At 42.7% G+C, this 72,089-nt stretch overlaps 1 protein-coding gene across 1 annotated transcript; it reads left to right on the top strand.

The window, feature by feature from the left end:
• The first annotated feature begins 46,339 nt into the window (after positions 1 to 46,339).
• LOC143930052 (pulmonary surfactant-associated protein D-like) lies at positions 46,340 to 63,874 on the top strand. Its single transcript, XM_077453950.1, has 5 exons — positions 46,340 to 46,553; positions 47,698 to 47,918; positions 51,718 to 51,834; positions 60,722 to 60,805; positions 63,403 to 63,874. The coding sequence occupies exons 2-5, from the start codon at positions 47,714 to 47,716 to the stop codon at positions 63,786 to 63,788; spliced, it is 792 nt and encodes a 263-aa protein (XP_077310076.1). The 5' UTR covers positions 46,340 to 46,553; positions 47,698 to 47,713; the 3' UTR covers positions 63,789 to 63,874.
• Positions 63,875 to 72,089: the final 8,215 nt, after the last annotated feature.

The raw sequence follows: 72,089 nt of genomic DNA, 5'->3' as shown, positions 1-72,089 counted from the left end.
GATCCATGCTCTTTCGGTTTCTACAGATGAGACATGCGGCTCGGGCTCAGTTTAATGCACTTATGGCCATAATCAAGAGCTCTGATCCCCGTAAATTAACCTCGTCCTTCTACGACATGCTTACTACCCCAGTTTCCACCAAATTGGCATGCAAACTCAAACCTCGTTGGGAAAGGGTGATAGGCCCTCTGGAGGATGTGGAATGGGAGGAGTCTTTGGAATCCTGTAAGGCTGTCTCACCCAAACTTACTGACAGACTGTCTCAAATTTATATTATCCACCAGGCATATCTCACCCCCCTGCGGGTTGCCAGATATAGAATCTCTCAATCTACCCTCTGTCAGATGTGTGGGAAGGAGGTGGGTACATTCTTTCATATAATATGGTCGTGTCCTAAAATACAAGGCCTCTGGGCGCAAGTTGTCACCTTTCTACATGATCACATGGGCTCTCCGGTCACATTGGACCCAAAACAATGCTTACTTGGGGTGCTTCCAGATACCACAGACAAATACACAAAGACATTCCTGCATGAGACATTGTTCTCAGTGCGGAAAGTTATTGCCCGAAATTGGATGCGTCCCATACCCCTTGGGCTGGTGGAGTGGAAGGTGGAGGTCAATAATTTACCATATAAAAAGGTTATGTATATTAACAGAGAATGCCCGACCAAGTATGACAAAATATGGGATCGTTGGTTACGAGCCCCCGACACCTGCATGTAAGGAACCTTGACTCTATGTTACCAGATGAGTAGTTTGCCCCTCACTGGGAGTATAGCCAGAGGTCAGGAAGACCCATATGGCTGGCACCAGTTATCACCCTATGCCTACTCTTGTCCTCTTTTACATACGCTGTTACTCGAGACTCTGGTTTTGAAATTTCTGTACTTTACTCACTGTACACCCTTCTGATATCAGGGACACGTAGGATATATGTAATAATATGTATACACTTCTTGCCTGGTTTTTATTATATATAATATATATGTATATATGTATATATGTATATATGTGTGTGTGTGTGTGTGTGTGTGTGTGTGTGTGTGTGTGTGTGTGTATATAAAGTTAGAATAAGGAGGGGGAGGGGGAGGGGGTGGAAGAAGTAAGGGGATAAAAAAGAAAAAATTATTATAACATAAATATAAAGACATTTGAGAGATGTACTTATAAGCTGTTGTACCTTACCTCGCAATTGTACTCTTGGTGCCTGTCAATTTTTGTTTGTTATACCTCAATAAAAACTTTTGTTTAAAAAAAGAAGTTTAGGACATTGTTGTCTAGATGTCTTTGAAACTAGAATGAATTGCAAACTTGATTTAGTGGAATATAAGGAGAGGACACTCAGCAGCTGTTTACACATCTGGACTCAGGAGCACTAATGTGGGACACCAGAGCACATTTTTTTTAGGGTAACCCACACAGGTGCTTCAGTGGACACTTGAGGTGTCCATCTGTGAAACTTGGCCAAAAAAGGTACCGTATATACTCGAGTATAGGCCGACCCGAATATAAGCCGAGGCCCCCAATTTACCCCCAAAAAAACTGGCAAACTTATTGACTCGTGTATAAGCCGAGGGTGAGACATGCCTGTCCATCCCTGTGTGTGTGTCCGTCCATCCCTGTGTGTCCGTCCATCCCTGTGTGTCCGTCCATCCCTGTGTGTCCGTCCATCCATCCCTGTGTGTGTGTGTGTCCATCCATCCATCCATCCCTGTGTGTGTGTGTCTCCATCCATCCATCCATCCATCCCTGTGTGTGTGTGTCTCCATCCATCCATCCATCCATCCATCCCTGTGTGTGTGTGTCTCCATCCATCCATCCATCCATCCCTGTGTGTGTGTGTGTCTCCATCCATCCATCCATCCGTGTGTGTGTGTCTCCATCCGTGTGTGTGTGTGTGTGTGTGTGTGTGTGTGTGTGTGTGTGTGTGTGTGTGTGTGTGTGTGTGTCCAGCCTACCTGTGTCCCGAGCCTTTGTCCCGAGCCTCCGTCCCGTGTCGTGCCTTGCCTTCGTCCCGTCCCGTCCCGTCCCGTTCCGTGCCGTGCCTTGCCTTGCCTCCGTCCCGTGCCCTCTTCGTCGGCGGCCATTGTAAAATTCAAAAGCCGCGCCTCCTCCTTCGCCTGTGATAGGCGGAACACTGAATTTCCCAGCAGCCTGTGTTCCGCCTATCACGGACGTCGTATCATCCTCGTCCGTAGTACGAGGATGAGCGGATGCCCGTGATAGGCGGAACACAGGCTGCTGGGAAATTCAGTGTTCCGCCTATCACAGGCGAAGGCGGAGCCGGAGGCGCGGCTTTTGAATCAGAATGGCCGCTGTCTGTCTGCTCGACACGCTGATCGAGCGGGCAGACAGCGATGACTCGAGTATAAGCCGAGGGGGGCACTTTCAGCCTCAAAAAAGAGGCTGAAAATCTCGGCTTATACTCGAGTATATACGGTAACTATTCCAGCTTGGTTAAAGGGAATTAAATCATGTCAACTTGGATCTCTGCCCAAACAGACAATTTTACACCACTTCCAAGCAATGTTTCATATTCCTATTTCTGGACTCAAATATCTGTGTGGTAAGTATACCTTTTGTTTCATTCTCATAGGGGAGAAAAGACTCGGAGGACACCACTCAGTGGACACCAGGGACCCCACACATTGTCAACAAGATTGGCAAATCAGCCCAAGCCCCCTCGAGGATCTTGAGGAAGGAGAGGTGGAGGGAGTGGGCGAGATGGGCGCCCCAACAGGTGAGTATCTGACACCCCAGCTTAAGGTAATCTATGTATGCCTGCATATTTAAATACATGTTTTTTAACCAATTTTTTTTCCATACATTTGTTTTATTCAATATGAAAAAGGAGAACAGATAAGACATTACAATTAGTATATGAAGTCACATTACTAACTTGAGTGAAATGTACAGTAATCAGATACAACATATGAGAACAAGCTAAGATGAATAGACCAGGAACAAAACCTGAGATTTAAGACATAGCGTTAGTAGGTGGAGGGTCTCTTTTTCATTTTAACGTCTCTCTCCCTCCCCCCTGGGGACCCTGGTATCCTGGTGTGGCGTAATTCTTAACAGGAGAAAGGAGATATAAGAAGAAGAAAAGTGGGGGGTGTGGTGGCTCAGGTCGAAGGTCAAGCGTTCTACCAGGACAGAAAGGGGAGAATATGGGGGAAAGAAAGAGAGAGGCAGTAGGTGGGGGAGTGGGGGTGAGGGGGGCACAGGATTTAAGCCTAAATAAGTGAGGGGGAAGAAGGGAAGGGCACGGCGAGGGGAGGGGGCATGGGGTGGAAAGGAGTGTTTGTCGGTCAACCTCGCATTCAACCGTCCCCCAATTCCCCTCGTCCCCTATAATCCAGTAGAGACCAAAGCAGTTTTTTGCATGTCAGCCCTATGGGGCGTACTGACGATAACGGTTGGTGACTGTAAAGTGGGTCCAACATGCCCAAGTAAAAGCGAATTTATGCATTCTTACTTGAAAGATATGTATCAATCCTTCCATATCTTTTATTTTTGAGATTCTCGCCAGCCATTCCCTGATTGTTGGAGCATTCTTGGATCACCAGTGTCTAGGTATGCAGAGTCTAGCTGCATTTACCATATGCATGACTAACGACGTTTTGTGGGTGCAACCCCTTCCTCGTATCTCTAGTAGAAAAGGGTTGCACCCCAAAAACCCATCCATTCATCCTCCATGATGGGAGATAGCACATGTTGACATTACCCATTTGGACTCCCAAGTTGTGTGCATCTTAAAAATTTGGCTTTTACAGGGGTGACATCACCCCATCTGATGAAGGCAATATCAAGACATTTTTGACACTATAATGTCTGATATTGCCTTCAGTTTTTATACATTGAACTTTGTAAGTTCCAGAGTTGTATATGTTATGTTTTAAAATATGCCTGTTTGTAAAAAAATAAAATATTGATAAAAAAAAAAAATCTTTTAACATTTTCTAAACGCACATGTGAATGTGCACACAGTAACATTTTTGACAAACAGCAATTCGTGGCTTCTTCTTTTAATGCTCAATACCAGTTTTGTAAGTAATTTTGTGTTTACAATGACAACGGGGCTTATTTACTAAAGGAAAATCTACTTGGCACTACAAGTGCACTAGGAGAGCCTAGGAGACAGCCAAAAAGAAAAGCAAGCAATAAAGAAATTTCTAGATTTTAAATGATCTGTTTTTTTTTTTAACATAAAGTTTATTTACTTTTAAACAACAAACAAAACATACAATAATTGTAATGTATTTAGACAGATGGTATATATGGATATGTCATACATTATGTAAACAATTACTTTTGGTAACAGTGAACTTTAACAGGCTCTTATCTGCTGAGAGTAATAAGCGTTGAGTTGAGCCTACATGAAACATAGGAATTAGATATTGTCTGGCATTGCAATGGCCCTCCTACTTGTAAAATAATTAACATATTTCTCCCGAACTTCACGGGGGCCAAACCAGTACGGCCAGTATCCAGGCCCACCAGGTAATTGTCTGTAATAAGTCCAACCTCAGGCCCACCTAAGGCTAAATAATTTTGGAATTTTTTTTTGTAAAAAATTGTGCAGTATGCAGCAGCATAGGATGATATGGTTGATTTTGTAGTCCGCCATATGGATTGCTGTCGGAAACAGGCAGAACCGGCTGGCCATTATCCAGAAAGTATTCTCAATGATTTTTCTCGCTCTGGCCAGCCGGTAGTTAAAAAAAACTCCTCTCCAGGGTGAGGGTCCTTTGGGGGAATGGCCTCATCAGGTGCTCACCCAGACCGAAGGCTTCATCTGCAATAAAGACGAAGGGGAGTCCTTCCACGTTATCCGCATCAGGTGGCAATGCCAGGTCACCAGTCTGGAGAGTGCTGGTAAAACTCCATGTCGGCAAAGACTCCTCCATCCAACATCCAGCCATTCTTCTCCACGTCAAGGTAGAGGAACTCCTAGTGTGCCGACACCACCACCATTAACTCTACTCTATTAAACCCCTTATAGTTATAATAGTAAGACCCCAAATGGGGTTGTGGCACAATATGGACATGTTTCCCATCTATAGCCCCTCCACAGTTGGGAAAGTCCCAACGGTCAGAAAAATGGGAGGCCACAGTCTGCCATTCCTGTGGCGTTGAAGGAAACTGTGGAGTCAAACAAGAAAAAAAATATAAGTACTTTTGCACAGACCATTGCAAGCAGATTACACAAAAAACATTGTTGCACAACATCAGTATAACATTTATTTTAATGAGTATTTAAAGTATATAAAATATAAGGCCCACTTATCAGATTCCTCACCCCCTCTGATGGCCTAGAGATAAAATTATATGGGGGGGGGGGGTTTGAGGTGACTTTGGAAGCCCAAAAAAAAGCTTCCAGCACTCTGCCTGAATGTAAGGACACACATAACATTTGTACACATTTTAGGGGGTGGGGGAGAGTTAGAAATGAATTTAAGGACACACATAACATTTGGACACATTTTAGGGGCTGTTTCGGGGAAAGCAGTACAATGGAGCTGACAATATACATTGTTAAGGGACTAGGCTATAGGTGTATATGGGCCCAGGATAGCATGCTGGGGAGGTTAGTGAAGGCAAATATGCATGTAGGCCAAAAAAGGAGCATTAAAAGCTTCCAGCATGCATGAGGATAAAGGGGGCATTCACAGCATATTCCAATCATGGTAATTAGAGAATGATGAAATAAATACAATACACTGCCAAACATTAAATACATATAATGTGATGTTAAAGGAGAAAACTTAATATAGTCCTTCTGCAGGACCTGAATGATGGCAGAACAGGCCTCTGGAATACTGATCCCCAGAGCCTGGGGGGAGATGCCTGTTGAGAACTTGAGGTCCTGCAGGCTTCTCCCAGCCACCAAATACCGCAAGGTAGTAACTAGCCTCTGCTCCGGAGTGATAGCTTGCCTCATGCAGGTATCCTGCCTGCTGATATAAGGGGTCAGCAAACCCAACAGACGGTGAAAAACGGGGTCCGTCATCCTGAGATAATTCCTGAAATCATCAGGATTATTCTCCTGGCTCTCACGAAGCAAAGGCATGTGTGGGAATTGGTCACACTGGAGTAACCAATTCTTGGTCCATGAACTCCTCCTCGCCCTGTTCATGGACTGGGCTTGGGTCAAAGTATGAACCCCAACACCAAGCCCCCACACAGCACGAACTCTACAAGGGGTACATACCTGCACCATGGTCGGCTGGTCAGAACCAACTTAACAGAATGCACTGAAGAACAGCAAGGCCTGTGAAGAGCAAGCTGAAAATCAGCAACGAGTGGACCAGAACACACTGAAATACAGATACGAACTGACCGCACGCACTGAAAACCAGATACAAACCCACAAGCACAAACTGAAGAGCAGTAAAATGATCTGAAAAAGCTGGAGTCTGAAAAGCGCAAATTGTCTCTTACCAAACTTCTACTAACACGAGATAAACTACGAGATTAGCAGAAGGAGCCCAAAGGGTGGCACAGTGGATCTTGAACTTCCTTTTTCTAGTCCCGTTGTACGCGCTGTACGTCACTGCGTTCTTGACGATCGGACTTTGGTGTGATTGTGTGTTCGCACGACAGTTTCAGCTGAACTCTGTCAGGAAAACCTTAAGAGTTTATTCCGATGGGAAAACCGGTCGTGTATGCGCCACATAAGGGTTAAGTGATCATGCATGTTAAACAGGCATGTTTAAAACTATAATAACATACACAACTCAGGAACTTACAAAGTTCAACTTTGAAAAAGTGAAGGCAATATCAGACATTAGTATGTCCAAACTGTGTTGATGTTGCCTTCATCAGATGAGGTGATCTCACCCCTGTAAAAGCCAAATTTTGAAGATGCACACAAATTAGAAGTCAAAATGTGGATTTCCCTCCTGATCCCATGCCTAATGTTAACATGTGCTAGCTCCCATCATGGGGGATCAATGGATGTGTTTCGGGGGTGCAACCCCTTTCTCTCACCTACTTGAGTTGCGAGGAAGGGGTTGCACTCACAAAACACGTACATTGATATCCCGTGATGGCAGATAGCACATGTTGACACACTGGGGGTTATTTACTAAAGGAAAATCCACTTTGCACTGCAAGTGCACTTGGAAGTAAAGTCTCTGTAGATCCGAGGGGGACATGTAAGGAAAATAAAAAAAACAGCATTTTAGCTTGCTCATGATTGGATGATAAAATCAGCAGAGCTTCTACTCATTTCAGATCTACCCCATGCAGTGCAAAGTGGATTTGCCTTTCATAAATAACACCCACTGTGTGCATCTTCAAAACTTGGCTTTCAAATTACTTTAAATTTTGATTTAAAAGAACAAATTTCACAACAAAACGGTACAATGTTTGTGTGTTTTAGATTCTGCCTAAAACATGAATGATGTTCTTCATTTTTTGTTGAACATCATTGATGTTTTCCTTTTATCTTTTCTAAATCAGGATTGCACACAATGATCTCCCGGACGAGGACGTGTGCACTTGCACTGGTGAAATTAGTTTTTTCTTCCACAACATCCACATCACCTAAAATAAAAAAACACACCATGTATTATAACTATGCATGCATACATCTATTTGCTGAAGCTGTGGTCTCAGACACTCACCTGTTGTGGTCACTATTTTGCCCACTTCATGTACCACAGAATCCACATCTTCAGGTTGTGGTGTGGGGATTTCCCCTGGTTTAGAAGGTGTGGTGTTCTTGGTATCCTCTGATGTCCCGAGTCTTTTCTTCCCTATGTGAATAAAAAATAAAGTATACTTAGCAAACAGATATTTGATGCAAGAAATAGGAATATGAAACATTGCTTGGAAGTGTCGTACAATTGTCTGTTTTGACAGAGTTCCAAGCCGAAGACATGATTTTTTTTTCCGTTTCTTAAAGCTGGAATACTTTTCACACATGGAGACACCCCTAGTATCCACTGGAGCACCTGGATGGGACACTCAAAAAAGGGTGTTCTGGTTTCCCACACTAGTGCTCCTGCGTCCAGATATGTAAACAGCTGCTGAGTGTCCTCTCCTTACACTGAATCAAGTTTGCATTTCATTCTAGTTACAAACCCATCTAGACAGCAATGTAATAAACTTATTTTAATACAAATAGGCCTGAACAAATGTAGGTAACCTGCATCTGTCAAAAACATCATATTAGTGGGCAAACAAACAATGTTTACTATGAACGATTACTGTCCCCACAAACCGGAAACTTGCCATTTTAAACTGTACAACAGTAAACAAAAGCACATGGAGCAGCATGCAAGTAATGATAAAATAGGATCACATGACAAAATACTTACTTTTTTGCAGCACTCTCTTGATCCTTCTGTACTGATCCTGCTCCCTCAATTTGAGGTCTGACCATCGTTTCCACAGTTGCTCCTTGGATCATCGTACCCCCAAAATCTTCTGCAGACTTTTCACAACTTTATTCATGATTTTGGCCTTTCTCACATTTGGGTTGCTGTACGGTCCATATTTCCCATTATAGTCGGCCCTCTTCAAGATGCCCACCATCTCCACATTCTGAACAAAGGACATATTTGACGCCTTAAATCTCCTCCTGGATCGGGACGTTTCTGGCTCTGGGTTTTCCCTCATCGTTGCTGATCTCCTCTGCATGCACCTGCTCTGTCTCCGCCATGTGCTCTCCCACTGCGCAAAAGAGATGGGGTGGGAAATATACTAGAAAGAAGGTCAGGGGCAGAGTTTCACGCATGCACAGTGTATATAAAGCATAACACGTACACGTACGCGTGCATCGTACGTACGATCTGTGAGCTGAGGACGGAGTAGCTTAAGCGCCGATCGTGCAAACGAAGGTACCATTTTAACTTGGGGCATCAGTGGCCTATACTGCTTATAGATTGAGGCCTATATTGGAACAAGATTCGGAGAGTTTATCCTGACATTAGGGTTTGTCTTGTGTTGTGTCTTGCAGAGAATATGGATACATTTAATGATCATGACTTCCTCCCCAAATTTATTGATAAATACAGGGAGCTGTCTGTGGCAAGTGAAACACCCATTTTATAATAACTAAAGAGGAAGGCAGTGCTTGATCAACTGTTGGAATTGGTGAAGCCAGTGATCCCCACGGCAAACATCAACTATTTGAAAAGAAAATTGGTGTCCTGAGGAGCACATATAATAGGGAGCGCAAGAAGGTCCAGGATTCCATGAGATCAGGAGCAGCAGCAGATGACGTTTATGTCCCCAGCCTGTGGTACTATAACAGTTTTTGTCAGACCAGACTGAAATCAGGCCATCACTCTCAACCCTTCCTTCCACTATTCCTTCCACACTTCCTTCCACCTCAGATGAGGCTTCCGACATACAACCTGGGCCTTCCACCTAGGAAGATGTGGAGGAGCCCAGCTTGAGCCAGGTATAGCATTGTTCAACATATTTCTTGACCAAAAATGAATGATGTTGACTAGATGTTATTATTGATCTCTAATTTCAGATTTAACAAAGTGGTTTACATATTAATAGACAAAGATGATTGGGACAAGAATGAAAAATGCTGGGGTCAGAGGGATAGTCTTTTCTATTTGTTAACATACAATTTGCAACAGTCATGAGCTCTAACTTGAGTATGATTGATCACCAAAAACCTAAACCTATATCCCATTTTCATACACAGGAACATCTCAGCCAGGGGGTGGCAGGGGAAAGTGTCAGCCAGGAGGTGGCAGTGGAAAGTGGCAGCCAGGAGGTGAACGTGCCCAGTAGCCTAACCAAAACGCAGGTTCCTCCCCTCCACCTTTTAAAAAAAAAAGGCCCAGGAAGGGGAGGAACGCGGAGGAGTCAGTGCTTGGTTTGATTCAGCAGGCTACTGCGGTCCCCACAAACACCCCTAACGTCCAGGAGGCCTTTGCATGTGTGACGGCCAGTAAGATGCAGGAAATGGAGGTGGGCCAATGCATCATCAGTGAGGAGCTCATATTATAGGTCCTAAATAAGGGGGTGAGGGGCAAACTCACCAAGAAAAGTCATGTATGTGAGTTGGATCATACTCCTCCTCCACCTCCTGATACAACTCCAACACCACAGCCACAGCCTGGAAGGAAGCATGCAAGGAAGTCTTGAGAGTGATGGCCTGGGTTTGGTGTGGTCTGGCAAAAGACGCAGACTGTTGTAAGACCACTGCCTGGGGACATATATGTCATCTGCTGCTGCTCCCGATCTCTCAGAGTCCTGGACCATATTGTGCTCCCTATTAAATGGACTCCTCAGGTTACCAATTTGGCCTGTCAAATAATTGATGTCTGCCCTGGGGTACGAAGGCTTCACCAATTTCAAGTTTATCCAGCATTACCTTCCCCTTTATTTTGTTATGACCCCTAATAAATTACTTTTTAGTTAAAAAAAGGACAGTTTGTTTGTGAGTAGGCAGGTACATTTCAAAAATACAATGTCAAAAAGGGGGGACACGAACACCAACCAACCTCTTTGAGGTTAAAAAATACAAGATAATAATGGTGTTGTGGCAACTTGACACACAAAATGACAAAAAATATTATGGATATCACTAGCAAAAAAATAAAAAAAATAAGGAGATCTTGATAAAAAAAAACATTATTCTGAAAAAGATTATTCAAGTGACAAGAAATAATAAAGAAATCAGTTTGGCTGTGTGCATATCAGCAGCAAAACAACTTCATTATTCTAACATTATAAAGAAGCAGAGAATGCGCTGCATTGAAATATTTCAAAATGTACAGCATGACGAATGTGCTATCTCCATTACGAATGCTAGTTTTACCAGACTGAGCGCTTCCATCTTGTAATTGACTCTGAGCATGCTTGGAATTTTGTGCCTCAGACTTGTGTACACATGCTCGGAATTTCCGACACCAACCTTGTGGGTCAGAACATTTGAGAACCTGCTCTCAAACAGTGGTTGTCAGAAATCTGTCCGATGGAACATACACACAGTCGGAATTTCCGACAACACGCTCACATCAAACATTTGCTGTCGGAAAATTTGATCGTGTGTACAGCCCATTAAAGTACTGTGGCTGATATTGCTGACCTCTCTTTTAAGAGTCATTGCTTCCTGACCATTATATTGATGCCTTAGATTATTTTCCAAATCTCTGGCTCAGAACAAATATAAAAATATGGAATCCTGACACTTTTCTGATAGCATGCTTGTTCCATGCTTGTTTGTAGGAACATATGCCTCAAATGTCTGAAAAAGCCATTGGCTTCATGGACACATTGGCTAACATGGAGGGGAGTTTCCAGGCAGAAAAAAATAGAGCTCAAGAGAGCTCAAAAGCCTGTAGGTGCAATTTATTTGAGCTCCTTTTGAGATGCAGTGTGTGTAATGATGTGTATGCTTTATGTTATAATTAAAGTTAAATTGTTATGCCTAGTTCCTTATGCATGTTAGGAAACAGTTCACAGTTTTGGTCATGTGATCTGGTGGCGGGGAGCTGTGGAGAGTTCTGTAAGATGAATGCTGCTGAATAAACACCAGTCTCCCTGTTCAAGCTCATGCTGTCTGCCTATTCTTGGTGTTAAATCATCAGATGGTACCAGAAGTTGGGTCAGAAGAGTCATGGCAGCAAACAGCAACACAAAGAATATTCCATCCTTGGATTTGGAGTCAGGAAATATCTGAAAACTGGCCACAATGGAGGGAGCTGATAGAGCTTGTGTTTGCAGGACCAGATGCAGACAAATGGTCTGATCAGCAGAAAGCAGCTCACTTTCTGATATGTGTGGGACAAAAAGGACGTGATGTGTGCCGAGCCTGGCAAGCAAGTGGGGAGATCACTGCAGAGGACAAAAAGAAAACAGAGGTACTGTTTGCAAAGTTTGATGCATACTGCAACACAAGGAGAAACTCCACAGTGCAAAGGAAACTGTTTTATGAGAGGGACCAGTGTGGAGGTGAGTCTGTGGATGAATGGGTAACACAGCTATGCTTGCTTGCCAAAGATTGTGCTTTCTATGATACTGGAGATATTATAAAAGACAGCATTCTGATGGGCAGTACGTTTAAGGTTAAAGTTCAAAGGTTTAAAGTTCAGGAAAACCTGCTGCAGGAAGAAGACTTAAATCTTGAGAAAGCCATAGGATTGCTAGCGCATGTGAAATGTCAAGAAAGGATATGCAGGTACTAGAAGGAACACAGCTCTGGATTAATGCTATAGAAAATCACAGCAGCAGATATGGGCAAGAAAGAGCACACAAAGGAATAAAGAACACCTATGACACTGGGACGAGTAACACACAAGCAGCGTGTGGATATTGTGGAAACATGCACCATAAAAATAGTGTCTGTCCAGCAAGGGGGCAGATATGCAATACATGCAAAAAAAGAGGACATTTTGCCAGGGTTTTTATACTGTCTTCAAAAACCGAAGGGTCAAAAACACGTTCTATACACGCCATAGAGGACAATGATGACAATGCAGGGTTAGACTGCACCCCGATATATCTTGCAGCAGTCCAAAAAACACATCAGTCTGCAGATGAAGAAACTGTAACATTACAGATAGGGGCTAACAAAACTCCAAACACAGTCAAAATAGATACAGGAGCACAAGTAAATTGTGTGCCAAGCCACATATACCTGGAACACCTCAGTAATGAATCCCCCTTAGAGACTCAGGACCTACCGAAACGAATGGGATATGGTGGTGAAAAGCTGAAAGTAATGGGTCGCTGTCATGCAAAATGTTCATACAAGGGATCTGAAAAGGTTTTACAATTTTTTGTGATAGAAACACAAGCCCCAGCCATGCTAGGTCTCAAAACAAGTAAAGAGATTGGATTTGTGAAGATCATAATGACTGTGGATGGTGGGCACAGAGGTCTGACAGAGGCTGACAACAAACGTGAGTACTGTGTACAATTCAAGGGCCTGGGGTGCCTCCCAGGTGTAAGCCGCATGTGTATAAAAGAGGGTGCACAGCCTGTCATTCACGCTCCAAGGAGAATACCTTTAACTCTTCTGGATAAAATTAGATAAGAACTCACTAGGATGGAGAAGCTGGGAGTAGTAAAAAAGGTCCCAGAACCATTAGAATGGGTCAGTTCTATGGTTATGGTGGAGAAGAAGATCACAGGTGCAATTCGTATATGCATTGACCCACGATTTGAATAAAGTCATAATGAGAGAACCCTACAAACTCCCCACCATAGAGGATATAGCACACAAGCTAGTAGGAGTAACAGTATTTAGTGTACTAGATGTCTATACGGGTTACTGTCAATTGCGTCTTGATGAAGCCAGCAGTTACTTGACCACTTTTAACTCCCCTTTGGGTCTATGGCGCTTTACAAGGGTACCTTTCGGCATAGCATCTGCACAGGAAATATTTCAAAAGAAATCGCATGAATTGATCGCTGGTCTACAGGGTGTTGATGTAATAGTTGATTATTTGCTGGTCTATGGAAAGGATCAAATGGAACATGACAAAAACCTTACTGCTTTGCTCAATAGGTGTCGTGAGAAGAATCTTACACTCAATCCAAACAAAATGCAAATTGGGGTAGAAGAAGTTACATATTTTGGACACCTACTAACCAAAGAGGGCTTGAAGGCTGATCCAAAGAAGATTACAGCAGATTTTTTATTTTTTTTCCATAAAGAATTTCTTTTATTCACAGCAGTTCTTAACATGAAGGCCCCAACCTCCAGAAAGGAGCTGTAGACATCACTAGGTATTTTCAACTATCTATCCAAATTCTCTCAGGGCCTTGCTCAACAGATAGCACCACTACGTACACTACAGAAGGATGCTGTTGGGTGTTGGGATGCAAACATGGAAAAGACTTTTGACAAAGTGAAAAAACGTATCACTAAACATCCAGGGCCAATACTGAAATATTTTGACGTAAACTGTGACACTGTACTTCAAGTGGATGCATCCCAGTTTGGGTTAGGTGCTGTACTTACTCAAAAAGGACATCCTGTGGCATATGCTTCACGAGCACTGACCACAACGCAAGTCAATTATGCCCAAATTGAGAAAGAGATGCTGGCTATTATGAATGGATGTGAGACATTTCACCAGTGCATATATGGTCGCCCAGTAGTTGTGGAAACAGACCACAAGCCATTGGAGTACATCCTACAGAAATCACTAGCTTCTACACCTCCACGTCTGCAGCGGATGGTTATGAAATTACAGCAATGTGATCTCACAGTAAAGTATAAGCCTGGAAAGGAAATTCCAATGGCAGATACCGAGGATGTTTCTAGAAGGACATGAAGCAGGGGATGAACCTGAGTTGGAAGAACAGGTACAGACAGTACTAGCGAACATTCCAATATCCGATGTACGGCTGGAGTAGATAAGACAAGACACCAAACAGGATAAAGTCCTATAAAAACTAACTCATGTCATGTGTAATGGCTGCCCAGAAAAACGAAAGAAGCTGTGTCCTGAACTACAGGGATTCTGGCCTATGAAAGATGAGCTATACATTCATTCGGATAACATATTTATGGGTGACCGTATTCTCATTCCTAAGTCACAGCAGGCAGAAGTACTGAAACAAACCCACCAGGAGCATTTGGGCATCACTCTGTGTAAGCGCAGAGCGCAGGAGTTGGTCTACTGGCCTAATTTGGACTTTGATATTGAGACACTTGTGAAGAAGTGTGAAACCTGCCAGACATTTCAAAAACACAATGCAAAGGAACCTCTTACACCATGGAATGCACCTTCACAGGCATGGCAGAGACTGGCTACTAGACATGTGCAGAGTAAAATATTTCGTTTCGGAATTTCGTTTTCGTCTGAAAACGTAATTTATTTAGTTACTCCCGAAATTCGTTTTTATATATTTTGATTTTCGTTCAAAAATTGCATTCGTCCGAAAATCCACATGAATTACGGTCAAATCTGTCTTTGAAGGCTTATGGTGTCTGTCGAATGTATAAAGAAGATTCAACGGAGCTAGTATATAGCATACTTCGTGTGAACTTTAGAACCCCTGTTAAAGTCTATGGGACTCCAACGTTCAAAATCTAAAGTGCTAATTTTAAAGACTAATTTGCAAGTTACTGTCCTAAAAAGTGTTTGGGGACCCGGGTCCTGCCCCAGGGGACATGTATTAATGCAAAAAAAAGTTTTAAAAACGGCCGTTTTTTCAGGAGCAGTGATTTTAATAATGATTAAAGTGAAACAATAAAAGTGTAATATTCCTTTAAATTGCGTAGCTGGGGGGTATCTATAGTATGCCTGTGAAGGGGTGCATGTTTCTGGTGCTTAGAACTGTCCCTGCACAAAGTGTCATTTATGCAGGAAAAAAAGTCCTTTAAAATCACTCGCAGCTATTATGAATTGTCGGCTCCGTAATACAGAGAACACTCATTGAAAGTCATTGATAAAAAAATAAAAAAATAAATAAGATAAAAAAGCGTGGGGGTCCCCCAAATTCAATTACCAGGCCCTTCAGGTCTGGTATGGATATTAAGGGGAACCCTGCCTCAAATTTAAGAAAAAATTTGACGTGGGGTTCCCCCTAAATATCCATAACCAGACCCTTCAGGTCTGGTATGGATATTAAGGGGAACCCCGTGTCAAATTTAAAAAAAAATTGACGTGGGGTCCCCCTAAAAATCCATACCAGACCCTTTATCCGAGCATGCAACCTGGCAGGCCGCAGGAAAAGAGGGGGGGACAAGAGAGCGGCCCCCCTCCCTCCTGAACCGTACCAGGCCACATACCCTCAACATTGGGAGGATGCTTTGGGGGTCTGTGGCCTGACGTTTCTTATATACGGAGGGCGGGGCCACCCATCATCTGACCCCGCCCCCTCTGACGGAAGGGGAAACCCGGGGTTCCCTGTGATGTATGGGTGACCCCGCACCCCTCTGATGTAACGGAAACCTGCCTGTGTTACATCAGAGGGGTGCGGGGTCACCCATACGTCACAGGGAACCCCGGGTTTCCCCTTGCGTCAGAGGGGGGCGGGGTCAGGTGACGGGTGGCCCCGCCCTCCGTATATAAGAAACGTCAGGCCGCCGCAATCCCTGCAGTGTCTCCTCCATGGAGACAGAAGAAGGATGGATTCGCTGCGCTGGATGAGATGAGCCATCGCTGGAGAGATGACCGTCTGTCGCTGGATAGCAAGAGTGGATTACCGCCGCTGGAATCTTTTTTTTATTTTTAATAAAGGAATTTTTCAAAAGTGTGTTTGTCTTATTTAACTATTTTTTACACTTTCTTTGTGAAATGGTAGGGGTACTTTTGTACCCCCTTACCATTTCAAACAGGGGGGGGGCGGGATCTGGGGGTCCCCTTGTTAAAGGGGGCTTCCAGATTCTGATAAGCCCCCTGCCCGCAGACCTCCACAACCACCGGCCACGGTTGTGGGGATGAGGCCCTTGTCCTCATCAACATGGGGACAAGGTGCTTTGAGGGGTCACAGACCTCCAAAGCATCCTCCCAATGTTGAGGGCATGTGGCCTGGTACGGTTCAGGAGGGAGGGGGGCGCTCTCTCGCCCCCCCCTTTTTTCCTGCGGCCTGCCAGGTTGCGTGCTCAGATAAAAGGTCTGGTATGGATTTTTAGGGGGACCCCACGTCAATTTTTTTTTTAATTTGACGCGGGGTTCCCCTTATTATCCATACCAGACCTGAAGGGTCTGGTTATGGATATTTAGGGGGAACCCCACGTCAATTTTTTTCTTAAATTTGAGGCAGGGTTCCCCTTAATATCCATACCAGACCTGAAGGGCCTGGTAATTGAATTTGGGGGACCCCCACGATTTTTTTATTTATTTATTTTTTTATCAATGACTTTCAATGAGTGTTCTCTGTATTACGGGAGCCGACAATTCATAATAGCTGCGAGTGATTTTAAAAGACTTTTTTTCCTGCATAAATGACACTTTGTACAGGGACAGTTCTAAGCACCAGAAACATGCGCCCCTTCACAGGCATACTATAGACACCCCCCCCCCCCCCTACGAAATTTAAAGGAATATTACACTTTTATTGTTTCACTTTAATCATTATTAAAATCACTGCTCCCGAAAAAACGGACGTTTTTAAAACTTTTTTTTGCATTGATACATGTCCCCTGGGGCAGGACCCGGGTCCCCAAACATTTTTTAGGGCAGTAACTTGCAGAATCTTTTCTCTCTGCCAAATCTTTTTTCTCTGTCGAATATTTTCTCTATATAATCTTGGACTAATAGAGGTAAGGTTAGGCACATTCGACCACAGGTTCTATAGACAGATTGTTATTGTCAGAGTCATGTCGAATCTCCTATTCTATATCGAACTGTTGTAACAACTAAAACGAAAATAAAGCATTTATTTATGTCGGATCTTTCGTTTTTCGGATTTTGTGCTTTCGTTATCGTTTGTCAAAACGAAAACGAAAATAGCTGAAATTCGGACGAAAATGCATTCGGACGAAAACGAATGCACATGTCTACTGGCTACAGATATTTTTCATTTTGAGGACAACCAATACCTGATAGTAGTAGATTACTACAGCAAATACTTTGAGCTGTTGCAGCTGAGAAATTTAAAAGCATCAACAGTCATATGGGCTTTCAAAACAATACTTTCAAGACATGGAGTGTGTGAAGAACTTGTGTCTGATAATGGGTCACAAGTCTCATGTTCTGAGTTCCATTGCTTCCTGTGTGAATGGGGAATCAGGCACAAACCCACAAGCCCCTATCACCCACAGGCCAATGGTCTAGCAGAGAAGTATGTTGGTATAGCCAAATCCATTATACTGAAAGCGCAATCATCAGGGCAGGATGTGTACCTAGGACTGTTAAACTATTGTGCAACACCTATTCAAGGTTTATGCTCCCCTGCACAGCTGCTAATGGGTAGAACACTGAGGACCACAGTGCCTATTGCACCACAGAAATTGCAGCCTCAGTCTATTCCACAGGATGGAGTAACAGCTCAGAGGATCATAAACATTAAAAAGGCAAAAACTGTATTTTGATAAATCTACAAAATCCCTTCGTCCACTCTCTGCTGGGCAAGCTGTGCGACACAGAGTCACTGGGAATACATGGGAACCTGCTTGAATTGTCCAAGAAGCCAATTCACCAAAATCATATATAATTGAGACCAAGTGTGGACAGAAACTGAGACGAAACAGGTGTCATCTTCGTCCAGACACTGCTGTGGATACATCATTAGAGGAACCAGATGACAATGGAGCCCATGATGGCACAGAAGTCCTAAACACGGATATTGAGTCTACTGAGTATACTGAGGACAGCATAAGCGTCTCAGCATGTGATAATGCTGGGAGTGACTCTCAACTGGACACCAATCCTATGGATGATGAGCCAGCGTTTACTTTCTCTCGCTTTTGTCGAGCTATTAAACCAAAGATATGGGGGGACTTTGTCTCATATTAAATGCTTCATACTTGAGAGGGAAGATGTAATGATGTGTCTGCTTTATGTTATAATACAAGTTCAATTGTTATGCCTAGTTCCTTATGCATGTTAGGTGACAGTTAACAGTTTTGGTCATGTGATCTGGGGGCGGGGAGCTGTGTAGAGTTCTGTAAGATGGATGCTTCTGAATAAACACCAGTCACCCTGTTCAAGCTCATGCTGTCTGCCTATTCTTGGTGTTAAATCGTCAGTGTGCATGAGCCCTAAATGCCCCCTTAATTAGGTGCACCAAGCCTGAGCCATAAAGAAAACTGAATGTTCAAAATGTTATGTTTATGATTTCATATTGCAAATGATAATAATACTTGGTTGCGATAGGTGGATTATTCATTTCAGGTTGAGGCATTTTCAAAAACTGCAGCAGCTGACTGGTGAAATAGTTAACGAAAATGACATTGCAATGAGAAATCATTTCTTGGAAGGACTCCATTAGAGTATGAATGTGGGAGAGGGAGACTTGCCAGAACACCCTCACAGCAAGTGTGTGAATTCAGAAGTATTACAAGCTATTGTGATAGCACTGAGTGAATGGGAAATTATTAAAGCAGCAACCACTCTGATCAATATGCAATCAACCTGCTTCAGTTTTCACTGTGACATCTTGTTTTCCAGCAGTTTATGCTGTAATAGGTGACGCACAGACTAGAGGAAGGAAACGTGTTGCTTACATTTCAATAACAGAGTTAGACTAACTTTGGTGTCCATCAATCAAATGCATATTGTATGTGACATTTATCAAAGCGGTCATATAGGTCAGTTTTCATCAGAATGAAATTATTAAATTACTCACACATAGCTTAAAGGGGTTGTAAAGGTAAATGTTTTTTCACCTTAATGCATTCTATGCATTAAGGTGAAAAAACATCTGACAGTGCCTGCGCCCCCAGCCCCCCCGTTTTACTTACCTCACCCCTCGAAAGTCCCGCGCTCATCCCCCGACATCCTTTCCACAGGTCAGCCTGGCAGCTGATTGGCTGGAGTGGATGGATGGAAAGCAGCGCAGCCATTGGCTCGCGCTGCTGTCAATCACATCCACTGACGCGGAGCGCCGGAGGGTGGGGCCGTGTGATACAGCGAGTGGCTATAGCCGCCGGCTGTATCACGGGAGCGCGCCCGCAGATGCTTCTCACCATGCGAGGGAGCTTGCATGAACATGAGAAGCATCTGCGGGAGGAAGCAGAGACAGCCGCTGAGGGACCCTAGAAGCACAGGTTCGGGGCCACTCTGTGCAAAACGAGCTGCACAGTGGAGGTAAGTATAACATGTTTGTTATTTTAAATAAATAAAAAAATTCACTTTATAATCCCTTTAATTGCCTTTGTGTTGCTATTGAAACTGTTGAATACAGCAAAATAACAATTTCTACCCTTCGCATGCAGACCTCAGTTTACATTTTGTAGGGGATTTCAGATGGGCAGGTAGATGTATTTTATACACATAGTTAAAGTCCCTAGTCCATATAGAAAAAGTTCTAATAATCAAAACAGCGCTCCAATCAAATAAATTAAATGTGACCTCACATGTAAATACATATGAGAAATCAATAGGATGTTGATAGGTGATGGGACAGTTCAATTGATAAGTGAAAGAGTCCACATAATAATTTATAATCGTATACCATCCAACAGAGTCCACACTATGTGAAGCACACTCACCTAGGGGTTTACACTCACCAAAGAGAGGAAATTCAAAAGCCTTGAACACACCATGTGTCTCCTGTTTGGTCCGGTTATCTCAAACATCTCATTGCTCAGGGTGGTTTAGTCATGTAAAAAAAAGCTTCACATAGCATGATGCCATTTTAAAAGTTTATTCAAGATGACCACCCCCTTAAAAAATACACTTACACAACATAAATTGAAACAGGCATTTTGTTGAAAAAACAGTGTGTAATCGCCAATCAGTATGGAATGCCATCTGCCATCCACTGCATCCACTGTGTTGATGGTATCTGGCTGTTTCATCCTGCTATTGACACGCACATGTCACTTCCGGTCGCCGTAAGGTCAAGTACTGACACATTTCGTCATCACGGCTTCAACAGAGGGCATGTATTTTATTGCAAGAGCCAGCCTGTGCACAATTTTTTATTTTTTGTCTTCAGTTTCACTTTAAGCGTTATTTTAGCTGCATAACTGACAAAACTGTCAGTGTATATGGGTATTACAAATTTAAAAGAAAAGAGAATTGCTTGCAACAATGTGTAAAGCCTATTGTGCTAAGCGACCTTGTGACCTGCCTCCCTACCATCAGAGCGAGAGTCTAGAAATCGACAGACAGCTGGGAAAACTAAACTCATCAACTAAAATAAAGTCTGGACCCATATGCCTCATATCATTCCTGTGGAATTTTGAACAATCCTTGGCTATTGGATATCAAACTATTGGCTTTGTATCTCCGATTTTTTTGTACTATATGTTTTATACAATAAGCCTCACTGGATAACAACATTGATCAGGCAGTTTGGGTCACAGTGATATCAAAAAATCTTTTATGCAAACAATTGTTGTACCATACCTATGTGAAAGTGTAACAATATTTATATTTGTGGTAAAACTGTTTTATAGATAAAGTACTTATATGCCTCAAAGTCCACTTAATACTAGTCTTCTTCTTCCATAATAAATATCCAATAAAAAAAAAAATACAAAACATTTTTTTTCCTCAGTTTAGACCGATATATATTCTTCTACATATTTCTGGTAAAAAAAAATCCCAATAAGTGCATATTGATTGTTTTGCTCAAAAGTTATAGCGTCTACAAAATAGGGGTTAGATTTGTCATTTTTATTATTTTTATTATTTTTTTTTTTACTACTAATGGCGACGATCTGTGATTTTTATCGTGACTGTAACATTGCGGTGGACAAATCGGACACTTTTGACACTATTTTGATACCATTCACATTTATAAAGCGATCAGTGCTATAAAAAAATGCACCAATTACTGTATAAATGTGACTGGCAAGGAAGGGGTTAACACTAGGGGGAGCTGCAGGGGCTAAATGTGTGTCCCAGGGAGTGATTCAAACTGTGGGGGGAGGGGACTGATGAGGGGAGGAGACAGATCGGTGTTCCTCTGTACAAGGAACATCCGATCAGTTCTCCTCTCCCCTGACAGGACGTGGATCTGTGTGTTTACACACGCCGATCCACGTCCGTCACCGGGCACACGCATCGGGTCCCCATCGATGCGGAGCATGCTCTCCACAATGCCAGGAAGCAGAGGATGTCATATGATGCCCACCAGGAGGGAGGAACAGTTCCTGCCGCCGTCATTTTACAATACGGCAGTAGGGAACTGGTTAATCAGAGAATCCAATTAATTATTAGTAAGCTAAACAAGAGGGTAAGATCAAGGTAGAAAATAAATGCATTTTGGGTACATTCTGTGACATTTGAGATGGTTATTTACTGATAACTTGAAAACATTTGTGATAATCATATCTACTGCAGTGGATGATTTGAGATGGACAATGGAGATGACAATGTAAACTATGGTTTAGTTAAAGAGATATTTTTCGCTCACCAATCAAAAGGTATGACTGTAATAACTAAATTTAAATTGCAACTTAAGTCACTGTCATGTACCTGGTAGAAGGATGAATTGACAAGGCCAGTCTTGTATCTCTAGCCCAGGTCCCACTGAGAGTGGAACAGATGGTGCCAAGGGACAGGAGGAACAGGAGTGCCTGTAGGTGTTGATTGCAGAACTTGTGGCTGGAGTTGTAGACTTGGTGGATAAGGCAGAACATCAGGTCAGGAACCAAGATGATGCTGAATAAATCAGCCAAGGTTAAAGGGGCACTTCACCAGATTGCAGGCCCAGGATACTTGGCTTGCTAGCGCTCCCTGCAGGCTTGAGAAAGGAGCACACCATGTCCCATGGAGCTGGGAAGAAGGACAGCCAGTGCAGGCACTCAGAGTGACATGACCCAGTAGAAGGGAAGCAAAAGACAGACTTCTGTGCTAATTCATCTAGAAAGTAGTGTCAAAACTGGATGACTTCTTTGAGGCATGGGGCTGTGTGTGAGACCCAAAAGAGGTGAAATTGGTTGTTGCTGAAGCATGCTTGTAGAGGTTTCTGTGTTCGCTTGGATTGCAAGATTGGTTCGCTTGAAAGGCACATTGGAAAGACTGGTCACGCAACTTTTGCAGTGTGACCAAGACTGTGTACTGGAAGAAGAGGATTCTGAAGATGAAGTTTACCTGCTTCCTGCCCGGCCTATAGACAAATGACAGCTGAGCAGGAGCTTTCTGGTTCCATAGTTTGTAGACTCTGTAACTTTCCTACAGACTAAATATTATACACTGATTTGGGTTACTTTTACCAAAGAAATGTAGCTGAATACATTTAGATCGAAATTTATGAAGAAAGATTATTTATTTGCACATCTTTATAACAGAAACAATAATATTTTATATATGTTTTAATTTTCTGTATTTTTTCATTTATATACCAAAAAAAGGAAAAACCCCAGTGGTGATTATGATTAACCACCTCAATACAGTGCAGTTACCCCCCCTTCCTGACCAGACCAATTTTCAGCTTTCAGCGCTCTCACAGTTTGAATGATAATTACTCAGTCATGCAACACTGTACCCATATGAAACTTGCGTCCTTTTTTCCACATAAATAGAGCTTTCTTTTAGTGGTATTTAATCACTAGTGAGTTTTTTATTTTTTGTGCTATAAATAAAATAAAATGTAAATTTTGTGAAAAAAATGCCTTTTTCTTTGTTTTTGTCATACATTTTTGCTAATTAGTAATTTTTCTTCATACATTTTGGCCAAAATTTATACTGCTACATATCTTTGGTAAAAATAACCCACATTAGTATATATTATTTGGTCTTTGTGAAAGTTATAGAGTCTACAAACTATGGTGCCAATCACTGAAAATTGATCACTTCTGATCAGGCCTTCAGTACATCAGGTGTATCTCATTTCTTGAGACACTAACAAGTCAGGAAAGTACAAATACCCCCCAAATGACCCCTTTTTACAAAGTAGACATTCCAAGGTATTAAGTAAGTAGCATGATGAGTTTTTTTAAGTTGTAATTTTTTCCCACAATTCTTTGCAAAATGAAGATTTTTTTTATTATTTTTTTTTACAAAATTGTCATATTATCAGGTTATTTCTCACACACAACATATGCATACAACAAATTACACCCCAAAATACATTCTGCTACTCTTCCCGAGTTCGGCGATACCACATGTGTGAGACTTTTACACAGCCTGGCCACATACAGAGCACCAACATTGATGTAGTACCTTCAGACGTTCTACGAGCAAAAATTACGCATCTCATTTCTCAACCACATATTACACTTTTGAAGGCCCTGGAGTACCAGGACAATGGAATTGCCCATAAAATTACCCCATTTTGGAAAGCAAACACCCCAACGTATAATCTGTGAGGCATAATGAGTCTTTTGAATGGTTAATTTTTTTCCAGAAGTTTTTGGAATATGTGGTAAAAAATTAAAACGCATTTTTTTTTTACACAAAATTGTCAATTTATGAGATATTTCTAACACATAGCATGTATATAGCAAAAATTACACCCCAAAATACATTCTGCTACTCTTCCCGAGTATGGCGATACCACATGTGTAGGACTTTTACACAGCCTGGCCACATAGAGAGGCCGAACATTGAAGTAGTACGTTCAGGCGTTCTAGGAGCATAAATGACACATCTCATTTCATTCCTACCTATCACACTTTTGAAGGTCCTGGACCACCAGGACAGTGAAATTACCCACAAAATGACCCCATTTTGGAAAGCAAACATCCCAACGTATATTCTATGAGACATGGGCTGCAAATAGGTACTGGGGTACTCTGATGGGCTGGAGATAGGTACTCTGGCCTGGTGACAGGTATTCGGGTACTCTGATGGCCTGGTGACAGGTACTCGGGTACTCTGATGGCCTGGTGACAGGTACTCGGGTACTCTGATGGCCTGGTGACAGGTACTCGGGTACTCTGATGGCCTGGTGACAGGTACTCGGGTACTCTGATGGCCTGGTGACAGGTACTCGGGTACTCTGATGGCCTGGTGACAGGTACTCGGGGTACTCTGATGGCCTGGTGACAGGTACTCGGGTACTCTGATGGCCTGGTGACAGGTACTCGGGTACTCTGATGGCCTGGTGACAGGTACTCGGGTACTCTGATGGCCTGGTGACAGGTACTCGGGGTACTCTGATGGCCTGGTGACAGGTACTCGGGTACTCTGATGGCCTGGTGACAGGTACTCTGATGGCTTGGTGACTGGTATTTGGGTACTCTGAAGGGCAGTGACAGGTACTCATATGGACTGTGACAGGTACTCGGGTACTCAGATGAACTGTGACAGATACTCGGGTACTCAGATGGGCTGTGACAGGTACTCGGGTACTCTGATGGGCTGTGACAGCTACTCGGGTACTCTGATGGGCTGCGACAGCTACTCGGGTACTTTGATGGGCTGTGACAGGTACTCGGGTACATTGATGGGCTGTGACAGGTACTCGGGTACACTGTTGAACCGTGACAGATACTTGGGTACCATGATGGACTGTGACAGGTACTCGGGTACCCTGATGGACTGTGACAGGTACTCGGGTACTCTGATGGACGGTGACAGGTACTCGGGTACCCTGATGTGCCGTGACAGGTACTCGGGTACCCTGATGTGCCGTGACAGGTACTCGGGTACCGTGATGTGCCGTGACAGGTACTTGGGTACTCTGATGGGCCGTGATAGGTACTCGGGTACTCAGATGGACTGGGACAGGTACTCGGGTACTCTGATGTGCTGTGACAGGTACTTGGGTACTCAGATGGACTCGGACAGGTACTCGGGTACTCAGATGGACTGGGACAGGTACTCGGGTACTCTGATTGGCTGTGACAGGTACTCAAATACTCTGATGGACTGTGACAGGTACTCTGATGGACTGTGATTGACAGGTACCATGAGGGGTGGTGACAGCTCCTCTTTATTGGGGGGGCAATCAGTGTGATTGGTCTACACTAGGCGGTAACAAGATGTTACCGCAATCTCCTCCTCACACACGATCGGTGTGAGGAGAAAAACAACCCGGTAACATCTTGTTACCGCGGTTTGTTTACATTTTAGTGATCGGCTGTGAAAGGATCACAGCCGATCACGTGGGTAAACAGCCAGCCAATGGCTGTTTACCAGCGTCGGTGACGAGCATGCGCCGTGCACAGCCGGGGTGTGGCCATCTGTGATTGGCCGTGACTTCATCACGGCCGATCACGTGGTAAACAGCCATAACCAATGACACGCCGCCACCGAAGAAACAGGGATGCGCACGATCGCGCGCATTCCCTGTTTAAATGGGAGGCCGTCATATGACGACCTCCCGCCACAATAGGTGCGCCGCCTGGCCGTCATTTGACGGCCGGCGGTCAGCATCTAGTTAAATACCACCAAAAGGAAAAGTCTATCTAAAAAAAATGATACAAATTTAATTTTCTTACAATGTTGCATGACTGAGTAATTGTCATTTAAAGTGTGACAGCTCTGAAAACTGAGCAGGGAGGGGGGTGAAAGTGTCTGCTATTGAAGCGGTTAATGATTCAAATGTTGTTAGTCCAATACAGCTAATGTTGTATTTTAATGCCTGTTTTTGTTACAGGTCAAGTTTTAGACATGTAGCAGGCCTTGAATTATTTTTTTTTTGACAGGTGGTGAGGAAGAAAAATATTGCCTCCTTGCTTCATGTTTTAACCCTGTAAATGTCTCACCACTGCATTGCACATGATTCCAGGGAGTGACAAAGTGACAGGGAGCAGCGACGGCAATAATTCAGGCGATAATTCGGGGGGGGGGGGCATTCGGTGGGAGACAGACATTAACACAAAGAACATGGGAAATGCTGGCATCACTCCCTGCCACGAAACGGAGGGCATCCTTGCCTCTGTCCTGCACAGACTCCAATCTCCCCTTCCTCGAGTGGGGAAGTGCTGGATGGCTGAGCAGGATGCTGGATGGTGAGCCATCCCTACAGTGGCAGCTGATGGGTCCGTCGGTCTTCCCCTTGCTTCTCCCCTGGCCACATGTCTCTTCCTCATCTTCTCCTTTTCGGCCGGTTGGGAAACAAGTCTCACCACCCCCTTCCAGATTTGCTGAGAGAAGAATCAGTGTGAAAATAACGATTATTCATTCACTATTATCACACAACTGGGTGCCCTGAGCCCACCCTTTTTTGAAGCCTATTAGAGCCCATGCTTCACGACCCCCCCCCCCCCCCCCCTTGGAATCCATGGTCCATGGTATGTAGATCAGGGGGCCAGATGCAAGGATTGGGGGGGGGGGCAGTGCCCGTGTCACTTACAGGGAGTATCATTTTTGCTGCAGTTGTGGCATGTGTAAAATCCCATCTGCCTTCCTTTGCAGCTTAGGAGGTGAGGTCGGGGAGCATTAAAAATATGACTCAATTTGTGAGCCCAAGTGCGGTTTCTGTTGAAGAAAAGGTTTGCAATCACATGGAAAATGTGCGCATGTTATTATAAGACTGAATTTTAACAATGAAAGAATTGTATAGTGTCACCCAAGACCAAGAGGGGGGGGGGAGGGGGGTTCTTTTTGTCTTTTAACAATATTTCTAGTTTTGTGAATTTATTTTAAATTCAAAAAGGCTTGAGATTTCCAGTTAGACAGCTTTGTGAGGTCGGGGAACATTAAAAATATGACTCAACCTGTAAGCCCAAGTGAGTTTGCTGTTGAAGAAAATGTTTGCAGTCACATGGAAAATGTACACACATTATTATAACACTGAATATTAACAATGAAAGCATTTTATAGTGCCCCCCAAGACCAGGGGGGGGGGTCTTTTTGTTTTTTTAACATTTCTATTTTTGTGAATTTATTTTAAATTCCAAAAGGCTTGAGATTTCCAGTTAGACAGCTTTGTGAATTTCTGGTAATTTGTTTTGCTAGATTAATATGAAATATACATTTTACGTTATTGCCTTATTTGCCATCAAAGCCAAGAATAGATTTACAGATCAACGGTCTTGCTTACTACAGAGCAATGAAATTAGCAGTAGTTGCTCTGACTAATCAGTTCAGTGATATCAAAGTATTCATTCACCTAGCGTGTCCTTATTTGTCTAAGGGACAAGACAACTTCCTGTTCCAGGTCAAGCAGGGTTCAATACATGTGTTGCCATCTGTCCTGTGTCGCATCACAAATGTTGGGCATATTGCAGCTGCATCAGAGAGCTCTCTGTGTCTGTGAACGCTCTGCCTGTGTATCACTGTGTCAGATAAAATGACTGCCCTTTCACCAGTGCTAGACTGAGAGACCCAGGGATTATGAGATATATAATTTCTTCACAGGAAGTGTCAGTTCTTAGACTACAGACATAAGTCATGCATTAGTAAAAAAACAGGGGACTTTGAGTGAGGCAAATCACTAAATCAGGTAAAGGGTACAAAAAGTACATAAAGTAAAAATTGATTTATGATACAGACAAGAAAAAATATTCTTAAAATACATGATACAATCATAAAATCAAATTCCATAAAGAGCTAACTTCCATGAATTTAAACATATTGTACATACATGATGGGATAAATAAGAAGGGACATGGTAGATCTGGGTAAAAGAAATCTAACTATAGTGACATAAAAACGTTCTACGCGTCTTGAGCGTCCATCCTCTCATCAGGAGTGTGATGTCAATGATATCTATAAATTTAAATAATGAAAAATTATGTGTTAATAGGGATTCCCTATGTATAAGGGAAAAAAATGTAAAACAAGAGATTTAGACACTTATATGTCAGTTAATGGAACATGTATAATAGGCCAGCTGCTGGAAGAGAGACGGAGGGGTCCAATAAAATGTCAGCCCCGGGCCTGAGGCGAGGGTATGCACAATATGTCAAGGGAACAGCCGATGAGCAGGACCAGATACCGTGTTTGGTGATGAAGGTGAAAAATGGAAAACATATGTAGCAATTCGCACAACTCTGAAAATGTAATGACGTGTCATAATGAATATATAAATATATGTGTGTACATATGTATGTATGTATGTATGTATGTATGTGTGTATATATATATATATATATATATATATATATATATATATATATATATATATATATATATATAAAAGGGAATAAAATAAAAAAACATGGGTTTGGCAGTCAGAATCAGGAATGTATAAATGCAATCCAAAAATGTACAAATGAAGAGTATAAATAGTCTAATCAATAATGTTGGTGTGGCAGTTCAAAAAAGCAAGACCAGGGTGTCTTCCAGCCAATACTGATACATGCAAGAAAAATATGAACTGACACAGCACCAGTGACAAGCCTCCATCCCGGTATATACATGCGTATGCAAAAAACAGTGGTCATGGGACTTTGAGTGAGGCGAGTCATTGAATAAGGTAAAGTTACAAAAAGTATGTAAAGTAAAAATGTATTTATTATACAGACAAGAAAAAATATTCTCAAAATACATGATTGACATAACAAATGTCAATCTGCACCACTATCATAATCAAACAAGGGAGCAAGCTAGCACTTGGAAGTGATAACCTCAGTGTGTACCAATAACAAAATATGAATTGCAGCGCTACCCTCACTAAACTCAATTCACAGAAAAAGTTTCAATCAAGTGATATAAAAAATAATGGTGAAAAAGCTGTACCTATTACTAACAAATCAGCACTGTGTGAAAACTAAGGCAAAATCATAATAACTTCAACAAGTATTTTAATGTGTAAAACATACAGTATCTCACAAAAGTGAGTACACTCCTCACATTTTTGTAAATATTTTGTTATATCTTTTCATGTGACAACACTGAAGAAATGACACTTTGCTACAATGTAAAGTAGTGAGTGTACAGCTTGTATAACAGTGTAAATTTGCTGTCCCCTCAAAATAACTCAACACACAGCCATTAAGGTCTAAACCACTGGCAACAAAAGTGAGTACACCCCTAAGTAAAAATGTCCAAACTGGGCCCAAAATGTCAATATTTTGTGTGGCCACCATTGGTTTCCAGCACTCCCTTAACCCTCTTGGGCATGGAGTTCACCAGAGCTTAACAGGTTACCACTGGAATCCTCTTCCACTCCTCCATGATGACATCAGTGAGCTAGTGGATGTTAGAGACTTTGCGCTCCTCCACCATCCAGTTGAGGATGCCCCACAGATGTTCAATCAGATGTTTAGGTCTGGAAACATGCTTGGCCAGTCCATCACCTTTACCCTCAGCTTCTTTATCAAGGCAGTGGTCATCTTGGAGGTGTTTCAGGTCGTTATCATGTTGGAATACTGCTCTGCGGCCCAATCTCTGAAGGGAGGGGATCATGCTCTGCTTCAGTATGTCATGGTATATGTTGGTATTCATGATTCCCCCAATGGTGCCTTGACTGGACATATTCCATTGAGGGGAATTTACTAGATGATATGGGTCCATGATATTACAATTGATATATCAACATAATGCCTGATTGTTTTACAGGTCTGTTTTATTGTCTAGATCTATGTTTGTCTAGACTGGCTATGTATATGCAAAGGTGGATTTTACTTGTTTGCTATAAGGAATGTTCGTCTTTATTGTTCTGATGAAAATCTTCAATAAAAATTATTGAAAAAAAAAAAAATTATTCCCCCAATGAACTGTAGCTCCCCAGTGCTGACAGAACTCATGCAGTCCAAGACCATGACACTCCCACCAACATGCTTGACTGTAGGTAAGACACACTTGTCTTTGTACACCTCCCCTGGTTGCCACCACACACACTTGACACCATCTGAACCAAATAAGTTTATCTTGGTCTCACCACAGGACATGGTTCAAGTAATCCATGTCCTTAGTCTGCTTGTCTTAAGCAAACTGTTTGCGGGCTTTCTTGTGTGCCATCTTTAGAGGATGCTTCCTTTTGTGACAACAGCCATGTATATATATATATATATATATATATAATGTTATATTTACATAGTAGGTGAGGTTGAAAAAAGACACAAAAGTCCATCAAGTCCAACCTATGTGTGTGATTATATGTCAATATTACATTGTATATCCCTGTATATTTTGGTCGTTTAGGTGCTTATCTAATAGTTTTTTTAAACTATTGATGCTCCCTGCTGAGAAGACCAACTGTGGAAGGGAAATCCACATCCTTCCCGCTCTTACAGTAAAGAACCCTCTATGTAGTTTAAAGTTAAACCTCTAATTTCTAATTTTAATTAGAAGAAATGCAGTGGTGGGACGCCTCCCATAGAGGTAGAGTTTTTACGGGGTTTTTTTCTCTCGGTTTGTTGGCCCTGTCTTTGAAGATTAAGTTACATTGCACAACACTTTATTTTTTTTGTTTAATAAAGGACTTTTTACCATGTTGACACTTTTTTGGGTGAATGAGTAGGGGTACAATATACTCAGCCCCCAATCATGGCTCTCACAGCGCGCTGTGATTGGCCAAAGCATGCAGGTCAGGTGCATGCTTTGGCCAATCAGCGGCTGTCAATGCACTGCAATCTCTAGGTGTATTGACAGTCTCGCTGTTCATTATGGGGCATTCCACAGGTGCTCAAATTTCCTGAGAATGCCCAATAATGTTCGATATTCGGCGAACGGGTGAATATCGGGCTCATCACTAATCCTATTTTGCAAGTTTGGCAACTCTTATATTTATCATATTCAGTGCCTTGAAAAAGTATTCATACTCCTTTGAATTTTTCCACAACCAAAAACGTAACTGTATTTTATTGGGATTTTATATGACAGACCAACACAAAGTGGCACATAATTGTGAAGTGGAAGGAAAAGGATACCGTATATACTCGAGTATAAGCCGAGATTTTCAGCCTCTTTTTTGAGGCTGAAAGTGCCCCCCTCGGCTTATACTCGAGTCATCGCCGTCTGACTGCTCGATCAGCGTATCGAGCAGACAGACGGCGGACATACTACAATTCGAAAGCCGCGCCTCCGCCTCCGCCTCCGCCTGTGATAGGCGGAACACTGAATTTCCCAGCAGCCTGTGTTTCGCCTATCACGGACATCGTCTCATCCTCGTCCGTAGTACGAGGATGAGACGATGTCCGTGATAGGCGGAACACAGGCTGCTGGGAAATTCAGTGTTCCGCCTATCACAGGCGGAGGCGGAGGCGGAGGCGCGGCTTTCGAATTTTAGAATGGCCGCCGAGGCGCCGACGAAGAGCGGCGATCCTGGCAAGGCACGGGACGGAGGCAAGGCAAGGCACGGCACGGCACGGGACGGGACGGAGGCAAGGCACGACACGGGACGGAGGCAAGGAGGCAAGGCACGGCACGGGACGGAGGCAAGGAGGCAAGGCACGGCACGGGACGGAGGCAAGGAGGCAAGGCACGGGACGGAGGCTCGGGACACAGGCTCGGGACACAGGTAGGCTGGACACACACACACACACACACACACACACACACACACACACACACACACACACACGGACACACACACACAGGGATGGATGGATGGAGACACACACACACAGGGATGGATGGATGGATGGAGACACACACACACAGGGATGGATGGATGGATGGAGACACACACACACAGGGATGGATGGATGGATGGAGACACACACACACAGGGATGGATGGATGGATGGACACACACACACACAGGGATGGATGGATGGATGGACACACACACACACAGGGATGGATGGATGGATGGACACACACACACACAGGGATGGACGGACACACAGGGATGGACGGACACACAGGGACGGACACACACACAGGGATGGACAGGCATGTCTCACCCTCGGCTTATACACGAGTCAATAAGTTTGCCAGTTTTTTGGGGGGTAAATTGGGGGCCTCGGCTTATATTCGGGTCGGCCTATACTCGAGTATATACGGTAAATGGTTTTCAATTTTTTTTTTTTTTTACAAATAATATCTGAAAAGTGTGGGGTGCATTTGTATTCAGCCCCCCTCGAGTCAATACTTTGTAGAACCACCTTTTTCTGCAATTACAGCTGCAAGTCTTTTTGGGGATGTCTCTACCAGCTTTGCACATCTAGAGTGACATTTTTCCTATTCTTCTTTGCAATATAGCTCAAGCTCTGTCAGATTGGATGGAGAGCGTCTGTGAACAGCAATTTTTAAGTCTTGTCACAGATTCTCAGTTGGATCTAAGTCTGGACTTTGACTGGGTCATTCTAACACATGCATATGCTTTGATCTAAACCATTCCATTGGAGCTCTGGCTGTATGATTAGGGGCGTTGTCCTGCTGGAAGGTAAACCTACACCCCAGTCTCAAGTCTTTTGCAGACTCTAACAATTTTTCTTCTAAGATTGCCCTGTATTTGGCTCCATCCATCTTCCCATCAACTCTGACAAGCTTCCCTGTCCCTGCTGAAGAAGAGCATTTCCACAACATGATGCTGCCACCACCATGTTTCACAGTGGGGATGGTGTGTTCAGGGAGATGTGCATTGTTAGTTTTTGCCACACATAGCATTTGGCTTTATATCTCATCTGACCAGAGCACCTCCTTCCACATGTTTGCTGTGTCCCCCCATGGCTTCTCGCAAACTGCAAATGGAACGTTGTATGGCTTTCTTTCAACAATGGCTTTCTTTTCGCCACACTTCCATAAAGGCCAGATTTGTGGAGTGCACGACTAATAATTGTCCTGTGGACAGATTCTCCCTCCTGAGCTTCAGAGTTACCATGAGCCTCTTGGCTGCTTTTCTGATTAATGCTCTCTTTGCCCAGCCTGTCAGTTTAGGTGAACGGCCATGTCTTGGTAGGTTTGCAGTTGTGCCATAGTCTTTCCATTTACGGATGATGAATTTAACAGTGCTCTGTGAGATTTTAAAAGCTTGGGATATTTTTTTTATAACCTAACCCTGCTTTAAACTTCTCCACAACATTGTCTCTGACCTGTCTGGTGTGTTCCTTGGCCTTCATTATACTGTTTGTTTACGGAGGCTCTCTAACAAACCCCTGCAGGCTTCACAGAACAGCTGTATTTGTACTGAGATTAAAGTACACACAGGTGGACTCTGTTTACTAATTAGATGACTTCTGATGGAATTTGATTCTACTAGAATTTAGTTAGGGGTATCAGAGTAAAGGGGGTTGAATACAAATGCACGCCACACTTTTCACATATTTATTTGTAAAACATTCGGAAAACCATTTATCATTTTACTTCCACTTCACAATTATGCGCCACCTTGTGTTGGTCTATCATATAAAATCCCAATAAAATAAATTTACGTGTTTGTTTATAACATAACAAAATTTGGAACATTTTGAGGTATGGATACTTTTTCAAGGCGCTGTATCAGTATGGTAGACACTGTGACATATAATCATTCATGAGATTGTAAAGGGGGTGATTTACTAAGAATGGAGAGTGCAAAATCTGGTGCAGGTCTGTAAAGTAAACCAATCAGCTTCCAGGATTTATTGTGAAAGATTAATTGAACAAGCTGAAGATTGAAGCTGATTGGCTCCCATGTACAGCTGCACCAGATTTTACACTCTCCAGTTTTGGTAAATCATCCCCCATAGTGTTTTTATTAATACACACTTTACAGTCTGACTCAGAGACGCCTGCATTTGTTTTTCTTTGCATATCTTGGAGATCGCTTCTGCTTCAGAGTTCCCCTTTTACATCTGAATCCGCAGAGTTCTCCTTGTACATCTGAATCCGCAGAGTTCTCCTTGTACATCTGAATCCGCAGAGTTCTCCTTATACATCTGAATCCGCAGAGTTCTCCTTGTACATCTGAATCCGCAGAGTTCTCTTTGTACATCTGGATCCGCAGAGTTCTCCTTTTACATCCGATTCCGCCGAGTTCTCCTTTTACATCCGATTCCGCCGAGTTCTCCTTTTACATCTGAATCCGCCGAGTTCTCCTTTTACATCTGAATCCGCAGAGTTCTCCTTTTACATCCGATTCCGCCGAGTTCTCCTTTTACATCCGATTCCGCCGAGTTCTCCTTTTACATCTGAATCCGCCGAGTTCTCCTTTTACATCTGAATCCGCAGAGTTCTCCTTTTACATCTGAATCCACAGAGTTCTCCTTTTACATCTGAATCCGCAGAGTTCTCCTTTTACATCTGAATCCGCAGAGTTCTCCTTTTACATCTGAATCCGCAGAGTTCTCCTTTTACATCTGAATCCGCAGAGTTCTCATTTTACATCTGAACCCGCAGAGTTCCCCTTTTACATATGAATCCGCAGAGTTCCCCTTTTTGAAGACAATGATGGAATAATGGATGTATATTTAGCTGTAATTTGATGGAGATAAATAAATATAATTTTTTTTTCTAGCATCTGCAGTTTAACCAATTTATTATGTATTCTAATTCTGTTTTAATACCAGATTGTAACAGTGGAAATATGGAAATGTCCAAGGGAGGTAAATACTCATGCAAACAGAACACACCAAGGAGTATACTTATCATTAAGGATGGGCAGAAAACCCCCCTGTTAGGTTCGCAAAAGAACTTCTGAACATGAGAAATGTTCTAACCCAAACTGCAAACCCAACTGAAGTCTATGGGAGCCGAACAGGAGAAATCAAAAATACCCATTTTAAAGGCTTATGTGCAATTAATTGGCCATAAAAGGGGTATGGGGGTCTGGGTACTACCCTGGGGGGAAACGTATCAATAAAAAATAAAATAAAAACAATAATTTTTGCAGCAGCAGTGATTTTAATTATGATTAAAGTGCAACAAGAAAAATAAAAAAAATCTTTAACCACCTCAATACAGTGCACTTACACCCCTTTCCTGCCCAGACCAATTTTCAACTTTCAGCGCTCTCACAGTTTGAGTGACAATTACTCAGTCATGCAACATTGTACCCATATGAAACTTGCGTCCTTTTTTTCACACAAATAGAGCTTTCTTTTGGTGGTATTTAATCACTAGGTTTTTTTTTTTTTGTGCTATAAATTAAAAAAAAAAAATTTGTGAAAAAAATGCCTTTTTCTTTGTTTCTATCATAAAAGTTTGCTAATTAGTAATTTTTCTTCATAAATTTTGGCCAAAATTTATACTGCTACATATCTTTGGTAAAAATAACCCAAGTGTATATTATTTGGTCTTTTTGAAAGTTATGGCATCTACAAACTATGGTGCCAATCACTGAAAATTGATCACATCTGATCAGACCTTCAGTACATCAGGTGTATCTCATTTCTTGAGACACTAACAAGTCAGGAAAGTACAAATACCCCCCAAATAACCCTTTTTTATAAAGTAGACATTTCAAGGTATTAAGTAAGTAGCATGGTGAGTTTTTTTAAGTTGTAATTTTTTCCACAATTCTTTGCAAATTTAAGATTATTATTATTTTTTTTTACAAAATTGTCATATCATCAGGTTATTTCTCACACACAGCATATGCATACAGCAAATTACAACCCAAAATACATTCTGCTACTCTTCCCGAGTATGGCGATACTACATGTGTGAGACTTTTACACAGCCTGGCCACATACAAAGGACCAACATTGAAGTAGCACCTTCAGGCGTTCTAGGAGGATAAATTACACATCTCATTTCTCAACCACCTATTACAATTTTGAAGGCCCTGGAGCACCAGGACAATGGGAATGACCCCATTTTGTAAAGCAAACCCCCCAATGTATAATCTATGAGGCATAATGAGTCTTTTGAATGGTTCATTTTTTTCCAGAAGTTTTTGGAAAATGTGGAAAAAAATGGAAATGCATTTGTTTTACACAAAGTCGTCAATTTATAAGATATTTATTTATTTTTGTGTTTTAGGGGGAAGCAAGGAGGGGAATGGAAATGGACTATAAAAAGGGGCAGTAGGTAGAATACCAGAAGGTAGCAGTAGTAGAAGTGATATCTTGGTCAGGTCCTGGGATAGTGTCACCCCAGGATCAGAAACAGAACAACATTCTGCTACTCTTCCCAAGTATGGCGATACCACATGTGTGAGACTTTTACACAGCCTGGCCACATACAGTGGCCCAACATTGAAGTAGTACCTTCAGGCGTTCTAGGAGCATAAATTACACATCTCATTTCATTCCTACCTATCACACTTTTGAAGGTCCTTGAGCACCAGCCCAGTGGAATTACCCACAAAATTACCCCATTTTGTTAAGCAAACACCCCAACGTATATTCTATGAGGCATGGGCTGCAGATAGGTACTCGGGTACTCTGATGGACTGGAGACAGGTACTCAGGTAACTTAATGAGCTGCAGACAAGTACTGGTGTACTCTGATGGGCTGGTGACAGGTACTCGGTTACTCTGATGGGCTGGTGACAGGTACTCAAGTACTCTGATGGCCTGGTAACAGGTACCCGGGCACTCTGATGGCCTGGTGACAGGTACTCGGGTACTCTGATGGCCTGGTGACAGGTACTTGGGTACTCTGATGGGCTACAGATAGGTACTCGGGTACTCTGATGAGCTGGTGACTGGTATTCGGGTACTCTGAAGGGTGGGGACAAGTACTTAGGTACTCGGTAGTGATCTGGACTGTGACAGGTACTCGGGTACTCATATGGACTGTGACAGGTACTCGGGTACTCAGATAAACCGTGACAGGTACTCGGGTACTCAGATGGACTGTGACAGGTACTCGGGTACTCAGATGGACTGTGACAGGTAATCCAGTACTCTAATGGACTGTGACAGGTACTCGGGTACTCTGATGGACTGTGGCAGGTACTCGGGTACTCAGATGGACTGTGACAGGTACTTGGGCACTCAGATGGACTGTGACAGGTAATCCGGTACTCTAATGGACTGTGACAGGTACTCGGGTACTCTGATGGACTGTGGCAGGTACTCGGGTACTCTGATGGACTGTGGCAGGTAGTTATATGGACTGACAGGTATTCATATGGACTGACAGGTACTCAGATGAACTGTGGCAGGTACTTTGATGGGTGGTGACAGGTCCTCTTTATTGGGGGGGCAATCTGTGTAATTGGTGTACATTGTAAGTGGTATCGAGATGTGGCAAAAAGTAATAAACACAAGAGACAGTTTTGAAAGAATACTTTATTAAAAAATAGTGCCCCTCGATGTAAATCTATCATCAATCACGGCACCCGCTGACCCGAAAAATAAAAAAATTAAAAATGGTCCTGCCTCCTGGGAGGCCACCCAGCGAATGCCTCCTCTAAACGTTGACATTCTTATATAGGTAAGGGGCGGGACCACCTAGCTACCACCTAGCTGTCACAGACTGGTGCATGCTGGGCATGTGACCTCACGTGGGACAAATGTCAAAGCGGAGAGGAGGCCTTTGGCAGGAGGCCTCTCAGGAGGCGGATCGCTTTTTATTTTATTTTCATTTTTTAGGTCGGCGGGCAGCATGATTGACGAAGAACGCTATTTTTTTAATTTTTTATCTTTTATTTTTTAATAAAGGATTTGTCAAAAACTGTATATTGTGTTTATCACTAATTGTGAATTTTTTGGTGAATGGGTAGGGGTACTATGTACCCGATACTCATACACATGGGGGGGGGGCAGGATCTGGGGGCTCCCTTGTTAAAGGGGCTTCCAGATTCTGATAAGCCCCCCACCCGCAGACCCCGACAACCACAGCCCAGGGTTGTTGGGGGAGTGGGTGCTTTGGGGCGGGGGGGGGGGCTCTGCTCAACTCTGGGGACAAGGGCCTCTTCCCATGTTAAGGGCATGTGGCCTGGTATGGTTTGGGGGGGCACTCGTTATCAGCTGTTGGACACAGTGCATTTTTCTGTAACTGTTTTATTCAAAAATAGCTTTAAAATCCAATTAAAAAACTTTCTTCTGACTCAATGCTAAGTAAACAAGTCTAGAGATTTCTGTTTCTGTCTCATGTGACATTCTCGAAGCAGACAATCTCATAAGTAATGTTCAATCTAAATTACCTGATGATTGCAGAGTATAACCGCATAGATGGTTAATGCAGTAACACTTACTTTTATTAAAAATATTTTATTGCCATCTGCTGGCAATTTTATATATTGCATCATATTTAAAATATTAAAAAAAGAACCCCTAAGAATAGAAACAATATAATTCAATTGTAATGTCAGATGGGAAAAAGAGTATTTGTGTATACATAGTATCCCTACCCATTCACCAAAAGCAAAAATACTGGGGTGTACATTTTATCTCTAATGCTCATTCTCTGAAAACAAATCTCTCCTGTTGAGAAATTGCTAGTTGCTTGCTATAATTCTTATCTAGTAGATTCAAAACCCTCCGAGGCACTGCCATGATGCAGGTACAGTATGCAGGTCAGGATTTGCTGCATGCTTGCCACATCTTTATCCTATCTTGCCTACCTTTCAACTCTGTAGCTAAAGCACCTCAACCATAAAATGAAGTCACCAGGGTGGATTTGCTAAAGAAGTAGGGACTTGTGCTCTAACAGAGATTGTTTACTGAGTTTAACAGATAAGAAAAAGTGAACTACCTTCTTAAAATTAAATTAATCCTATTCGGTTTAGAACAATACTTGGATTGTTCTCACCCTCCTCTAAATCTCCAAATTCTTTTTTTTTGGTTTGTTCTCCATGGTCCCACTATATGTAGAAACAAAGTCACTCTTTCTTGCTAGCTCCAGAGATGGACTAGGGACTGTGGACTTTGAGAGTTGTAGATTGCATAGAGCAGTGTATATGATTACAACTAATGTCCACTGCTCATTCCAAACAAATGGAAGTGAGAGGTGAAAGGAGAGCTTTGGGGGTTCACTGAGGATGTTACAAGGAGGCAAAAAACACAGTAAGAACAAATAGATTACAAAGCCATTACATAGTGAATTTTTGGATAAGTATATTGTTTAGTGATACTTTAACCACTTGACAATCGCACTATGGCCGAATGACGGCGACAGCGCGGATCTGAATTCGCGGGAGGCCATAAAAAATGATATTTTCTACTTTTTTATCCAATAAACTCAATTTTAGTCATACATTTAGGCCAAAATTTATTCAGCCACATGTCTTTGGTAAAAAAAAGTCAATAAGTGTATATTTATTGGTTTGCGCAAAAGTTGTCACGTCTACAAACTAAGGTACATTTTCTGGAATTTACGCAGCTTTTAGTTTATGACTGCCTATCTCATTCCTTGAGGTGCTAAAATGTCAGGGCAGTACAAAACCCCCCAAATGACCCAATTTTGGAAAGTAGACACCCTAAGGAAATTGATAAGAGGCATGTTGAGCCCATTGAATATTTTATTTTTTTGCCTCAAGCGATTGAATAATGACAACAAAAAAAAATTCTTTTTTTTACACAAAGTTGTCACTAAATGATATATTGCTCACACATGCCATGGCTATATGTGGAATTGTACCCCAAAATACATTTTGCTGCTTCTCCTGAGTACAGGGATACCACATGTGGTCGACTTTTTGGAAGCCTAGCCGCGTACAGGGCCCCGAAAGCCAAGCACCGCCTTCAGGCTTTCTAAGGGCATACATTTGTAATTTCACTCCTCACTACCTATCACAGTTTTGAAGGCCATAAAATGCCAAGATGGCACAAAACCCCCACAAATGACCCCATTTTAGAAAGTAGACACCCAAAGCTATTTGCTGAGAGGCATGTTGAGTCCATGGAATATTTTATATTTTGCCACAAGTTGCGGGAAAATTACAAACTTTTTTTTTTTTCACAAAGTTGTTACTAAATGATATATTGCCAAATGACACCCCAAAATAAATTCTGCTGCTTCCCCTGAGTATGGGGATACCACATGTGTGGGATTTTTTGGGAGCCTTGCTGCGTACGGGGCCCCGAAAGCCAAGCACCGCCTTCAGGCTTTCTAAGGTCGTATGCAGGGTCTCCACGAGGATGACAGAGTTCATTGTCGCTGAAGTGCATGAAGTGCAAAATCTGCTCGTATCGTGCCCTGGACATGGAAGCAGAGAACACGTGCATATGGTGAATTGGGTCAGTGGACCAATATGAACTCACTCTTTTTGGTTATGCCCATGTTGAGGGAGAGGTCCAGAAAGATCTTAAATTCGGAAACCGTAATTGGTTTTCAATGTCTGGCAAGGGCGGACCGGGGAATAGTGGAGATGTGTTGACCAGCATACAAATTGCTTTGGTCCACAATAGATCTATAGAGATCTTCGGTGAAAAACAGTGAGTAAAAATCAAGTGGCGTAAAATCAACTGTTTCCAAGTTAATGCTAGGTTGGCCAGTGAATGGGGAAGTATGGGTTCTGCAGAAGTGGTGGGCACCCAATCAGGATTGGCGAATTCTGCAGGAAGGGCACTATGGGTACGACGGGCCTGTCTTTGTCTTCGTCTTGCTGGCAGCGGGACACTACTTCTGCTTGCCACCTCGCCAGCTTGAACTGCACTTATGGGACTCGCCACGTCACCACGTGCTACTGCAGTGCTGGATGTACGTCCAAGGTGTACTAGACCGCTGGTGCTTGCCAGTTCACCAGAAGGATGAGCGGCTCTAGTACGTCTCTGCTCCATACGAGGGACCTGCGATTCTTGCACCTCAACAACAGAAGAAGTTCGGGATCGGGTACGCCTGCCCTTAACAGGGACCTCATCTCCATCGTCAGAGCTATCTGTCATGGAGCCGCTGTCCTCTACAGGATCGTATTCTGAGCCTGAATCTGACAGATGAGTGACTTTCTCTTCACTATCTGTCATGCTCAGAAACGTGTAGGCCTCTTCACTAGTGTACCTTCGCTTTGCCATTTTGGGCTCCAAATTTAGGGGTACACTAGTGAGACTCACAGGTAAAAAAGCACCTAGGCTGTCAGCGACTGTATAAAAACGCTACAAAAAAACTGTTAGCGATCGCAGGGATCAAGCCTGACTCTGTGAACGCTGCAGTTATGTGTGTTGTGTTTTGTAAGTGACAGTGATCAATCGATACTGCACTTGGGTGGGCTGGGCTGGGCTTGGCGGAGGGGCTAAACGCAGGTGCTATCTGGGCTGATCCCGCTAACAATGCATTTTTGGGAAACCTAAACTGCTGGCGACGCTAATATAAATCTGATCAGATATTGATCTGTTCAGATACTATATTACTAAGGGAGGTGTATGCTGTAACCTGATGCTGCCTGGGGCGACGCAGACCCTATCTGACCCTCAAACTTATATCACCCGCCGGGTGATCAGGGGGTTAAACCTTTATTAGGTAATCAATGGCGGGTGCCCTGAAACTATAAAAAAATAACCAACCAACCAGCGTCACCTGTAACAGTTATATGGTGATCACTGGTGAAAGGGTTAACTAGAGGGCAATCAGGGGGCTTTATGCGGTAGTATATGGGGGTCCCTGACGCTATAAAAAGCTGTGGCGAACCTAAATACCTACCTGCCTAACTAGCGTCACCTGTGACACTAATACAGCGATCAGAAAAACGATCGCTTATTAGTGACACTGGCGACGGGGGGTGATCACGGGGTTAAACCTTTAATGGGGGGGTTAGGGGGGTACCCTAGACCTAAAGGGGGCTAACCCTAACTGCCCGAACAGTTATTGCAGTCACAAATAACACCAATGCAATAATAAAATAAAAAAATGCAATTGGTGTCACTGTGACTGGGGGTGCAGGGGTGATTGGGGGGGGGGGGGGGTGATCGGGGGGTGAAGGGGGGGGGGGTGAAAGTGTGCCTGGCGTGTTCTACTGTTAGTGTAGTGTGTTGGTACAACTCACTGATCATCTCTCCTCGGTGCCGGAACGAAAAAGACCGACACAAGGAGAGATTACATCACTTCCTCTGCCTGTGTTTACAACACAGGAGAGGAAGTGATGTAGGGGAAGCATTTCATTCGTCAGGAGTGATCGCGAGGGGGTGGCCATGAATGAATGGCCGACCCCTTATCTCAGATCGCTCTTGCACGGAATCCGACCGCCGCTGGCACCGGGGGGGGGCCCATCGGGCCCCCCACCCGCGGGAAAGCATGGACGTACCTGTACGCCAATATGCCTGCCCGTGCCATTCTGCCGACGTACATCGGCGTGCGGCGGTCGGCAAGTGGTTAAAGGGACATCGGTCCCGAAACGGAAGAGGCAGTTATGCCTCATATATTCCACCTGAAAGTGCCACCTATCAATGCCCACAAGTGCCACCTATCTATGCCCACCAGTTTTGCCAATTAGTGCCACCTGGAAATGCTGTCTATCAGTGTAACCGATCAGTGCCCATCACTGCCACCCATCAGTGCCCATCACTGCCACCTATTGGTGCCCATCAGTGCCGCCTCATCAGCGTACATCAATGATGGATAAAAATGACCCGTTTTAAAATTTTATAACAAAATAAAAACAATTTTTTTTCTTATTCATTCTTTTTACATAAAAAAAAAAATCGCACAAGTGATCAAATACCACCAAAAGAAAGCTCTATTTGGGGGAACGAAATTATAAAAAATTTATTTGGCTACAGTGTTGTATGACTGCCTAATTGTCATTCAAAATGCATCAGCGCTGAAAGCTGAAAATTGGTCTGGATAGGAAGGGGGTTTAAGTGTCCAGTAAGCAGGTGGTTAATTCTTTACATTTCCTTGCAGTTGACTGGATGTTTGTATTCACTTTCCCTTACTTTATAAGTTATCAGTTTAGTAAATGAGGCCTTCCGTATCAGAATAATGCTTTGCAGCTATTAAAGTGATTGTAAAGTCTTGTTTTTTGTTTTTTCTATGAAAATAACAAACATATTATACTTACCTGCTCTTTTGCAGTGGATTTGCACAGAGTAGCCCAGATCCTCCTCTTCTTGGGTATCTTTTCTGTGGTCCTGTCCCCTCCCTCCTGCCGAGTGCCCCCACAGCAAGTAGCTTGCTATGGGGGCACCCAAGCTGTGCTGCAGCTCCGTGTTTTCATTCAGGCACGGAACTGCAGTTTGACCCGATCCCTATTTCTCCTGATTGGCTAACTGACTTTGAAAGCAATGGGAGCCAATGGTGCCATTGCTGTGTCAGCCAGTCAGGGGGGAGAGTCCCGGACAGCCAAGACACTTGTGGACATCACTGGACGGAGATGGGGCTCATGTAAGTATTAGGGCAGAGGGGGTGGCTGCTGCATGCATTAAGATAAAAAAAAAACCTTCGAACTTTAACCACTTTAAAGATAATATACCATGCTTGAAAGTCCATGTACTTTATGGCTTATATACAGCAGTTATCCTGTTGATTTTCTCTTCCTGGGTCCCCAGCTGGCACGCTGGGCCCCTCCCCTTTGCCCTGTGCCCAAATAGTAAGCTGTGTGCTGTGGGGACACTCATGCGTGCTCGCTCCTGAGCCAGCTTTCTGCATCCATAAGACACAGAGAGCGCAGCTCAGCCCCCCCCCCCCTCTACTGCCTCAATGGCTGTGATTGACAGCAGCGGGAGCCAATGAGCAGGAAACACTATGGCACACCATTGAGCTAAATCCAGGAGGCTAATGGCAGCTTATCAGGGGAGAAACATAACAGATCTCTTCAGGAACCCGCCGGCGGCCAGGAGCAGTCTGCCTGGAGGCAAGATGGCGACCCACACATGGAAGAAGATTACAGCGAGGAGTCACAGTCCGCAATCGAGGATGACGGTAGGGGTACCCCTCACCCTGATCTCCTCCTCACTTACGCTGGGATGTCAGGCTTTGCTGCTGATATCAAGGCAACCTTCTCCTCAGCCATTACAGACCTCAAATCCAGCATGGCCCTCACAAAAATCCATACCAAGCCCCTATCTTGGCATACACCCTGTCATTCCAGGAAAGGGAGGAAAAGCATTTGCCCCCCCCCTTCCTGAATCATACACCCAGTAAAGGGCCTCTCACCTATAACAATAAAAGCCTGTGGAATGCCCAGGAAAAAAACAAAGCCTACTTACCACCAGCTCACAGACAACCAAATGAACCTGTCTAACAGTATGCATTAAAAACAGGGGTTTAGTCCGCACGCATTTGCAAAAGCATGCATGAGCCACAGAGCCACGTTACAGCACCCTGGTATCTGTGGTCCTAACACTAAAATATGAGTGTCCCCACAGTAGAGGCACATGCATTCTGATGGATAAATGAGGGCAGGTGGACTGAAGGGGAGCCCACCCCTTGTTAAAGGTAGAGGAGCACACCAAACACCCAGGAAATAGCACAATGGCTGCAAAGGTGTTGGTGCATTGCTGGACCAATACAAACACCAATGTGATAACAAAAAACTTGCCGCCACCCTCATCTATAGCTGGCTATCACAGTAAGCGGCATTGGAGGGCTAAAACAGGTAACAACAAAAGCCTGAGGAATTCCCAGAAAAAAAAACAAAGCTTACTTACCACCAGCTCTGTGGTGATCTGCAGGCTCATTAGGATTTGGAACTCACTTTTCTCAATCGGTGGGCCCCAAACTACCAGCCCCTCATGTAAATAAGTAAGATGTGCATAGTACCTCTACTCATTCAAACAAAAAAGTAAACAGTAAAAAAATACACTTTCACAGTTTATAACAAGTGCTTTATTTTAAAAAAAAAGGTCCCACAATGTTCATCCATTGGACAATTACATCATCCAGCAATGCAGATCCATGTCACTCACGAGGAATGAAGCCCACCAAAAGAAAATAATCCCACCAGGAAATGAACACATCCTATCCTGTCACTGACCATGAATGGCATCCCCTGTGGCCTTGCCTCTAAAACAACACAAAGGGGTTGGGCTTCCTGTATGACATCACTGACCGAATATACTGATGGTCATCCCCAACTTTTAGTTTACATGGTCAGGGATTCCCAGACAGTAAATGAATGGGACCAGGTGAAGTCCTTAGCAACCACTGACAGGAAGGGAGTTGTAATATATAGCAGCATTAGAAATAACACTACTATATATGATGTTTGGCTCCCACCAAATGAGCAAAACGTTTTTTTGTTTGGATGAACACCTGAACAGCCAAAATTTGGTCTGAACCTGTGTTTGGACTATATTGTGTGCTCAATTCTATTCTCAGGCACTGACATAAACATTGCTATAAAAAGCTATTTGCTACCCCTTTAGAAAAAGAACCAGTCATGAAATAACTGTGCCTGCTAAACTAATGCCAAGCATGTGCAAAATGACATTTCTGTGTGACCTTATCCATCTAAATGTCAACATGATTGCATTCAGGGTATTAGCATTACAAAATAATAATAATAATAATAATTATAGTAATAATATTAATATAATATTCTACATTTTCTAATTACTATGGAGAAACTAAATTGCTATGGTAAATAATTAGTAAATAAAAATATAGGTGCTGAAATAATTTTATTAAAGGCGGTTGTATACCCACTGAATTTTTATTTCTTTTTTTCTCACCTGCAAAGCAAAAGGCATAATGAGCTAGTATGCACAGCATACTAGCTCATTATGAAATACTTAGAACGAGGCCCCGACATCTGTCCCGATCCGAACATGTCAACTCCCTCTGCGTTTTTTCCGGGTATCGCGGCTCCGGGACTGTGAGTGACGAGAGCCTCGATATCGATTTCTCTCTGGCAGCGTCCGACGTCTGCCGGGCTTCCAGCCGGGAATCCCCTGTGCGCATGCGCCACTGCAGTTAGCGGCCCATTGCGAGGGGAATATTTTTTTTTTACCTACAGGTAAGCCTTATTATAGGCTTTCCTGTAGGTAAAAGTCCCCAATTTGACTATACAACCACTTTAAGGTCTGACTCTTGACACTTAAATCTTGCCATCTAAAATCTTGAAACAATAAAAAGGTATTCATAATAAAAAACTCAATCTCTTAAAAACTGATTGTAAATGTTCAAATAATTTTGAAAAACAATCAGTTTGAACATTAGCCAAACCAAAGTACTAAAAGGCAAAGTTCAGTTGCATAACTTTGTTCAAATTTGAATGTGCAAATATACATGCTTATAGGGAACATTTTTTTTTTTGTTGCTAATACATTGTAGCAACTAATCTTTTTTACCCACCATTAAAACAGGTAGAATAAAGACAAGTAGAACATTACAATGCTTAACATTTAACGTGTAAAAATATGCTTAAAATTAAGGAACTAAACAGTAATTTATGAAAAAAAAAAATGAAAGCATCCGAGGTAATGCAAAAGTAAAAGGATTCTATCTTGTCAACATATGCTGCTTCCTGGTAAGTACATGAGCAATTTCTACAACACTTTGACTCTTCCCTTTTTTCTGTAGTCTAAAATAAGATAAAAGTATTTATTTTTACTCAGCAAAAAGTACTTATATGAAGCATTACATAACTGTACCTTATGTTGAATGTTGCTAAAGAGTGTTAGAGGTCCTATCTACAGTAACAGTGCATGCTAGAGAGCTCTAAATAATCTGTCTACAAATGATATTAAATTCCTTCTGAAATGTCAATATGATTGTTTATTACAGTGGAAGGAAGTTATTATTATTTTTTTTTTTCATCTCATTCGCAATTTTGAAAATACTTTAAGTAGTAAAGAAGTAATTCACTGCACACTAGGCATTTATATATATTAAGATACTATTGTGAACTTATAAAATGTAAAGATTGTATATAGCATTGTTTGATGATTGTTTGAAAACTGTCCCTTGAATTGGTCTAAAATATATATATATATATATTTTTTATAACAGATATTTGTCATGTGTCTTTGGCAGTATGCATATTTGATTATATTAGGATTATGCTTTTAAATTAATTCATAGATGTCTCAGTGGCAGACTGTAAAGATGAAAGATAAGTCAGTGAAAATTCCCTTATCTTATATATCCCAGGAGGTCTGAGGCCCAGACATCATGCAAATAACAACTTCAGTTCCAAACCGTGCTTGGCCCTGCTTCTCCCATTATCTGCACTTATCTTATTCATCAGGTAGGATGTCCATCATAGGGATGAACCTATACTGAGGTAATGGGCGGTGAGAGGGACCAAGCATGATTTCAGGAACCAAAGTCGATATTTGCATATTAGAGGTTCCCAGACTTAATGGTTACAAAGGAGTCTGACAACGTGCCAGCAAGAAGTTCACTCTAGCATCCAAGTTCTGCCTGAGCCATATATTCTGAAGATAGATAGATAGATAGATAGATAGATAGATAGATAGATAGATAGATAGATAGATAGATAGATAAAGTTGTAGATAGAAATCTAGACAACATTATGAGTGTGGGCCAAACGTGTTTTGTTTACCTTTTGCTAACTCGAAATAGGGCCAGTGTTATACTAAAAAGATGCACTACTGAACTCATAAAATATATTAATGCCAGTTTTTAAGTAATAATGTATTTGTTTTCAGGGTGAAAGCTTGAACAATGTATATTTTAAAGATTTTAAATATTTTATTACTTGGGAGTTCTATAAAGGCCTTTACCACCACTTCAACTGATAATGGGAAATGTGAAGAATTTACCAATACTTGCGCAGTTATCTCATGCAGTTCACAAAGGTCCGCTGGATTACCTGGCAGAGATGGGAGAGATGGTAAAGAAGGACCAAAGGGTGAAAAGGGGGACAAAGGTATTGTTGATCCAAAGTACAGTTTTTTTCAATAAGTCAATGATTTTCTAAAAACACACAAGTAAAATTGTATGATTTACTGCACACAGTAAATAAGGCGTAGGAAGAGGAACAAATAATAGCACAGATCAGCACAAAAATCTCACTACCGCAGATGCTTTCTTACGCATGAAGTCTGCATTTATAAAAAAAGAAATGCCTTTCACCCAGTATTGAAGCCACTAGCCTTATCTTTTTGTATTACACACTTTTTTTTATAAAGTTATTAAAGGAATTACAATTTTAATAAAACGAATTGTGTGCATTTTCACAGGAATATGTTTAGGGAATCAGTAAACAGGAATATGTTTTTTCAGCTGATTGGATAATTAAAGTAAATATTCGCACAATTTATTGTATGATGATTTATTGTAAAAACGCAAAAGAGTTTTAACCTTATTAATAATTTCAATTTTTTTTTCAAACAGTGAGCACAAATAACTGAAAAATATACAATATATTGTTACCGTATATACTCGAGTATAAGCCGAGATTTTCAGCCTCTTTTTTGAGGCTGAAAGTGCCCCCCTCGGCTTATACTCGAGTCATCGCTGTCTGCCCGCTCGATCAGCGTGTCGAGCAGACAGGCAGCGGCCATTCTGATTCAAAAGCCGCGCCTCCGGCTCCGCCTTCGCCTGTGATAGGCGGAACACTGAATTTCCCAGCAGCCTGTGTTCCGCCTATCACGGGCATCCGCTCATCCTCGTACTACGGACGAGGATGATACGACGTCCGTGATAGGCGGAACACAGGCTGCTGGGAAATTCAGTGTTCCGCCTATCACAGGCGAAGGAGGAGGCGCGGCTTTTGAATTTTACAATGGCCGCCGACGAAGAGGGCACGGGACGGAGGCAAGGCAAGGCACGGCACGGGACGGGACGGGACGAAGGCAAGGCACGACACGGGACGGAGGCTCGGGACAAAGGCTCGGGACACAGGTAGGCTGGACACACACACACACACACACACACACACACACACACACACACACACACACACACACACACACACACACACGGATGGAGACACACACACACGGATGGATGGATGGATGGAGACACACACACACACAGGGATGGATGGATGGATGGATGGAGACACACACACACAGGGATGGATGGATGGATGGATGGAGACACACACACACAGGGATGGATGGATGGATGGATGGAGACACACACACACACAGGGATGGATGGATGGATGGACACACACACACACAGGGATGGATGGACGGACACACAGGGATGGACGGACACACAGGGATGGACGGACACACAGGGATGGACGGACACACACACAGGGATGGACAGGCATGTCTCACCCTCGGCTTATACACGAGTCAATAAGTTTGCCAGTTTTTTTGGGGGTAAATTGGGGGCCTCGGCTTATATTCGGGTCGGCCTATACTCGAGTATATACGGTATGTATAATACCAAACATAATTAAAATTAGATTTTTAGGGTTTACATGCACTTCTCCTAATTTACTCAATCATGTGCAGAGGGCATAAGTAAACAGGAATATGTTTTTCATCCGATTGGATAATTAAGTAAATATTTACACAATTTATTGTATGAAGATTCTCAGCTCCCTCCTTTAGTAAAACATGTAAAAGAGTTAATAATTTGCATTTTAACTGGTACTAAATATATATCAAAAAAGGATAATAAAAAAACACAATTAAAAAATCCAATACTAGACATCAATACCTTCTAGCTCTGGCCTCATCAAACATCCAAATTTTACCACTGAATAACATAGGTTAGTTGTTAGTTACTGTACAGAAACCAAAACCCCAACATGGGATGTTCCAGAAGCCCCAGACTCTATGTATTTCATTGAATTTGTTTTTTGAGTTAAAGGTACTGAGGGCCCAGGGTTATCTTTAATTCATGGGCCCCCTGTCACTTTAATTGAAACATGCAACAGAATTAGTGTACAGATTTGTGCGTTGTTTCTTAAATCCTATGCAGTTGAATATTTGGAAAATATTTATATGATGGTGGTGGATAATATCAAAGAAATGCTTTGCAGTAAAGGGAAGGTTCATTTTGTGCATTAGAAACACAAGTGACAGGCGCTAACACTTTAGCAAGTGCAATTACACAAATGTTGCGCTGCTAGCAATCCATTGTGGAAGACTAATTTGGCAAAAAGAGACGAGCCAGCACACTAAAGTTCTGTAGGTAAACCCTTCAGAGTTGTATAGTTAATTGTACATACAGGGATGAATCAACTAAAAAGGAGTTTAACAAGACTCGTGGCCACTCATTAAAATGAGAAGAAAATAAGTTTAACCTTAAACTACATAGAGGGTTCTTTACTGTAAGAGCGGCAAGGATGTGGAATTCCCTTCCACAGGCAGTGGTCTCAGCGAGGGGCATTGATAGTTTCAAGAAACTATTAGATAATCACCTGAACGACCACAACATACAGGGATATACAATGTCATACTGACAGATCGCATGACATATCATATCACACAGATAGGTTGAACTTGATGGACTTGTGTCTTTTTTCAACTTCATCTACTATGTAACTATGTAACTCTAGTCCAAAGAGAAGATTAAAATAGTTTTATTTAGTAAAATCAGTGATGATAACAACACCTCAGTGCAATCAAGAGCATAAATGACAAGCATTATGATGCATACATGGAAGTTCCTGGTTCCACCAAACCGTTACAACACAATGTGCATTACAGCTCCTGGCGGTGATAAAGATCCTGGGATTAGTAAATACACAGAACCGATTCGAGGTAAGTGATGTAGCAGCGGGGAGAATCCATCCAAATTGATGGCCACCCTGTGCACACAGAGGGGACTGGATGAGATATCAGCGCCAAGCCATGGACTGGAAGTGATGTTAAATCTTTGACAAAGAAGCTGACTGCTTTGAAATGTGTTGTACTATTTGACAGAAGATTCTTGCCCCTCTCCAGCCTCTGTTCCCATTGTCGAGACCATCATTGACATCACTACTGATGCACTGCCTCTTCTCTTGCCTCATATTGTGCATTACTATATATTAATCTCAAAGGAAAGCTTTACTGATAGCAATAAAATGATTGCCATTGCTGATGAGTTTCTAAAACAAAAAGTCTAAAGACTTGCAAAGCTAAAGTCTACTATGAGGAGCACTAAGTATAGAACTTGTCTAGGAACCTCATGAGCTCTCCTAGAGTCTGGGGCATCGGGTAGCCACTTGTTCAGCCTTTATTATAATCTACTATTACTTACATATTTATGTAACTGCCAGTAAAATTGAAATACATAAAACACACCTATACATAAATACACACACCACAAAAATATAATTGCTAAAAATAACACAATATTGCCAATAAACATGTTATCATGCTGGAAAAAAACTAAAATCTACATATGCCCAGCAGGTTGCCCAAAAGTAATGGATATCGGTGATAATCACAGCATCCAGTACAGATTGGATCTTACATATGTTCATGTCTAATTTTAGGAACATGCAGGAAACTTTTCTTTGCACTTATTTTTAGTAATTAATTAGTGTTACTGTAATTTCATTTGTAGGTACAACTCATGCTTTGTAGTTGATGAAAATAAAACAATGGGATGACGATATACTACTAAGGCAGTACTCACTTTTCAGCATTCTGGGTTGTTCTTTAGGAATTCAAAAAATTTGTAAATGTCAGCCAAATTTGATATTGCATAATTCAGAGTGTATTTACACAATTTATACAGTTATAAATAACTTTTGTGTGAATTCCTTCACAAAGGACAACAAGGATCTCGGGGCAGTCAGGGACCTCCAGGAAAGATTGGTCCACCAGGAGCAAAAGGTGACAAAGGTTCAATTGGACAAAAAGGAGAGCAAGGTGTAAGTGCGACATCAGGTAAGATAATAATGGGGAAGGATCAGTTTATCCTATATAATTTTCAATCTATTAACTGTGCTTATCAAATAAAATATCTTAATGAAGTAATTTAGGTGCCTGATGGAATAACTGGCCCCTAAAGTCACTTCATGCTATCCACTGCACACATACATCTTTCCTTAAAGTGTTACTAAACCCACAACAATAAAATCAATATGTATATGCAGAATAGCATGCTTGTTATACTCACTGTGGAACTTAAGGGGTTAATCCTCTGCATTGTGTAAAAGGCTGTTTTATGCTGTATGCATAGCTCCTCCCCCACCTACACTGTCTAGGGAAGGCCAGCTAACACAGGCAGGGTAGCCGACCTGCACATGCTCAGTTGTGTTTTTTATGATGGAGAAAACATTTACTTGTTCTCAGAGCTAGCCAGGTCACATGATATTGACATCACACGTGTAGGTGTGCATACAGGCTGTAGTGGTTGTGGATAGTTATGCAGTTAATTTGTCACATTTGAATACATTAAAATTAATGTTAGCCACCCCCCTCTCCCCCAAATCACAGTGACAGGCCTAAAAGCAGATGCAGAGCTGCTGTGACTGAGGTGCCATTCTTTGTTCACAACACACTGCTGTGAAGTAAATAATGTGCAACAAAAGAACCTTTCCTTATTGACAATGACAACCCTCATTCATCAAATTTCTCCTGGTGTGGTCTTTCTCCTTCAAACTTAGCTCATAGTTTCTGGAATTGTCATAACATTTCCACCTTCTGGAACCAAGTTATGAATTTTTGGGGTGACAAACATAAGTACTCCAACTGGACCCATTTTTATGTCTCTTTGATTACAGCCAGGATATTCCATCAAGTTCTTTTGGCCAACTTCCCCAGTGGATCCATCTCTGTTTACTGACGGATTGCAGTTATTCTCAAAACTTGGACCACCTGGGTGGACCCAACCATTTCAACTATAAAGAAAGAGCTAAAAACTCAGATGTATAAAATTAAATTATATGACATAGTAAAGAGTTTTTGGACCCATCAAGCACTTCTTTGTCAGAAAGAAGCTTTCCATGGAAAGTACACTATCTATCGAAGAGTTATCTCTGATCTTGATCATGACATCAAACAAATACACAGAATAATATGCCAAGGCAGACCTCGCTAATTCCAATGGTAGACTGAGAAAATTGAGTACTGTCTGTGATACTTTTTTTATTTGCACTAACATATCATTTTTTATGGATGAGCTTACAGGGTGTCCCCTTCTTCAAGGTCCAAGCAGTACATGATTCACAAAAGTTTTAGCAGAAGATAAAATGTTAAAACAAAACAAAAAAAAATATTAAAATCTCTGAGGGAAAGGATAAAGAAAACAAATACATACCAATATACACATACAAATCAATAAAGCTATCAGCATGTGAGATAAGACGGAGGGAAAGCTATAGACTGGAGGGGGTGATAGTTGGCTACAATATGGCTACAATCACCCCAAGTACAATGATAGACCGAAAATCTAGTTATGATATCATATACTAATTGTGTTTACAAAGTTGGAAAATAATGGGGATTTTAAAAGTGCCAAGGTCAATACTCCACAAAAACACATGTTGATATATGATTAAAAAAATAAATTTTAATAAAACCACCACAAGAAGAAGACGTGTGGCTTGAGTAATGAAACCTCAGCTCCACATGTTTCCTCAAGATATGGCTTCCGCAGGAGTCTTATGCCGCGTACACACGATCAGACTATCCGGCGGACTTAGTCTGGCGGACAAACGGCTGGACTGTCTGAACGAGCGGACCTGCCCACACACAGGACTTTTTCAGCAGACTAGGTCCGGCGGACTATCCGCCGTATAGTCCGCCAGACTATCCGCCGTACTTTTGAAATGAACGGACTTGCCCACACACACAGAGGAAAGTCCGCTCATTTTGAGCGCGGCTCCAGGTACCCGGGACCAGTGAAGGAAACGTCGCTGGCCCCGCCACCTGCTATGGACTTAAAGGGGAATCCCTACGCCGAAAAAATGATGTGGGGGTCCCCCCCAGAATCCATATCAGACCCTTATCTGAGCACGCTACCCGACCAGCCAGGAAAGGGGGTGGGGACGAGCGAGTACCCCCCACCTTCTGAGCCATACCAGAGGATGCTGGGACTGTGACATCGTAATGGGTGGGGACATCATCCGGCGATGTCCCTATATAAGTCGCCACACGCCGCGTGTCTGTCATTGTGACCGGAGACAGCGATGAGGCAACAGCTCAAGAAGAGAAGAAGAGAAGAACAAGGCGCGGTGGGTCGGCAAGAAGAACCGAAGAGGGGGACAAGACCCCCGATGTCGGAAGAAAAGGGCGACAGCAGCAAAGAAGAAAGCTGGGCTCCTCCGCTAGTAAAAGAGCTAGCAGAAGATAGCGGAGGAGTCCGGCGAGAAGAACCCTGAAGATGGAAGAAGACCCCCGGAGCTGTGCAATAAACTATTTTAACCCTTGTGTGTTGTGTTTTTTTTTACATTTTTTTCACAGGTAAATGGGTAGGGGTACATTGTACCCCATACTCATTCACATAGGTTGGGGGGGTCAGTATCCAGGGGCCCCTTTATTAAAGGGGGCTCCAAGATTCCGATAAGCCCCCCGCCCGCAGAACCCGACAACCAACAGCCAGGGTTGTCGGGAAGAGGCCCTTGTCCTCATCAACATGGGGACAAGGTGCTTTGGGGTGGGGCCCCCCTTCCCCAAGGCACCCCCCTATGTTGAGGGAACGCGGCCTGGTATGGCTCGGGGGGAGTGCTCGCTCGTCCCCACCCCCTTTCCTGGCCATCTGGGTAGCATGCTCGGATAAGGATCTGATATGGACTCTGGGGGGGACCCCACAACGTTTTTTCGGCGTAGGGATTCCCCTTTATGTCCATACCAGGTGGCGGGGTCAGCGACGCCTCCTTCGCTGGTCCTAGCTTCCTGGAGCCACTCTCAAAATGAGCGGACTTTTCTCCGGGGTGGGAAAAGTCCGTTCATTTCAAAAGTACGGCGGACTAGCACACACGGACGTATTGTCCACAGAAATGCGAGTCCGGCGGACAGATTGATGTGCAAAACTACAATCTTAGTCCGCCGGACTTTTGGGTAAAAAAAGTCCGCTGGAGCCCACACACGGGCGGACAAGTCCGCCGGACTTTTCCACCGGATTGTTTAATCGTGTGTACGCGGCTTTATGAGTGCTGCAAACGCTATCAGATATAAATGAGACATACAATTCATATTTAAAATACAATACAAAATAGCATTACCCAATCAAATATAACAAAACATAGCCTTTGGTGTACATTAGATCATTTTTAAACACGTCATGTATCAAAGCAGGGAGGACTAGTCCAGGATCAAATGAGGGACGGGTGCCATGATTAACCCCCCTGACGGTATTCCCGAGTCTGACTCGGGGTGGATTTTTTATACCAAGAGCGGTATCCCCGAGTCAGACTCGGGACTGCATCGCTGGATCCAGGAGGAGGTTTACTTACCTTCTCCCTCGAAACCAGCGTTGTCTCCCCGCTGTACGAGCGAGCCGTGTCTCGCTTGATGCATTACATCGCCGATCTCCGTGCCCTGCGAGCGTTGCGACGCACGGGCACGGAGATCGGCGCCAAATTCAAAAAGTGAAACAAACAGTAAACATACAGTATAATGTAATCTTACAGATTACATTGCTGTATGTAATTATTTCACATCCCCGTTGTCCCTAGTGGTCTGCCCAGTGTCCTGCATGCAGTTTTATATAATAAAAACTGTTCTTTATGCCTGGAAACTGGAGATTGCCCATAGCAACCAAAACTGTCACTGTACATCAAAAATGATTTTAGACCAGCTAGAAAACAGCGATAATAAATTAGAATCACTCGCAGAATTGAGCGATAGCGATTTGTGGGGAGATCCGTCATCAAATACTGAAAAGTAATGACAGTGACAATTCTGCAACTGAGCAAATTTCAGTGTTTTTGATTTGATTACATTATTGAATAATTTTTATTATTGTTATATTATTATTTGGTACAATTATTTATAATTATTTATTATATTATAATTTATGATTTAATTTTTCAAACTTTATCATACCTGGGATGTCTGCTAGACTCTGGTTTGGACAGATTTAAGAGAGTTATTCCTAAGAATTGCAGGACTACAATATAAAACGCCAAATTTTCATGCAAAATAATGGTACCGCTTTTAGCACCTAAAATCCGAAATAATCGTACCGCCAGGGAGGTTAAGAACCTGCAGGGAATAAGCTGAATTTCAATATGTTTCAAAATTTGCAACAGTAAAAAAAAACATTTATCATTTTACCTTAAACACAAGAAGAGAAAAAGGGGCACTGCCAGAACTCAACCTTGTTTGTCATGCTTTCACAAAAGCATGCCTCTTGAAGATGTATGCTCGCCACTACTATGAGGTGGTACAGGACGGGAGGGGTGTAAGGGAAAGGAAGCCTATCCCCACTTAGGTTATACCTTTGCAAAAAATAAGTGAATGAATCATTCATTTGTAAAACCCTTCCCATAACTAAGTCAGACATCTAAAGACTCCAGATATAATGCAGCCCCTCTTCCCTAGTAAATACAGACCGTTACAGTAAGCAGGAGAGATGGACAGAAAAACAAGTACCCTCTGAATGCTGGCACTGCAAGGAATAAGGGTAGATAACTGCAACAAACTTCCCATAAGTGCCCATCTATCACCTGCATGTTTAAAAACAGCTTTTACCCCATCCCAGGTCACTGTGCCAGCTAGGGATCAGTCCCACAAGCAAAACTGCGGCGTGGCCACCCTTAACTACCCTTTGAATTCCCCTCCGATCCTGCTGGCGTCTGGCATCACCACCACAACCTCAGGGAGTCCAGAATGTATTCAGAGCATAGAGGCCCAGCAAAGGGCCAAACAAAGTGATGCCCCCACCCTAAGGAAGAGGCTAGAACCTAGAGCATTCTTCTGTGGAAGAATGCTCTTTTGGTTTTGCTAATATAGAAGGCTCCAAAGTCACATTCCATATAATAAACTACACAGATTGATTGACAATCAGCAAATAACTGGAGTCTAAAGGTTTGTTCATTAGGCAGAGTGATCTTCTGTGCCTTAAGGATAAAGCCACAGTAATTAAATCTGCCACAGGGGGCTATTCCTGGGACCTTGGTGCTCACTCTACTTTTGACTGAATGGTGGCTGTGGTCCTTGAGAGACTGTGATCTCCTATATGTGATCTCTGGATAGATATGCACATATTTGGATACAATATCGTCCACTAGCAGAAGATACCAATATTTCTCCATGATTTCAAGGATCTGTCTCTGTTGGCCAGAGTAGCGTCTGATCTATCTTACAGTACATTTTGGGAATTTGAATTTGTTTTCTTGCTATGGATCACTGGGCCAAAGATCAGGCCAGAGATGTCCTGATCCAGTGGTTGCATTTGACCGCTAACACCGCTCGACGGTGGATAGGCGGGAACTTCAAATATGGAACAGACGCCTCTCGAGCATGCGCAGGGTGTTACTTCCACTGCAGCATGGGTGGCGCATGCGCAGTGGCTGTTCTGGGTGTCCATATCCTGGGACAATTTTGGTAAGAGCTGTTTTTAAACATGCAGGTGATAAATGGCTACACCTGATTATGGGAGGTTTGCTGCAGTTATCTACACGTATTCCTTGCAGTGCCAGCATTCAGTGGGTACTTGTTCCTCTGTCCATCTCTCCTGCTTACTGGGACGGTCTGTATATACTGGGTAAGAGGGGCTGCATTATATCTGGAGCTTTTGGATGTTTGACTTAGTTATGGGAAGGGTTTTACGAATGTATGATTAACTTATTTATTTTTTGCAAAGATCCTTTCCCTTACCCACCGCCCCGCAGGAGTGGCGAGGATACATCTTCAAGAGGCAAATCTCTTGCTTTTTGACAGCCTGACAAGCAGGTTTGAACTGCCAGTGCCCCTTTTCTCTTTTCCTTGTGTTGAAGGTAATTTGCTGAATGATTATGTCCTCTTTTTCTCCCGTTGCTAACTTTGCAACATATTATAAATCAGCTTATTCCCTGCATGTACTTAATCATTACACCTGACCCTCATATGGTCACTAACTAACAGTGCAGGAGCACCGCCCCCCTAATCCATGCGTCCAGCCTCTAATCTGCATGCAGAGTGCTGGATGCATAGATTCCAATGTTTTTTTTTTTTTGAAGCACATGATTACAGCCAAAGGCTCAGATTGGCTTTAAAAAGGGTGGGCTCGGGGCTCAGGGCACTGCGTGGGGGTGGTGGCTGGTGATGTCTTGCTTGCCGCCCCCCGCCCCCCCCAAAAAATATAAAGCACCAGCCACCACTGGTCACTAATATGATCCTGGACTAGTCCTCCCTGCTTTGATGCATGAAGTGTTTAAAATTGATTGAATCTCTTAAGCACACTGGTAGGATAGTTTTCCCAAATTATCTAATGTACACCAATGGCTATGCTTTGTTATATTTGATTGGGTAATACTTTTTTGTATTGTATTTTAATTATAAATTGTGCTGTATGTCTCATTTACTGTATATCTGATATCATTTGCAGCACCCATAAGACTCCTTAAGAAGCCATATCTTGGCGATACATGTAGAGCTGAAGTTGCTGCATCATTGCTTAAGCCACATGTCTTCTTGTGATGGTTTTAGTATGTACGTTGCTGTCTTTTAAGATTTTGAAATGGTGATAAAATAAGATTTTTTATCTTATATCAACATGTTTTTTGTGGAGTGTTGACCTTGGCACCTTTAAAATCCCCATTATTTTCCTATTTTGCACATTTTTGCTTGGGATGTGGTGTCCTTGATCCTGTGACACCTGGCAAATCTAATTGTGTTCACAATTTTCTGATGTAAGGACAAGCCAGAGTTTGATACCTAACCACATACCTGGTGCTTTACTTGTTTTTCCTCTTGTTTGTTATTCTTTTTGTCAATGCTCTATTACTAATTCATCTTAGCCCACATCCTATCTGGGTTTTTACAGATACTTAATCTGGAGGAGTAGCACTCTTTTACTAATGATACCTAGAGGATCTGTATCATGTACTTTCCTCTATTGGTGGCACTAGGCTGCCCAGGTGGGAAAGTCTCACTTCTGCACTTCTATCATTACCATTTTTAGTAAAGAGCAACTTTATTCATGGGTAACTGGTAACTGCATTTTGCCTAATTTATATTCCCATGACTGTAGACACCATGTTGACATTACTCCTGTATTACTGCATGTATGTTCATGTTCACTGGTAATGTCCAATGTTACGCTTTGTATTGTTTATCTACAAAAATGAATACAGACTTTATATTTAAAAAACGCACCACACACTTCCCCCTATCACTAATTTAAATAAAATTACCCACTAAAAACAATGACAGGCAGGCCTAAAATGAAAGGCAGAGGTGCCCACAGGATGATAACAGAAGGAGGGCAGGTCCTGTGAGATAAAATGATGGTGAGGCCACATACAATGTGGCCAACAAATTCAGCCATGGCAAGTACAAGAGATAGCTCTGCATTGAGAACTGTCACCCTTCATACAAAATTGCCCTGCTGCTGGGCCATTTCTACCAAACCCTTTTTTTTTTTACCTTTATTAAGCGGGATGAAAGCTTGATGAAAACACTTGTCACTGCTAAAACCATCTTAAAAAAAAGCCTTTTTAATGGATATGATTCAAATATTAGTGAATTGGGGTGCTGATAAAAAAATTTTTAATTCTACAGGTGAAAATATGCTGCCAGAGTGCATTGTTGCTGAAAGTCGTGCTGTTCCAAACACCATATACAGCTTTAAGGCATTACATAAACCTGTATTTTAAAAAATTATGTGATTTTCAATGTCACCCTCAAAGTCATATAAAAAAGCATTTCCATTACTAATTTTTTTTTTGCATTGGCACAGGTGCTACGCAGCATTGACTGGCTCCCCACAAGGGACCGCAATTTCTCTAGACAAATTCTCCTTCCATTGACTTCGATAGGGTTTGCAGCAGAATTTGCAGTTTGCAATTCATGTGGGGAATGTGCATTCCCCAAACTCTTGGCAAACTGACCCTTGGCGGATTGATCTATACCTAGACTTCATACCTAAGCATTAAAGATGGGCGAATCTGTCCATTGACTTTGATAGGGTTTGCAGCAGAATTTGCAGTTTGCAATTCATGTGGGGAATGTGCATTCCCCAAACTCTTGGCAAACTGACCCTTGGCGGATTGACTTATACCTAGACTTCATACCTAAGCCTTAAACATCAGCGAGTCTGTCTGGGTTCTGATTTCTAGGGAGATTGTTGAATTCAGTTTAATGGCCACAAAACCTGAACTTAGAATTTAACCTCATTAAGCTCTATACCGCAGGCCCATTTTTGGGGCTAATAGGAAAGATGTTATCATAAAAATGGGACATGGGGAGCAGGACACTGCCATGGGAGACAATTTAACAAAGCGGGTCCTTCTTTTAATGCAACTGTGAGTTCAATATGGGGGAAAAAAAAACAATCCTTTAAATTACATGCTAGGAGATGCCTTAAAGCTGTATGCAGTGTTACAGAACAATAAGACAAATGGTTACTGGGAACCTGGCCTTTTATAGCGAGGGGCTAGCACATAGCAAATATCCTATGATTGACCATTTTAGGTAGGCTGATATAAGCTCAAAGTTTATAATTAGTTCATTGCTATGGTGATGTACAAGTTGGTGCATAAGTTAGGTGGGCCTGCTAACTTCAAACATGTTGTGTTTGCTTTAAACCCATGGTAGACCTGAACTAAACACTATTGAACATATATCAAGCTTAAATCTTTAAATGATAGCTGTAAATGCATTTAATTTTGGTCTTTCTAATTAGAGGTTGATATAGTCAAGGAACAGTTGAAAGTGTTTGAAAGAGAGCTACGTCTGCTTCAAGCAAGCCTTAATAAATATAATAAAAGTAAGTAACACTTATCTAGTGATTTATGGATGCTTTTGTTTTTTTTAGCAATTTACTTTGATTATTAATTTCTCTTGATCTAAGAAGCAGGGAAATTAAATTTTGCTTTCCAGTGTACCACCACAATAGCAAATCCCCAATCCTGGCATTGCACTCTGCCCTCAAAATCAGTAAAATAATATTGATGTTAGAAAATTAGTTAGTCTTTAACTATTGCTGTCTTATGAAACAAATAAATCTCTCACCTTAGTGCAATTATTCCATTGGAAGATATAGACTTCAAATCATAATAAAAACATAGGTATTTACCCAATATTACAAATCTCTCAACTTGGTAACCTGTAGTGAGTGCCCAGTATCAGGGATGAGCTTTATGTTTGAGTCAAACTCATGTACAGCGAACAATTTTGGGTGTTCGTGGCAAATTCGAAAGCCGCGGAACACCCTTTAAAAGTCTATGTGAGAAATCAAAAGTGATAATTTTAAAGGCTTATATGCATGGTATTGCCATAAAAAGTGATTAGGGACCTGGGTCCTGCCCCAGGGGACATTTATCAATGCAAAAAAAAGTTTAAAAACAGCCGTTTTTTCGAGAGCCGTGATTTTAATAATGCTTAAATTGAAACAATAAAAGTGTAATATTCCTTTAAATTTCGTACCTGGGGGATGTCTTTAGTATGCCTGTAAAGGGCACATGTTTCCCATGTTTAGAACAGTCTGACAGCAAAATTACATTTCTAAAAGAAAAAAAGTAATTTAAAACTACTCGCGGCTACAATGAATTGTCGGTCCGCAATACAGATAAAAGTTCATTGATAAAAAAAGGCATGGGGGATTTCCCCACAGGGGAACCTCGAACCAAAATTTAAAAGAAATGCGTGGGGGTCCCCCTAAATTCCATACCAGGCCCTTCAGGTCTGGTATGGCATTGGGGTTCCCCTCAAAATCCATAACAGACCTGGTCCCTGCACTAAAATTCACCCCCCTGTGTGAATTGGTAATGGGGTATAAATGTACCCCTACCATTCCACAAAAAGTGACAAAAAGGTTCTTGTTCCTCCAACTTCTTCTTCTCCATCTTCTTCTTCCTCCACTCTTCTCATCCCGCATCTTGCTCGGGACCCTCACACATTTTTTTTTTACATTTTGGTTTGGGGTTCCCCTGTGGGAAAATCCCCATGCCATTTTTTATCAATGAACTTTTGCATTTTTTGCATTGATACATGTCCCCTGGGGCAGGACCCAGGTCCCCAAACACTTTTTATGACAATACCATGCATATAAGCCTTTAAAATGAGCACTTTTGATTATTCATGTTCGTGTCCCATAGACTTTAACGGTGTTCAAACTAATTTTTTGCCTGTTCGCATGTTCTGGTGCGAACCGAACGGGGGGGGGGGGGTGTTCAGCTCATCCCTACCCAGTATGTGTTGATGCGTGTTAACAAGCTATTATGGTCTATTCATAATAAAACCAAATTCTTGTGCTACATGAAAACTTGTACCTTATAACTATTAAGGACAGTTGCTGTCAAAAAATTGCATAATGCAACTTGAAGATAAGATAAGATAAGTTCTTCTTTGTTGTTCTTAAGGGTGAATCCAAAGTGCCCACAGAGCAGTATAAGGTATGTATATAAGCTTAAAGAGGGATTCCACCAAAAAAAATATTAAAAGCCAGCAGCTATAAATACTACAGCTGCTGACTTTTAATAAATGGACACTCACCTGTCCCGGGTTCCAGCGATGCCGAGGCCGATCGATCGCTCGGCCCTCGGCTGCTGCCGCCACCATTCTAGGTGAGGGAATCAGGAAGTGAAGCGAATCGGCTTCACTTCCCGGTTCCCTACTGCGCATGCGCGAGTCGCGCAGCACAATAGGAATTCTCTGCGCTGTCTCTGAGACCCGTGTGTGTCCCAGCAGACAGCGCGGCAGGACAGGAAATGGCGTAGACTCCCACGGGAGTCTATGCCCGGAAGTGGGTGTAAATACCTGTCTTTGACAGGTATCTACACCCCCCTCCCCCCTGAAAGGTGCCAATTGTGACACCGGAGGGGGGGAGGGTTCCGATCAGCAGAGGTTCCACTTTAGGGTGGAACCCCGCTTTAAAGAGAAAACAGCAGAAAGCTTTCTATGGTAAAATATGGTTTATCCCCAATAAAAAAACACAAAAATGATAATTACTAGGATGAAAATACAATTATCCTGTAACCACGAAGTGCCGCTGCAGCGTGTGCTCCAAATACATGAAATGGCATCCATGGAAACCCCGACCAATGCGTTTCATCATCATTAGTGGATGTCCTTAGGAGAAGGTGATTTGTATTTTCATAATTGTAAGCGTAATTGTGTCCTTCAGCCTGGGGATCAGGGATGGTATTTCATGCAGTTCCTTTCCATCTTGCAGTGGTTAAGCCTTATAGCTTAGTCTGGTGTTTGAAATCATTAACATTATATGTATATGTATTATTTATATTTCTGTATTATCTGTTAACTAATCTTTATCTAAAGATTTACTTCACCTACCAATAGTAACAGAGGCCATCTCTATTAAATAAATATATTAGCCCATAATCTGTTTTGCTTAAAATCTTTCAGTTCTCCTTTTCCATGGTGGTAAACAAGCTGGTGATAAAGTGTTTGTGACCAATGGTCTTGAAGAAAATTTTGAAAATGCCCAGAAGACATGTAAAGAAGCTGGAGGAAGCTTGGCTATGCCAAGAAATGCAGCAGAAAATAGTGCTGCTCAAGAGATTCTTCAAACCAAGGGAGAGACAATCAAAGCTTTCCTGGGTATATCAGATTTACAGGTTGAAGGAATATTCAAGTACTTGACAGGAGAGAAGATTACATTTACAAACTGGAACCTAGGAGAGCCAAATAACAGCAAAGATAATGAAGACTGTGTAGAGATCCAGGACAATGGGAAATGGAATGACATTCCATGCAATTTACTGCGACTTGTTATCTGTGAATATCAATAGAATTACTTTAAATTATGGCAGAAGTATATGTATATCTTCTAAAATAATTGTATGCAATAAAAATAAAAAAAATCTAAGTAATTTAATATTAGAAATAGGTACATGTTTGAAAACAAATGATTTGACACAGTGTTTTAAAGTGTGAAATCTCAAGAATTTGGCAGCATAGAATAGTGTAACGAAAATTACTCACTTAGAGAAAAAAAAACTGTTTACTGAGTAAAAGGAATGGAAATTGAGACATTAGATTATATAGTATCCACCAGGTGGCACAATGGATACATCTGGTGTAAGATATAGCCACATTCCAAAAGGCAATACAGTGTATATTTGAAATCTAAAATATGGACTTTTTAATCAAAGGAACTCTAATGCCGCGTACACACGAGCGGACTTTTCAACATCCAAAGTCCGATGGAATGATTCCGTCAGACTATCCGATCGTGTGTGGGCTGCAACGGACTTTTGATTCGCAAAAGTCTGACGGACTTTAGAAAATGGAACATGCTTCAAATTTTTCCGACGGAACTCCGCCGGACCCGGTCCCTTCGAAAAATTTGCTCGTGTGTATGCTATTCCGACGGACTAAAACCGACGCTAGGGCAGCTATTGGCTACTGGCTATGAACTTCCTTATTCGAGTCCAGTCGTACGTCATCACGTTCGAATCCGTCGGAGTTTGGTGTGATTGTGTGTGGCCAAGTCCGCTCAGTCGAAAAGTCCGTCAGAACTCTGTCGGAACTCCGGCAGAACTCCGGCAGGACTCCTTCGGAAGTCTGTCGGACATAAATCCTCTCGTGTGTACGGGGCTTAACACAACTTGTAAGATAAAATAGTATTTTTCATTTATAACAAATGCAAATTAACATGCTGAAAAGGTAAGTTAAAGATGGCTATCAGATATTTCCATAATAACTAAGAGAATTCTATACATTATAAAAAGAACTGAATCTCAATTGCATGCAGAGGGTGCCATCTTTAGTATGAGGGAGGCACAGTAATCCAACACATTACCTTTTCTTTTTTTCTTTTTCGTTAAGTACATTTTTATTAAGAGATCAAAACGAGATACAGATGCCAAAAAGGGCTATCACAAAAGAGAAATGTTACATAGATTAAGGCATATCCCACTAAAATATTTTTTTTCCAAGGTGGTAATGATCTGTATACCCAAAATATGATGAAAGATAAGTAACATTCACAAAAAGGAGAGTTGAGAACTGAATGGATTGTCTAATATAATCTAGGGAACAGAAAGGATTGGGAAAAGGAGAGGGATATAGGTGGATGGGGGAGGGGGGAGAGAATAAAGGGAGGGGAGGAGGAAAAGAACAGTAAGGATGTTTTCCTAGTCCAACTATGTAAGTTAGAGCACTGGTACTAAGAGCAATGACGATAGTATAAAATATACAACATAGGGCTAATGGGGATGAGTGGTGGTGGAAATTCTAATTTGAGATGATGATAATGCTGGTGATGATGATATTGATAATGATGATGGTGATAATGATGATGATGGCTGGTCATCTATAAATGGATGAGGCAATGTGGGGAAGAGTTAACAGGGCTGTCCAAGCAGGTGATAGTAGAAAAATTCAAAAGACTGTATCTGAAAGAGGAAACTCTAGAAGATGTCATCTTTGTCGTAGAGTTGCAGCAGTCCATGGGTGCATGTGAAAGTGCTATAGAAAAACCTGTAGTCTTCTGAAGAGAGAGTTGCTGACATGAATGCTTGCCATCCCCTATAGAAGCGTTTATTGGAGGGAGCCAAGGACACGTCCAAGAGAGTTTTTTCTCGATACATGAGCAGCAGTAGCTCTCGTTTGAGTTAGTTGAGTGTGAGGTTGAAGTCCATTGTTTCAAGATGGTTCTTCGGGCAACTAAGAGGCAGATAAGAGTCCAGGGTTTGTGATGGAGGGTCATTCTGGCAAAATGTTGTGTCTGAGGAGAGGGATTCCAAAATCCAAAAACTAGAAGGAGAGGGTCTTTTGGAATTTGGAGTGAGGGGACTCCTGATATAAAAAAGAGGACTTGGTCCCAGAAAATGTGGGTGCAAGACCATAGACGATGAGCCAAGGAGGGTTTCGGTTGAGAACATAGAGGTCAAAGCGTGGATTAAAGGTTGAATTTCTCATACAAAAAGGTAATGTATGCTTGATGAATCACTTTTGGTTGCGTTTCTCTCCAGGATTTATTTGGGATCAGGTGTAATATGCTGTTGTACGCTTTGAGCACCTTGGTAGTGATCTCGTCATCCGGGAAGTCTTTGCTCCAGTTAACAGCTGTTGAGGAATGAAAAGAGGGAAACCGTTTGCATATCAAAAGGTCGTTGTATGTTAGAGCTGCACAATTAATCGTTAAAAAATTGCAAGTTTGCTGATTCTTTCATATAACAAGTGGAGAGAATTCTCTGCTCACTCAGCTGTCAAAAGAAAACATCCGGGCAGTCTGCCAAGTTTAACATGAAACATTGTAACTAACTCTTCCTTCTTAGATCAAGGGGAGAAACTTCTGCGTGAAAAAAAAAATCCAGGCAGTCTGCTAAGTTTTTAGACAACGTGTAAATGCAGGAGGATTAACCACTTAAAGTCTAAATCTTTTTCCTGACACTTGTTTCTTAAGTTGAAAATCAATATTTTTTGCTAGAAAATTACTTGGAACCCCCAAACATTATATATATTTTAGGAGAGACCCTAGGGAATAAAATGTCAATTGCTGCAATATTTTATGTCACACTGTATTTGCCCAGCTGTCTTTCAAATGCAATTTTTGGGGAAAAAATACACTTCAATGAATAAAAGAAAACGAAACAGTAAAGTTAGCCCAATTTTTTTGTTTTAATGTAAAAGATGATGTTATGCCGCGAGAATCGTGAGAGAATTGTGATCTATCTTCTAAGCAAAAAAATTCTCATTTTAGCCAGAATCGTGCAGCTTTACTATATGTACAAGATGGAGTGAAAACCTTGATTCAGTAGTTGGTCAAGTAAGGAAATCTTTTTCCCTACATTGAGCGGTGATGAACCTCATGCTGGTAGGGAGTATTTCTGAGCAATGTGGTGAATGTGAGTGGAAGACCAGATTCCAAATTGACTAAGGAGGAGGACGATGGCAGGCCTTGGTTCCTCCAGTTCTTGTAGGCGGTGTAATCAATTCCTGAAGGAAAGCTTGGATTGCCTTTAATAGGTAAAAGTCTGGAGACAAAGGGAGAGAGGCCTAGTTTCTTTTGGGTATCTCTCCTAGCAATGACAGTGTCCTTTAGGTTGTGTTGTAGAGCTGGTTGTAAAGAGTTCCACTTACAGTGCAGCAAGGCTCAGAGAGAGAAAGGGTAAATCATCTTTGATTCAAGAGTTTAGTTGGAGTATCGGGAGGTCTCAGAAATCCAGTCTAAACCTACATAAAATAGACAGGCTAGATTAGATCCCTAATATTAGGGAGATTTTGCACCCCCTTCACCTGAACAGGAGCAGAACTCGTAAAGGGGGTTCTTAAAGATGGCCATGTCAGAGGGTGGATTCGCTGTGAAAATGAGTACATCTGCAAAGAGTGCATTGTGATGGTCCAAATCGTCAATATGAATCCCATGTAATGGGGCCAATTCAGATAGGAACCTGGAAAGGGTTCTATGGCTAAATGAAATAGTAGAGGGGAGAGGAGACACCCCTGCCTGGTGCTCTTGAAAATGCGGTAGTCCTCTGACAGAAGACCTGCCACCACCAGCCTGGCAGACCGAGAGGCATACATAGTCTCAATGACATGGCTAAAAGGTCTAGAGAATTCCAGCCTGAAAGAACTAACAAAAGCCACTCAAAACTGACGGTATCAAAAGCTTTCTCTGCGTCCAGGGTGGTGATGGCAAAGTTCTTCCCTGGGTTGGCTTTGGCATGTTCTAGGACCATTAAGACCTTGCGAATGTTGAGGGAGGTAGTTCTTCCCTTTACAAAGCCAGATTGCGCTGGGTGAATTACTGAAGTAAATATGTCTGCGAGCCTGGTTGAAATGATATTGGACAGGATTTTGATGTCTAAGTTTAAAAGGAATATAGGCCTGTAGGAACCTGGATCTAGTGAATCTTTCCCCTTTTTTGCTAAAAGTTTGATAATGGATTGTTTGCCGGTAGGAAGATAGGGGCCTCCAGCCCATATCCCATTGTAAAATTCTAAAAGGGAGGTGTAACAATATTCTGAAGTGTTTTGAAGAGTTCATTCGAGAAGACATCAGGGCCTGGGCCCTAGTTGGGGGCTAAGTGTTTGATGGTGTTGGATAGTTCTGACTCTGAGATGGGCAAGTTCAAATGGTTAAGTTGGGAAGAGGAGACTGTGGGAAGGTGGAGGTTGCCTAGAAAGCTCTGACCAAGGTGCTTATTTATAGGTTCATGAGCGTATAGTAACTTGTAATATTGGCGCATGACTCTATTAACGTTTTGGGGAATGGGCTTCGTAATGCCATTGGAATCCCAGAGAGAGGTGATGAAGGTGGGGTGATGGGGGCCTCTACATAGCCTTGCCAATAATTTACCAGATTTTTTTACCAAATTTAGGAAGGGTAGCATCCATATGAGCGTGTTTAATCAATTCTAGCTTGTCTGCCTAGGAGTCAAAGGTGCATTTAGCTGCCTGCCTTTCTATTTTCAAGGTTATTACTAGATGCTAGAGTGTTGTGCTAGATTAAGGCGAGAGCTCGCTTTACGTTAATTTTACATGGTCTGTTTCCTATAAGAGGTGGCATAAGAAATAATCCAGCCTCTAAGGAAGGCTTTGCCAGCCTCCCAGAGGAGATTTGGACTGTCCTTGTGAGGATAATGGGCAGCTGTGTATTCCTCTTAGGCTGACCCCATGTAGGTTTTAAAATTGCCATTGTTGGAGAGAAAAGTAGGGAAACGCCACAGGTGAGGGTTGTTTTGGGAGATAGGGTCTTCAAGCAAAATAGATATTGGGGAATGATTCAATGATCTGAGTTGGCAATATCATGGACCTCAACTTCTGTTATTTGTGAAAGGAGACTGTCAGTGCTAAAGATGTAGTCTATTCTGGTAAGGGTTTTATGAGGGGAGGAGAAAAAAGTTTATTCTCTGTCGGCTTGATGGAACAGGCGCCAAATGTCGGTAAGATGCAGGGAGTCCATGGTGGAGGCAAGAGTGTGTGTCTACAGATTTCCTATAATGCCCCTTATACACGGTTGTAATTTCTGACAGAAAAAGTCAGACGGGAGCTTTTCATCATATATTCCGACCATGTGTATGCCCCAACTTTTTACGTTGAAAATTCTGGCGGACCTAGAAAGAGAACATGCTCTATATTTTTCAGACAGAACAAATTGCTATTGGGAAAACCGCTCGTCTGTATGCTGTTCCGACGTACCAAAAACGATGCATGCTCTAAAGCAAGTACGAGACGGAAGCTATTGGCTACTGGCCATTGAACTTCCTTTTCTAGTCCTGTCATACATGTTGTACGTCACCGTGTTCTTGACAGTCGGAATTTGGTGTGATCGTGTGTACACAAGACAGCTTCAGCGGAATTCTGTCGTAAAAACCTTCAGAGTTTATTTTGATGGGAAAACCTGTTGTGTGTACAGGGCATAAGAGTTTCTAGCGGTGGATCTGTCATTGCTGGGGTGCATGACCATGTTGAAATCACCTCCTATAAGGTGTGAAGCTTGGGGGAGTTTTAGAAGATTTGTGGATAACTCACAGAAGAAGGGTTGGCCTGCATTGTTGGAAGTGTAAGCGTTGGAGATCTGAAGCTGTTTAGAGCCAAGGTGTAGTCGAGCAGTGTAAAACGTCCTTGATTTTTGGTGTCTACAGTGATTATTTCACATGAAAGGTTCTTGAGTATGACGACCCCGGTCTTTCTCCCAACTGCCTCAGACCCAAGGACCGTGCCCACTCATAACTTTTTCATATGTAGGAAATTAGTAGATTTTTCAACCGTTTGAAACCGTTTGATTTTCAGTCTTTTTATGGGGGATCGGAGCCCTTTCACATTCTCACATTTTTGTTTTTTTTTAGGGTGGTGGTGTGAGGAAGCGCTTATAGTTGCTAGGTTGGCTCCTAATGAGGGTAAGAATGAATGTGATAAGAGGCCCGAGGGTTTCATCCAGTTGAATGTAGTAGTGTAAATGGAGGCTAAAAGGTGACCAACTTTTAGGGGATCTGCAGTATAAATAAAGAAAGGGAGCATAGGTAGGGTGTAAATAAACCAATTCAACATACCCAGGGGTAGGGATGATCTTCGTGTTCGAGTCGAACATACAAATGAAGGTGTAGAATTAGGTGTGTCACAGCCAAGTGCTTCCGGGCACTCTGTTAGCAGTACACCCACGTCCGATTATAGCAGGCAAATGTCCCTGCCCCAGCTGCTGGACCGGCGAAAGAAGTTCACTCCCAGCCATCCACATGCCCAGCGGTTGAATGCTAGCTTGGCTAAATTGCTAGCACTTCAACTGCTGCCTTTTCAGTTGGTAGACTCGGCCCCCTTCCGTGAGTTTGTACAATGTGCGGTTCCTCAGTGGCAGGTCCCCAAACGTCACTTTTTCTCACGGAAGGCGATTCCGGCTCTCTACCGGCATGTGGAAGGCAATGTCCTTGCCTCGCTGGACAGGGCGGTCAGCGGTAAGGTGCATATTACTGCTGACTCATGGTCCAGCAGGCATGGACAGGGACGTTACCATTGGGTCACTCTTCTGGCAGCTGGGAAGGATGCAGGACAAGGTGTAGTAGTGTTGGAGGTTGTTCCACCACCACGCCTCCAAAATGCTACTATTGGTTGTGACACACCTCTCTCCTCCACCCCCTCCTCTTCTTCTTCCTCCATGGCCTCTTCCAGTGCTCTGTCCTAAGAACCAGCGGTGCTCCGTAGGCGTTCCAGGGGCTACGCAAGTACGCAGGCAAAACGATGCCATGCCGTGCTTGCACTGGTTTGTTTGGGGAGGAGCCACACTGGGGCGGATGTTTTGTCAGCTCTGCAGGGGCAGGCCGAGAGGTGGTTGACGCCACGCCAGCTTAAGCCAGGAATGGTGGTTTGTGACAATGGCACCAACCTCCTCTCCGCCCTCCGACAGGGACAACTGACCCATGTGCCCTGTGTAGCTCACGTCCTTAACCTGGTGGTGCAGCGGTTCTTGGGCAGGTACCCCGGCTTACAGGATGTCCTGAAGCAGGCCAGGAAAGTCTGTGTGCATTTCCGCCAATCATTTAATGCCTGTGCTCGGCTGGCTGAGCTCCAAAAGGAGTTGAACCTGCCCAAGAACCGCCTTATATGTGACATGCCCACCAGGTGGAACTCAACGTTGGCCATGCTGCAGCAGCTGCACATGCAGCAGAGGGCCATCAATGAGTACCTGTGCGATTACGGCACCAGGACAGGGTCAGGTGAGCTCAGTTTTTTCTCACCACGCCAGTGGGGCATGATCAAGTATGCGTGCACTGTCCTGTCACCGTTTGAGGAGGCCACAAGGATGGTGAGCAGTGACAGTGCATGCATCAGTGACACTGTACCTCTTGTCCACCTCTTGGAGCATACGCTGCATGGAATAATGGACAGGGCACTTGAGGCAGAACAGAGGCAGGAAGAGGAGGACTTTCTTGCCTCTCAAGGCCCCCTTTATCCAGACAGTGTTCCTGCTATGCCACCCATCACACAGGAAGAGGATGAGGAGGAGGAAGAGGAGGAGGAGGAGGATGATTGTGTCAGCATGGAGGTGGAGGCTGGCACTCAGCATCAGCAGCAGCAGTCTTGTAGGGATGATTTACAGTACCAAGAAACACGTTGACTTGTACGTGGTTGGGAGGAGGTAGCTGCGGATCATGTTGCCCTTAGTGACCCAGAGGACTCTGGACCGAATGCCTCAGCTAACCTACGCTGCATGGCCTCCCTGATCCTGCAAAGCCTGTGGAAGGATCCTCGTATTCTTTGGATCAAGGAGAGGGACCATTACTGGCTGGCCACTCTCCTTGATCCACGGTACAAGGGTAAGGTTGCCGACCTTATCTTGCCATCGCAGAGGGAGCAGAGGATGAGACATCTCCGGGAGGACTTGCAGAAAGGTCTGTGCAACGCGTTCCCAGAGACTGGGAGGTTACAAACTCCTGGTCCTGGACAACGTGTTGCTGAGGCATCGGTCAGAAGGAGCGGTGGAGAAGGGGGCCGTCTGACTGATGCTTTCAGACAATTTTTTAGTCCGCAACCCCAAGGTATGATCGGTTGGCCAACTTCTGATTTACATGGTGCAGGAATACCTAGGGGCAAGGTCAGACTTGGACACCTTTCCCATCGAAAATCCTCTGGCTTACTGGATCTTGA

The sequence above is a fragment of the Lithobates pipiens genome, unplaced genomic scaffold (assembly GCF_037356315.1).
Source record: "Lithobates pipiens isolate NorthernLeopardFrog02 unplaced genomic scaffold, aLitPip1_a1.2 Scaffold_25, whole genome shotgun sequence".
In the NCBI taxonomy this organism is placed as follows: Eukaryota; Metazoa; Chordata; class Amphibia; order Anura; family Ranidae; genus Lithobates; species Lithobates pipiens.
The sequence above is the reverse complement of the archived record's forward strand: the minus strand, read 5'-3'. Positions and strand labels throughout refer to the sequence as shown.

Excerpts from the sequence above, each read along its gene's own strand:
- LOC143930052 (XM_077453950.1), top strand. The coding sequence starts at position 47,714 with ATGTATATTTTAAAGATTTTAAATATTTTATTACTTGGGAGTTCTATA. Across the intron at positions 47,919-51,717 it reads GGGTGAAAAGGGGGACAAAG|GACAACAAGGATCTCGGGGC; the intron begins GTATTGTTGATC and ends TCCTTCACAAAG. Across the intron at positions 60,806-63,402 it reads CCTTAATAAATATAATAAAA|TTCTCCTTTTCCATGGTGGT; the intron begins GTAAGTAACACT and ends AAAATCTTTCAG.